Genomic DNA, 72,089 nt, shown 5'->3' with positions numbered 1-72,089 from the left:
TTGATTGGGTTCCAGTAGACGGTGCTTCAATCGTTACTTAGGGTTATTGGTTTTGTTAAAAAAAAAATAAGTAGAAATCTTACTTCAAATCGGGATGGGTTATACCGGGAGTTCATTCTAAATTATATTAATTTTAATTTAGATAATAATAAAATAAGTGTATCCTAAGTGTTTAATTTGTGTTTATAATTCATATCATGCTCGGTGGTGAAGGAAAACATCGTGAGGAAACCTGCATGTGTCACATTCTGCCTCATGTGTATTCCACCAGTCCAAACCTTCTCCTCAAAGGGAGAGGAGAGGATATTTAAGCAAAGGTATTAAACAGTATTACATAGGTACTAAATGCTGGCATAATTTTACAGCTGATCTGCCACTTTGTACAGTAATTCTGATGCACGACAACTTTTAGGTAATCAATCGAATTGTTTCGATGTCTGATATAACAAGGTCCCGTTATACATATATATATTATAAAAAATAAAAATATATATTCACGCTTGTCACGTAAACAGTCATACATAATTATTATTATTTTATATTTCATTGATCATTTTGTTTTACATTAAGTAAGGTCTTCTATTAGGTATGTATATACAATATTTTGATAGTAAACTATTCGAATCCCAAACAAATCTAAATAATCTATATCCATTTACATAAACCATTGCGTGTTATGGTATAAGTTTTATGTCATAATAATTGTGAATATATTTCATGTAGGCATTACAAAATCTCGTTTCTTTGTACAGATAAATATATTTAAACAACGATCGCTACGTTCTTATGCTTTGAAAACAACATTTCGAGAATATCTCCATCGAAGTTTTTACCCACGACTCTAGGATTCAAAGTTTTAAATGAGTGTAATTTAAAACTTGGCTAAAAGCTGTCGACTTAATTTACGATCGGTCATTTTGTTTCATTGTACACACTGATATCCAAGAGCGTAATGGACTTAAGGGTAAAACACGATGATTCAACAAAGTTCGATACGAAATGTATGAAAGGCAGATATCGTAATTCATGTGCTTTATTTATTTTTGTAATTCATATATTATAAGATCCTGCTGTGTTACCACCACGCAAACTATCATCGACAAGGAATAAATTATATAACTACTTGGTTGTAGGACGAGATGGCCCAATGGTTAAAACACGTGCATCTTAACCGATGATTTCGGGTTCAAGCCCAGGCAGGCACCACTGAATTTTCATGTGTTTAATTTGTGTTTATAATTCATCTCGTGCTCGACGGTATAGGAAAACATCGTGAGGAAACCTACATGTGTCTAATTTTAACGAAATGCCACATGTGTAGTCCACCAACCCGCAATGGAGAAGCGTGGTGGAATATGCTCCAAACTTTCTCCTCAAAGGGAGAGGAGGCCTTAGCCCGGCAGTGGGAAATTTACAGGCTGCTAGTGTGGTGTATAAGGAATGATAAATATTTCTTAAAGTAGCCAGTATCCATAAAAAGGCTACAAATCTTCTTTAGAGAATAGTCCTTTGCTCAACAATTGCACATCTACAGGTTTTATTACTTCATTGGTTTCAAAAAAATATATATAGAGAGTATTGCATTAATTACGTTAAGTAACCCTCAGTCGAGAGTATAAATTTAGTGTTTTTCATTAATTATAAAATCGTTGCGGCAAATAAAGTGACGATCTCATGTTTGATGTTGATCATCAGTCATGACGTTTTCACGGGTACGCCACTCCGAGGTCTCTGGTTAGATTCCCGGCCGAGTCGATGTAGAAAAAGTTCATTAGTTTTCTATGTTGTTTTGGGTCTGGGAGTTTGAGGTATCGTCGTTACTTCTGATTTTCCATAACACTAGTGCTATGCTTATATAGCTTTTATAGCTTCTTACATTGGGATCAGAGTAATGTATGTGATGTTGTCCAATATTAAATAAATTTTTACTAACCAGTATGTTACCATATTTTTTTATGTAATTTATGAAAACGTTTTACGTTGTTTGCGTTATTCAATGCGTAGAGTAGAGGGCAATGAACTCGTTTATACTATATGACTGTCTCACAGCTTAAACGCGTCGGCTTACATGCAAGTAGGATTCGTTCTTTGTGGCCTGTGCCTCAGATTGTTAAACAAAAGACAGATGAAGCGTACGGAACGTTGAAGTAAAGCAACAAAAGCCAACAAGTTCCCAGTACTGCGAAACGCATCTTTACAAAACAAGTCGAAAGTGTTGTCATTATTAGCTGTTTTTAAAGTCACTCTATATAACTTATCAGCTGAATCAGCGGCTTTACCCTCGCGAAATATGTAAAACACAAACTTTCAACCGTTTTAATCCCTTATGAACGGATTTTCGTAAACTCCGTTCTTAGCCGATGTCTACAACCTATAACCTGTCAAATTTCAAGTTTGTAGGTCTTATAGTCCCTGAGATTTCATGTTTAATCAGTGAGTGGTATTTCGCTTATATATGTATATATATAGATTATTTGTTAAAGGGATGTCACATTTAATACTTACAATTATATTAACTGTGACAAAACAAAAAGAATTAAAAAAAAATATCTGCACACATTAACCGGAGTTTGAATTTGTTTATAGATTCGTATTCGCTTATGTTACTTCACTTTAACGATCCGTGCGCCTTTTGTTTAATCTAAGGCTTCCGAAAACAACATTTTAGTATACTATACTATACATATATATTATATATTTTATATTAATTCACTGTGATAATATTATTAATTTATATAGTACTAGCTGTGCCCGCGACTTCGTGCGCGTTGTTTGAATTTAAGTTATTTGGATATTGTAGCGTGATTTTATTTTTATTCTATAAATAATTCTAAAATAAAATTAGCCTAAGTTACTCCTTATTACATCCGCTATCTGCCAGTGAAAGTCCCGTTGAAATCGGTTCAACCGTTCCAGAGATTAGTCGGAACAAACAGACAGACATACAGACGGACAAAAATTGTAAAAAATGGTATTTTGGTTATTTTAATATTACAAACAGACATATTATTGTTAGATAGGTTATACATATGTATAGATTTGTTATTTAATCTCGTTTTGAATTTAGCATTTAGCCCTCGCGGTTATTACACTGGTGTACTCATCCTTCAAGCCGGACTACATTGTTGTAAACCGGTTAGAATTTATGTTTAACGGTTGAATAATTAACGAGATGACTTATCCAGACTGATTTGTACAAAAAAAAAAACAGTAAAATACATATTACAGTTTATTTGGTTTATAATAAGATATTAGAATGAACCCCTAGCTAAGCCAACGCCATCAGTTTTAACGACATAACATAGGCATAAGATGAGAGCCGAGATGGCCCAGTGGTTAGAATGCGTGCATCTTAACCGATGATTGCTGGTTCAAACCCAGCCAGGAACCACTAATTTTCATGTGTTTAATATGAGTGATGTTTTCCTTCACTCGGTGGTAAAGGAAAACATCGCGAGGTAACCTGCATGTGTCTGTGTCTTCATGTGAATCCAGCAACCCGCATTGGAGCAACCTGGTGGAATTTGCTCCAAACCTTCTCCTCCTTTATTCCCTGCACATTGTTGAATTCAACATATGCAACTTTATGAGGTTATTATTAACGAGAGGAATTTTAAACAGAGAAAATGTTGCTTGGATTTAAACTTGCGATGTTTAGTAAAAAAACATGCTATTTTATCCACTAAACTTTCTCGGCACAGTTGTTTAATTGCTCGATAACCAGTTGAGGCATACAAGCGTAGCATGTTGTTTTGTTTTAGAAGCAAAAATGTTTGTCTAGTAATATTTATAGCTGCACTTCTGATGTATTGTTTTTTTATGTGTAGAGTAAGCTCGGAACGGAAGAGCAAACGGAACAAGGTTAGCGTTTGTAAATATGTTTGAAACAAACGACAATTTATTTTTGTTGGTTTTAATTTATGAAACGAAATTGGGCTTCTTTGAATGTTTGAATTTTAATTTAAATTAATTTGAATTACGTATAAATATGTTACAGTAAGTTTGGTTGGGTTTCAGACGCGTACAAACATAAATATTTTTTTACGATATACAACGTGGGTGGACGGGCAACATACCTGATAGTGAGTGGTTATCACCGCAAAGACATTGTCCATGAAAGAAATATTGACTATACCTTACATCACCAATTCGCTGCCAATCTTGAGAACTAAATGTTACACTGGCTGGCTGGGCCTGTTGTTACACTGGCTCACTGACTCTTCAAACCGGAACACAACGATACTAAGTATTTCTGATTCGCGGTAAACTATCTCTACTAAGACCGACCACAAAGGAGTAAGGGGATTTTGAAAATAGTTTTATAAGTTATTTCAAATAGAAAATACATTATTGTTTCCTTATTGTTATCATTCACACAATTTACTATATTTTATTTAAGTCCGTAATTTTAGTACGTGCTGTTTGTGTATCTATATATATACACATATATTGTTAACGGTACTCTAGACGTTTTCGTATATTTTCAATATAAAATATTGTTTATAGTACGTACAACATTTATATGTTGTAGCTACTGTCGTGCAAAGGATATTAATTTAATTGTAAGTAAAATGTTTAAGTTGTTGGTTTCTTTGTCTTTATCGTCGATATAAAAATGTAAAGAGCTGATGAGTTTGTTTGTTTGTTTAATTTAAACTGAGCTCAGAAAGTGCTGGACCGATTCGAAAAATTCTTTTAGTTTTAGATAGCGATATATATCCTCGCCACGACCAATAGGAGCGGAGAATTTGCAAAAAGAGCGGGAAATTTTTGAAAGCTTCCGGTGCATGGGCTTTGTATACGGTTAAACGGTTTCGCAAAAATCTATTATAACAGAAATGTTACCCTTTAAAAATTAAAAAAAAAACCTCAACAACATATATCTAAAATCTTTTGAGGTTGGCTCACGATAATCTTTTTTATTGTAATCAACTTTGTTATAAAATAATATATTATTTGCGAAGATGTTTTATGAACATAATATAAATCCTTATCCAAATAAAAATAATATTCATAAAACTGCCCTTAAAATTATTTGATACCAATAAATATTTTATTAGATATGATAGTTGACCGAATCATAGTTTTCAGTTCACCCTCCTAATAAATAATGTTGAATCACTCCTAAGTTTTAGTTACCTACATAATAAGATAGTAGACTTAGACCTAGTAATTTTATTTAACGTTCTGAAGTTCCACTGTTACTGATAATAGCGTGATGCAGATAAAACTACATAGACTTTACAAATATTTTCAACTTCCACGCGAACGAAGGCGGGAAAAAGCTAGTTTTAAAATAAATCTGAAACATTTTATCCCCATATAAATTGCTCCATAGGAAATCGAATGGGTTGAATCTGTTTTTTTTTTGTCGAATTCAATCAAAACAAGATAGGTTGCGTTATTCGTTTGTTTTTCGTTCACTGTAAAAAAGTGCAAAATGACGAAATAATCGTCATCACCGAGCCGAGAGGGCGCTGAGAGCGCGAGGATGTTTCTGGTTAAAGGGGGCAAATGGGGCAAAAGGGGGCATTGGCATTTGCATTTATTTTCCCGCGTTTTGTGGTGACAAAAACGTCGTGAAGAAACATCCAGCGATTAAATATACGAGTGTTTTTACGAAAATGAAAATATATTTAAATATATGACTGACTGACTTAAATATATATAAACGCGTGCATCTCAACCGATGATTTCGGGTTCAAGCCCAGGCAAGCACCACTGAATTTTCATGTGCTTAATTTATCATCTCGTGTTCGGCGGTGAAGGAAAACATCGTGAGGAAACCTGCATGTGTCTAATTTCAACGAAATTCTGCCACATGTGTATTCCACCAACCCGCATTGGAGCAGCGTGGTGAAATATGCTCTAAGCCTTCTCCTCAAGGGAGAGGAGGCCTTAGCCCAGCAGTGGGAAATTTACAGGCTGTTTTTTATGTTATATGACTGACTTTATTTATTTTACATGGTGTGATTGTTTTTATAATACATAAATTAAAAAATAATACCAGATGAAATATGTCTTAAAGGCCTACATCTACAAAATGTAACAAGACTGGAGTTATCAATTTAACCAAACAAAATAAAATTCAAATTATTAATAAAAATATAATACAAAACATTCTATGTAATTGTTATCTAAATAATGTTGCTATATATTCCATCAGCAATACTTTAATTACCAGACTGGAGCAATTCATATGGATTCAAATTTAAGTTAAAAGTCAAGTTATAATCATCAGCCTCTTCCAATTGTTTTCACGTTAAGATTTCAGATAGATTAGAGATAACCTGTTATGTTTACTAGCAATACCTTACTGTGAAAAAATAAAAACTTGGTGGCAGGATTGAACCAATGTAACTACAGACACACAAAAAAATGAATACTCTCTTGTTTCACTTAGCTTCAGACGTGTTTTCTAGGCCATTTTATAATGGACTTGTATCAGTACATAACGTTGGACAAAACATTTAAAATTGTCTCCGTAATAAATTACAGCTGATTTGTTGCCACAATTCCGAATTTCGAATTTGAATTTTGACCCAAATCCGTTACTAAAGTTTCAATGAAATTCTGCGATTCGAAATCAAATTGAAATTGTCCTATTTCTGTTTAAAATGGAACGTCGATGTTTGCCTACGTCACGTGTTCATATAATTGTTCCAATTTTAGTTCACAATAATATGTTGAACTTTATTTAGGAACAATGGCGTTCTTATGAAACAAATATTGGGATGAAGTGGGCCATTGAAGAGAATACTTGGGTTTTAATGAAAATGGACAATTGAATTCGTATCAGAGGATTTCTTTTGCTATTCTAGATATATAGTCGAACCTACTCATATATTGGAAGCAGTATAAAATACCCTTTGTGCTGTCAATACGCAGCCAATAATGAAATCTGATATTATTTATTATCTACCTGTAATCGGCCTAATTCTAGTAAAGCTGTCCACAGCAGTATCGATGTCTCACCAAGGTTGTATCGTCTAACCAAACATTTTACGGTTCTCTCATATTGATCAGACCAATATGACCAGACGCGAAATAGAGTGGCGTTAAGGCTTCGTTCCGGAAATATTTCATTGAATATTTTTGCATTTTAAAGGTAAAATTGAGTAACCTAACTTTGCCTTCAAGCCTTCATGCAACTTTTGAAGATGTACATCATATTCTAATGGATTGGGTCCGGAAAGGATTTGAACGTTGGCAAATATAATATGCGTTCTCGTATTTCCAGAATCAAGGAAAGTGAAAGTATTATTGATGTAAACTATATTTTACGACGAGGATGATATGTTTAATGCGTGATATGGCACTATGTAAAAAAGAAAAAGAGAGATGTCGAGAGATAAAGAGCCAAGATGACCCAGTGGTTAGAACGCATGCATCTTAACCGATGATTGCGGGTTCAATCCAGCCAAGCACCACTGAATTTTCATGTGCTTAATTTGTGTTTATATATCATCTCGTGCTCGGAAGGAAGACATCGTAAGGTAACCTGCATGTGTCTAATTTCAACGAAATTCTGCCACATGTGTATCCACCAACCCGCATTTGAGCAGCGTGGTGGAATATGATCCAAACCTTCTCCTCAAAAGGCGAGGAGGCCTTAGCCCAGCAGTGGGAAATTTACAGGCTGTTAATGTGTTAACATATAAATCGAAAACGAAATTGAATTTAAAATATGAAAATGTTGTTAGAAAAACACTAACAAAAAAAAAGGTTTAAATATTATATAAAACCACAGATAATAGATAGAGTTCGAGGGAAAGAGAGGGAAACGGCAACGGAATAACGCGTTTTTCTTAACGTGATGATTTTTGCCAATTCGTGAAAGAACTTCGTTCCAAAAAAATATCTAATGATATATTGATGTGACCGTACTGATGGTTGATGTTATCTTGTATGTGGTAACAAGATCTACATACTTGCCATTATAACTATCAAACCAAATAATCTGAATTATCAAGTATTAAATTCTCTTTATAGATTTCCTGCTGCTTCGGTAAACATTATGAGGAAATCTGCGCGCGTCAGGGAGAATACTGAGAACAGTATGTCAAACAATTAGCAGTGATAGATTTAGTTCCGTATTTCTCCTAGAGCCCTTTGGCTCCATTGTGGTAGATTGACAAACTGTTGCGTTAGTTACGATAATTTGATAGTCAAGTTCGGCAAGTTTCAATTGATAAAATATATACTAACATCTCTAAGCATAAAAACATAATTTAATAATGAAAATGTGTTTATTATTATTATTGTAAATGAACTAGACTATATTTGTGAAAATGAAATTAAAAAAAAAATCTACATTGAATAAATATTTTTGACTTTGACTTAATATTTTAACTCCGTCTTTATTAACATGCTGTCTTTGTTCGTCTTGAAACTAAAGGCCAAGATATGAAAAGGTTAATCGCGATCAGCCATGCTTTTTTTTAAAAACGTATTCTTATGTCACTTGACACGTTGCCTTGGCAACAGACTTACGGTGAATCCTTTAAATGGTATAATTATTATATTCAATGTCATTACCACTTTCTGACCGTATATGATTGTTGATTTTATTGTAAGATGATTTTCAAGTTTGTCCTGAACAATGTCCTTCTGAGCATTGTAATACAACAAAGAAATTTCTTTCAAATATTATTATGAAAAATCACAGCAACGATTTCTTTTCCATAAAAAGTTCTGTTAAGCTATGTATATATATATATATTGATCTCAGAGAGATGGTATTTTAGGTAAGTGTATAAATCATGGGGCTCCAGACGATCTTGTTGGGGCAAGAAACCTGCTTGTTTAAGTGAATTGCAGACCTTTTGGGAATAATTGAGGCAGATATGCTCCCGTTGGAAATCGGATTTATTGCTAGCCAATTCTTTACTTTTAATTGTCTATCTTTTAGTGAATTCGCAAAATTGGCATTTGGAAACATTTTTCTTTTTTTAAATTTTATTTCTTATAAATGTTCTGGAACTGGATTCTTAATTTTTTTAGTACTTCTATGTACATGTGAGTTTTTTTATTTATGGAATAATATTATGTGAGTCAGATTAAGGACATTTGTCCGCTATTTTACATTCAAAACGTTATAAGCACCTAAATATAATAAAATAAAAAAGCAATGCAATAAGCTTCATTATTATTAATTTAATTCAGGAAGGCTGACTAGCCAATAGCGTGGCAGTGTTATGTCGTCATCGTTGCCCATAGTCTCTACACTGTTAATATAATAAACTACTCACTGTGGTTCCCTTATCTGCCGCTAAAATACTGAGATTTTATTCCTGCTACTCTGACTGACTGTAAAGAGTCAGTAACTCTTTTGGGGGTAGTATAGTTTTGCATAGGATCCCATAAAACTTCCAAACTACTCAAATAATTGTAACCTTTATGGGCATATTTATGCAATTAGTAAGTTCGTCGATGTTTACATTGGGATATATACATATATGTATAAAATTACAAAAAAACAAGCTTTATTTGGTAGGTCGGAAACGGTCGTAGTTTTACTTTGATGATTATTTACAGATAAATAAAAAATTTGAATTTGTCGATCAGTTTGCCGCCCGCGTACCTATACTAAAACCTAACGATGGGTTTAGGTATCTAAGTATTTATTACCTCATTTTATTATATGAAATAAAATAGAATTCTCAGAGGATATCTGAATAATATATTTATTACTTTACCGCACGTATCAAGAACGAATCATATGAAAGTACCGTCAATAAAATTATACGCGAAGGTAGTACAAAAATATATAAATTAAAAAATAATTTTTTGTCCATAAGAATTATTAACATTAACCGTTAAAAATAGTTACTGTATTAACCATGACCGCGTGGAATGTTGGCATGAATGCTAGCAGCATTTCCCCGTTGAATCGCAATTCCGATCCTCTGGGCAAAAAATTTTCCAACCCTCCTGTCAGAAGTGATGGCACTGAGGTGAGGTTATACTTTTAACGAATAAAATATTATTAGTAATTAACGAATCTAATTAAATGATATCTTAAATAATTTGTAAGAGAAAACTTATAGAAGCAAAATTTGTACGTTGAAAACGTAATTAAATCTTTCACATTTTACAGCTATCTCCTGACGTGTAGGATCTTGTGAAAAACCCACAGAACATCGCTACAAAGGTCTTACTGATTTCTTCGAGCATGAAAAAGTCGCTTCGGCTTTTAAAGCGAAGAGTAATGTGAACGGGAAAATTGCATTGCGGCTGACGTTTCAAAACTGTAATGGGTTTAAAACTAGCTTCACTATGAGGTATTTTTCTTCAAAACTACGACTGCAAACCAATCGGAGACGTCAGCACTTGAACCTTCTGTGCAAATCGACGCTGTGATCCTATGACTGAATTTGAAGTTAGCAATAACATACATTATATGTATATAAATAAAGTAAAAAGTTAATTCTCAAGGTTAGATACTTTATTACGTTCAGTTGATTAATATTTTAGGGATAGTACGCGAGACACAATTATTTAGTAATTTTATTGACGTCTATAGACGTGTACCGTTGCAGACAGTGTTAACATTATTTTGTTTTGGGGGTTAAGCACCAAGAGTGCCAAGTAACACTGGTTTTCACCTTGTACAACATTGAACAATTTTGTTAAATTATAAAATTCCGTTTTAATTGTAACTTAATAGTGTTAGTTAGTTTAAGTTTTAGAGAATTTTATTAACAAGTCAATTTATATTTGACTCGAGTAAAGGTCATTCACTCTATTTAAATCCCCTGGAACATGAAATTCAGTAGGAACTGAATTATTTCATCATTGATAATTAATATATAGACATATTTGAATACACGTCATTGTGAGCTGGTAAAATCTTTATATATATAATATATGTATATATGTGTATGGTAAGATAGTAAGAAATATTAAACATATGCCATATCACCAATGCGCCACCAACCCTGGGAACTAAGATGTAAAGCAAAACTATAGTTACACTGTCTCACCCTCCTAACCAAAGTATAACAATACTAAGTATATCTGCTTGGCGGTATAATATATGATGAGTGGGTGGTACCTACCCAATCAATCCCGTGGCGCACGCCGTTGAGACGGAGAGAGTACCGCTGGTTTTTAGTGGATATTTTAAGCAACTTGGACACCGGCGAGTCTCACATAACACCGCTCCCATCCACGTGGGGAAACGCGTAACGCGTTTTTTTCAGAGAAAAAAAAAGGTTGGTTCCTACCCAGGCTGGCTTGCACAAATGCCCCATCAAGTAGAAAATAAAACAAAAAAGGTAATAATCATCACAATATAATTATTTAATCTATATTCGAAACCAATTATTATAAAGTGCTTATAAATTCCTGGTATAAGGAATTATTTTGTTTATATTTATACACTATAAAGATATTTGTTATCGTTTCTTATATATTTCCAATACAAGTTGTACCTTTCAAATCAGCCTATTATAGTGCGAAATTGCTACCCTCTGGGCCTTTCTTGAAATGCGAGAAAAATTACAATCCACGGACTCGGGAATAGATTTATCGAGGCCCGAAAAGCTTGTTATAAAAGACGTATTTTCCACATTCGGTTTGGCGGAATAAAAATTTTTTATACGTTCTCTTTGATATTAATAAATTGAATGTAGTTGATTTTTGGGTGAATGGATCCAAAAGAACTAAATCATACATTACCTTTAATATATATTAATAGATTTGTGGTTCATATTTTATAAGTAAAATTTTATAAATGAGAAGGTTCTTATACGCGTAAGATTTTCTCCTTGAATAGTTGTTTATTATTGCTTTTACTGGTAGGCGTATAAAAGCCTTGAAATTATTATTACCGGTCGCTGGATATAAATTAAACTCTTTTTTTTTTATTTAACATTGGACAACATCACATACATTACTCTGATCCCAATGTAAGTAGCTAAAGCACTTGTGTTATGGAAAATCAGAAGTAACGACGGTACCAAAAACCCAAGACAACATAGAAAACTAATGAGTTTTTTCTACATCGACTCGGCCGGGAATCGAACTCGGAGTGGCGTACCCATGAAAACCGGTGTACACACTACTCGACCACGGAGGTCGTCAATATGAATTTTACCATATATGTACCTATTTGTTAGTACACTAACAAATTAAACATGTGCATATTAAACGGTCTGAACCTTTAAAATCGGCTTACGTTATACTTACGTCTGCTGGATTAGCCGAAATTTGAAGTCGCAGATTGTAGAGAAGAGGCCCAGTGAACGTAACACTAACTTTATGTATTTTTTTGTATCTATAATAGTTTTAGCAGCGTTCGCTTCGTAAGCACCTGAACGGACATTTTTTTAGAACGTTAGATTATACTGCATAACAAAAAATATGCCACATATTGATATATTATATATATAGCCCATCAACATCATCATCATCAGCCTGTAAATTTCCTACTGCTCGGCTAAGGCCTCCTCTCCCTTTAAGGAGAAGGTTTGGAGCATATTCCACCACGCTGCTCCAATGCGGGTTGGTGGAATACACACAAGGCAGAATTTCATTGAAATTACACACATGCAGGTTTCCTCACGATGTTTTCCTTCACCGCCGAGCACGAGATGAATTATAAACACAAATTAAGCACATGAAATTCAGTGGTGCTTGTCTGGGTTAGAACTCGAAATCATCCGTTAAGATGCAAGCGTTCTAACCACTGGGCCATCTCGCCTCTTTTATATAAAGCCCATGTGTTTATAATAATTTGTAAGTTTCATTTCAATCTGATTAGTAGTTAATACGTGTTTTAAAACATACATACAAAACTTACTCTTAATAATATTCATTAATAAATTTATGATATAAACAAAAAATGGTACTGAAATTAGTGTGTACTAACATATCTATTAGAAGTGGTGATCACTTACCAACAGATCGCCATATTAGAAATAATGAAAACTCTCCTCAAATTAATTTAAATGTTAAAATGTAACAAATGTGATGTATGAATAGCATTTTAGTGGCCACAAAAGAAATATTTCCTTACATTACCGTCTCCTACTTACCGGCGCCATAGAAAAATGTCCCTTAATGGTGCTATATATGGGAGAACGTCGTCAAACCGGACATGGGACATTATATATTAAGGGGGAACCCTTCGTGACCCTTACGACGTTAACGATGGAGAAAATAACATTAAAACGTCGACGAAGTTGTAATGTATATTGTGGGTTAGTACATAAACCGTAACAATTTATTAGGTTAAAGCAAATCTGCCTTTATTTTGTCTGGATTGGCTGAATTCAATGAGAGAAATAGCTTAAGCATGTATTAACTCTTACGTTTTACTTGGTGGTAGGGCTTTTTCTATACAAATAATTTGTTACAAAAGATATATAATCACAGTATACTTTGAAATGCTAGTATTAGTTGCGAGTTAACTAAATATTTTTAAAACACCACTTCGAATCCGCTGTCCTCCTGGTACTTATTAAAGTCGTAACACAGTTTGTTGGTGGTAGGGCTTTAGGTAAACCTATCTGAATGGGTACCACCTACTAAATATTCTTCCGCCAAATAACAATAATAAGAACGAGTGAGCCAGTGTAACAACAGACACAAAGAACATAATAATCTCTTAGTTCACATGATTGGTGACGCATTGGCGATGTAATTAATGGTTATTATTTCTTACAGCGCAAATGTCTATGGGCGGTCTGTGTAATAAGGTCCCCTTGCCCGTATATTACATATATAACAGATTTAAAAAAAGCATGGGTATATATATGTCCTATATTATGTTGGTAGGTTTATGGTTAAGTATTGGTCTTAATCGAAAATTGAGCCGAGATGGCCCAGTGGCTAGAACGCGTGCATCTTAACCGATGATTTCGGGTTCAAGCCCAGGCAGGCACCACTGAAATTTCATGTGCTTAATTTGTGTTTATAATTCATCTCGTGCTCGGCGGTGAAGGAAAACATCGTGAGGAAACCTGCATGTGTCTAATTTCAACGAAATTCTGCCACATGTGTATTCCGCCAACCCGCATTGGAGCAGCGTGGTGGAATATGCTCCAAAACCTTCTCCTCAAAGGGAGAGGAGGCCTTTATCCCAGCAGTGGGACATTTACGGGCTGCTAATGCTAATGCTAATTTCTTACAGCGCCAATGTCTATGGGCGGTCTGTGTAATAAGGTCCCCTTGCCCGTATAATATATAACAGATTTTAAAAAAGCATGGGTATATATATGTCCTATATTATGTTGTTAGGTTTATGGTTATGTATTGGTCTTAATCTATACTAACCTACAAAGAGGGACTCTGGGACAAACGATTCGCTCTTATTCTCTATTCATAGCTCTAATTTAAAATCAAAATAAAATATTCTTTATCGAGGAGGCTCTTACAAGCACTTTTGAATCGTCATATTATAAAGTTAATTTAAATATAATGATAAGGCCGCCAAAATTGTATGCATCTTTTATTATGGCTGGATCTTTGTTGTATTTATTTCTTTTCTTGGTAAGGAATGTTGATTTTACCGAGCAGAACTGGCAAGAGACAAAGTAGTTTTATATAAAAAAAAAAAACTTAACATGGAGTAATGATAAAGGAATCCTGTACTACCTTCAACTAATATGTAAACTCTTCTATCATGTATATAATCCTGTATATTGTAATGTAAACTATTTGTTTTTTTTTTTAAGGAGTGTTAAATTTATACATTTTTTATTTTTATTTAAAGAGTTTTTATATGCAAATGTAAAATATTCTGTTTTGTTTTTTTTTTCTTATTTCACTCATCGGCCGTTAGAAAGGACCGAGTCTCTTCGATGAAGTGTCTCGAAGATACGCTTCCTCCATCATCATCATCCATCCACATCTATGCTCACGACCTTCCTCACAACATGGTCCTCATTCCTCCGCATAAATGATAGACATCTATAAACATAATAATATTGGAGTGTCTGTTTATAATATTAAAATAACCCATTTTTACTAAATGCATATGTATGTATGCACGGTACATATACCAAAATAACATTTTTTACAATTTTTGTCTGTCTGTTTTATCCGGCTAATCTCTGGAACGGCTGAACCGATTTCGACGGGACTTTCACTGGCAGATAGCGGACGTAATAAGGAGTAACTACTTAAAGAGGGGAAGGTCTCCCAGAGACTTAACGTTTTTTCCTTACGTGACGATTTCCGTCAGTTCACTCTACTGTAAGCTGCGTAAAAGAACTTCGTTCCAATAAATTGTATTTGAGTAGCAGATATCAAGATTCTATTCGGTTCTTCTCTGTAGAATCTTAAGTCCTAACCGGTGGTAGCTTTATATTTAATATTATCATGTAGGAAAAGCCTGATTTAATAATGTTCAAAGTTATTAAATTCTACATTAGATATTATTGTATTGACCCGTCTTATTGGATGTACAAATATGGATTAAATATCCATTTCTGTACATCCACTGTCCACAGGTCATGAATACCGAGGTTCTGGTTTCTAAACCGAAGTCGGACTGATAAAAAGTTCGTGGGTTTTTATGAAGAAAAATTCTCCGTAACAGTCCAGAGTCTGGATGTTGGAAGTCCCTTGCCTTGTAAAGCAAGTAAAGCCGTTGGTTTAACACATTCTACTCGTGGCGAATTTGCCGTCTCATTGTATTATGAGAGAAAGAGGATCAGGACTGTGGTCGTGTTTGCACACATACTTGTGCACTTTAATAGTTCCTGCGTATTTAGCTACTCTCGCTTGAGAATGAGCCGAGATGGCCCAGTGGTTAGAACGCGTGCATTTTAACCTATGATTTCGAGTTCAAGCCCAAGCAGGCACCACTGAATTTTCATGTGCTTAATTTGTGTTTATAATTCATCTCGTGCTCGGCGTTGAAGAAAAACATCGCGAGGAAGCCTGTATGTGTGTAATTTCAATAAATTCTGCCACATGTGTATTCCACCAACCCGCATTGGAGCAGCGTGGTGGAATATGCTCCAAACCTTCTCCTCAAAGGGAGAGGAGGCCTTAGCACAGCAGTGGGAAATTTACAGGCTGTTAATGAAATGTGTGTTTGAGAACGGCCGTTGTGAGCGTAATCGGGTAATAGTTATATTAATATATACATACAAATATATGTGTATGTGTACTGAGAATAAAGATATGTTAGACTACAAAGTTTGACGGTGATATTTTTAAATTGCGTTGATTTCCTTTGAAAAGTTCGTGAGATATCAAAGTAAAGTTCGGCGTAGGTAAGAAGCATTTGTTTCTGACGTTCGCTCTAGATTCACCGTTATGAAACTTTTATAAGTTTAAATTTGAAATCGACAGCTCTGTGATATACGGAACGTTCGGTTAACAAGTCGACTTTGGTTTTGTTTTGAAAATATTGCGAATAAAATAAATACAAACTTTAAAATGAGTACTAGAATACAAATCGACATTTCTGTTATCACTAATTTGATAGGATTAATTTAATTCATAGTGAGGGCTATAAGTTTTTTTGCGATGATTTATATAACAGCAGACAAATCTATATTAATGTGGAATGAATAGCACGTATCTATCCAACCAATGACTTTATTTAACATAGTTTTCTCAGCCTTCAAACTGGAACACAATAATTCTGGTTTGCTGTAATATATGCCGAGTGTCAGCCGGAAGCCACTTTTCTGAATAAAGTTTTTATTTATTTTTTATAAAAGAATATAATTACTCTATGTACAATGCGATGTTTTCCTACTAATTTCGGCTACTCAGGAAATATTCTAGTGCACGAGTCGAAAGTTGAATTTGTCATCCGATTGAATGACAAATACAACACCGGAAAGACCTTTTCGACATACGGGAGTGTACACACTTTCAATTTTCAAACTGCGACTGTTACTGAGAATTTTTCGAAAAACTCAAACTTTTTATCGGCCCGACATGGGGTTTAAATCCAGAACCTCGAAATAAGTATCTAGAAACTAAAACAACTAGACTGTCAGTAAAACACTAATATAACCCAAACAAATATAGTTAATCATTATTATTTGGTGTCGAATATAAATTTTCACTTTCCTCGTCTTGCTTACGCAGAAAAACATGATATTTTATTAATAAAAACCATAATATACGAGTAATGGTTCAAGTCGGAGATACAATATCAAATTTGTCTCGTGCCCTACGCCATTTATCACCAGCCCACATTGCGGGTTACCAAAACAAGATACGATTATAATCTTTATCGTATTACGATAAGACCTTTTTTTGTGTGACGGTATAAAGCACAAAAATATCAACGAGTTTAATAAGGTGTAGCATATCAAAGGAAGTCACGTGCGATTGCCAATAATGTGAGAAAATAATACACTAATAGATCAAATACAGCAATGGATATATTGATATGAGATAGGATACGTGGGCTTAAAAATATTGGTATATTAGGCATTACTTGGTGGTAGGGGTTTGTGCAAGCCCGCCTGGGTAGGTACCACCCACTCATCAGGTATTCTACCGCCAAACAGCAGTATTCAGTATTGTTGTGTTCCGGTTTGAAGGGTGAGTGAGCCAGTGTAACTACAGGCACAAGGGACGTAACATTTTAATTCCTAAGGTTGGTGGTCAATGGTGATCTAAGGAATGGTTAATATTTCTTACAAAGCCATTGTCTATGGGCGGTGACGACCACTTACCATCAGTTGGCCCATTTGCTCGTCCGCCTACCGATATCATAAAAAAAACTTAAAATACAAAATTATATTAAAGATAAAAAAGAGTAGATTTCACATTTATTGATTTCTAGGCAGGATATGTACAAATTTAATTCTACTTTACTGACAATCTGTAATTAAAATGGTGGAAAAAAGGAAACACTGAGTTTCCGGTTTGCCGGTTCTCGATACAATTTACTTTCTGACCCGGTGGTAGCTTAAACGTTTACTCAACTAAAGCTTGGTATATTCAGCAAGGCAAGACGTTACTTAACGTCGGCCCATCCGCTAGAACTGTACAAGACGCAAATTCGGCCTTACATGGAATACTTCTTTCAACTCTGGACCAGCTTCAACGCAGAGTGGGTCGAATTAGTGACGATCAAGCCCTTTCCGATCTGCTTGATCCTTTGGGTTGACGTTGAGATGTTGGATTAATCTGCATCTTCTACAGCATTTTTCGGGGCAAATGATCTGGGAAATTATTTGAATTAAGTCCGGCTGCTGAATTTCACTGAAATCGCGCCAAATTCCACCCGAATCTTTTAGAATTCTATGGCACATTAATTTTTGCCTTGCACAACCACTCTGTGGAACCAGCTTTTAATATATTTTGTAGATTTATTTACTTGGTGGTAGGGCTTTGTGCAATTTATAGGTAACATCCACTCATTAAATATTCTATCACCAAGCAACAATACTAAGTATATTAGTATTGTGTGAGTTTCAGTTTGTAGGGGAGTTTGAGTGAGGAAATTTCCTCAGGCACAAGGACATAACATCTTTGCATCCAAGTTGGTGGAACATTGGTGTAATTTAAGGAATGGTAAATTTTTCTTGCAACGCCAATGTTTATGGGCGGTGGTGATCACTTATAGCCTTTTTGTCAACTCGCCTTCCAATTCTTAAAACAAATGTATATTATATTATGTGGATATTGGATCCTACTATTATTATAAACCCGAAATTTTGTAAGCAATTATGGATGAATATTTGTGAATAAAAAACACAAAACAACTGAAGGTATTTTGATGAAAAAAGAGATAGCTTATAACTTGAATTACATGTAGGTTGTCAAAGGCTTGCTCTCTCTTTCTAAAACGTTTTTGTAGCGTAGCGTTATATTAATATCTAAGATATTTACCATCTCAATTGAATACACGATAATAAAATAAATAACAGCGACAAGTATAAATGTCCTCGTTTCATGTCAGAAACCCATCACCCCTTTTTCGCTGATACTAAACGTACGCTCGGAGAGGGAAAAAAAACAGTTCTTGGCCATTATCCGACGAATGTATTGAGAGATAACATCCTTCAGGTTCAGGCAATAAGGCGGTGTCGACTTCCGTTTCCGGTGCTTTGTAAAGGTCGGGGAGTTATTGGCCGACGCTTAACTGACGAGCGATTTTTGTCATTTCCTCTTTGCGACGAATCGGATTAAGCGTGGATTTTTTAGTGCTATGAATCAGAAATAATATAGTTACAAAGTGTATTTGTTTTAATTCATGAATTCATTATTTGTTTACAAATCATATTAAAATGTTTATATAAAATATTTTGTATTTAATAAAATTATTGATATTTTTGTATTTAAGTTTTCGAGATAGATTTATAATAAACGATGTTAAAAAAAAAGAGCCGAGATGGCCCAGTGGTTAGAACGCGTGCATCTTAACCGATGATTTCGGGTTCAAACCCAGGCAGGCACCACTGAAATTTCATGTGCTTAATTTGTGTTTATAATTCATCTCGTGCTCGGCGGTGAAGGAAAACATCGTGAGGAAACCTGCATGTGTCTAATTTCAAAGAAATTCTGCCACATGTGTATTCCGCCAACCCGCATTGGAGCAGCGTGGTGGAATATGCTCCAAACCTTCTCCTCAAAGGGAGAGGAGGCCTTTATCCCAGCAGTGGGACATTTACGGGCTGCTAATGTAACGTAATGTAAAGTAAAAATTGTAACAAAGATCCGAAAAAACTGTTTCCGCCTGCGGCTTCCCACACGTGTGAGGTGGGTGTTAGTTATGGATCCCTACAATGATGATCAATTTAATAGATAAGACGGTAAAATGAACTCATGAACTCTCTTTCGCATTAAGTTGGGATTTGTGACGTTTTACATTTGAAAGATATGTAGAGAAACGTTTTATGCTCAAGGCCGCTGTGTAAGCAGCTAGTTTACAGGTGAGCATACTTTAGGAATGAAGCGATCGCCTCCAGGTTATTACATGTATTAAAAAATGTATGCGGTCTTGAACTTTGAACAAAAACACATTCTGTAACTTTGACATCAGCTCTTCTCAGCTCTATGTGTTTTATATTCTGATATAATAGTAGTTTTCATCTAAAACAATAATATGTAACTTTAGCGTTATTTCGTTTGCTTACATTGAAAAAAAAAATCTTGGGTTTATTCTAAAATGCGTTTAAACTTGAATAGAATAATCAAAATGATTCATTCTTTTTCTAAATATAAAAATCAATTTATTCAAGTTGACTTGAGGAAGTTTAGAGGAAATTGCACCACGCTGCTCCAACGAGGATTGTTTTGTAACAAGTGTGACAGAATATCATTGATAATGCTCTACAGATGTAGAGCAGGAGATAAATTATAAACTAAGTGGATCATATGAATAGAATTAATAAATTGTAAAAGATAATGTTTAAGAACCTTAAAATTTATTTGTATATCGTTCGAGTCTCCTTTCGTTGGATTTATTTTGAAGATTTATAAAATTGCCATTCAATAGAATGGGTACTGGTAAAATTGAAAAGTCGTTATCAAAGCGCCCTGTCTATACATTGTCGCGGAGACTTAATCTTAGTGACAATACCAATTTCGTGGCGTCGACGAGAACCGTGAGCTCGTGACGTATAGATTAATGTAAATCCAGGTAATTCATGTTCGAAGTTACAAATGAATATAAATTATATTATATATAAAAATGTATGCTATTATGCATCAGTGTTGTTACTTTCGTACAGTATGCTAGCGTTGTATTTGTTATGGTGGTCGTATTATAGATGGCTCGGTTTGTGTTTTGGATTATGACATAGTATATTGTATTATATGCATATAGTACAATTCTTTATTTCGTGAAACAATTCGTTTACCTTACGGATAGAATGTTAATCTACAAACATTAATTCAAAGCATCCTTATAAATGAAATTTTAAGTCTCATTCATGCAACTCTATACAAAATGACGTAAAAAATTATAGGAGCAACTTAGCAAATCAAAACCATTGATTCTAATTTACAATAGTGATTCGTTAAATAAAGAAATATATAAGAACTTCACATTAATCGACAAGCAAGGCAAAATAAAAATCAAGTATCAAATAAAAATGCTTGATTACGAAACTTATAATTCATAGACTTCCTAGAACGATAAAGTAAAGTCCCTTAAAAAATGTCTCAATTAATTATTTTAAAAACAAAGTTTTCTTTCGATATTAAAAATCCACAACACTGAACAAAATACACATATGACTCAATTGGACGTTAACTGTATATAATTTTTCCTTATAAATTGCCGAACACAGGCCAAATTGCGTTGATAATCTAATGTTTGAATGATTGCTCTGGAAATAAACATTTTGATTATAAAATAAAATTAGCATCATTAACTATTCATCTCTGTTCACACATTAATCTGTATCTAAAATGAGGAGCTATTCGTAAACGGAATTGAGCGAGGGAATGCCTGCTTGACGATTCAATCCGCTAAAAGCCCTTCCCTCTGGAGGCCCTTGAAAAACTTGTAAAGAATATACGTGCCGAAGTTCCCTCCAATTCAATAAAATTTCAAGTCAATGTACCCTTTATTAAAATTTTCTCGTCTTATGGTTTTAAGGGCATTTTGAATTAAATTAATTGGTCTTTAAACTTTTGGGATGCTCATAAATTACCATCATTATTCAGCCAATCAGAAGTAGCTGTTTGTTAATTAATTTAATAATTTTGTAATTTCAACCAATGGCTTTATTTCATATACGTAATAAAAGCAAAGCTATAAAAATATGAAAACTGTAATCTTATAGATTTTTACTAATAAAACGTATCGCATATGCAAATAAATTGCATAAATATTTGTCAAAGTGGAATAAATAAATCAAATATATCTTTGTCGAAAGAATTCTCTTTGTGTTTAATGCGTATAAAGAAGATCCAATTCTCGGTTTATTAAAAAAATCGAGTTTGTTTACGAACGTAGATCATCCATCAAGGGTAAGATGATTAATTATTAATATACATTATCGACAGACGCCATCGAAGCTGCTATTAAGGAGGCTACGTAAAAATATTGCCTCTCAGATAATGTTTTTTTTAAGCTGATGAAATGGCTAATATTTAGTCTCTGTATTCGTTTGATGTTTTAGTAATTCCATGAGACCTATTATTGAATTAAGCCTTTTTATAAAAAAAGGTCAAATAAACCACTTGGTATTCAGTAATCTGAAGGTTACTAGCAGTTTGAGAAATTTAATTCATTCTTTAAAACCTCGAATTCTAAGATAGTCATATTAATTATATGTTACCTTGGTGGCTGGTCTGGATAAGTGTGCTTAAACTCTACCAGTTGGAACTTGCTATAGATGATTGCTGTTTTGAATAAAGCTTAAAGGTAAACATGCTACCACTCACACCAAAGAAAATACCACGTTAGTTTTTTGTATTACATAGACAGTTGGTCGGGCAAATGGGCTACGTGATGGTAAGTGGTCACCATCGTCCACAGATATTGGGAATTAGAAATAATAACCAACAGAAACATGTTATATCCTTAATTCCTGCAGTTATACTGGCTCACTCACCCTTCATATCGGAACACAACAATACTGTTGCTGTTTCTTGGTAAAACATTCGATGAGTGGTGAACGAGCTTGTTGGTAAACCAAGAAACTGTGTCACGACTTTGATAAGTACCAGGAAAACAGAGGATTCGAAGTGGTGTTTTAAAAATATTTTGTCAACTCGAAACTAATAATAGCATTTCAAAGTATATTTTGTTTATTTTTCTTTTATAAGAACATATTCGTGTGGAGCAAGGGTTTAGTTCAGTCGTTTGTTATTATTTGGATGTTAAGTTATATAACAAATACTCTTAAATTTTCTTGTAGTACGCTAAGTGTAAAAAAAAAAGTTATGCCTTTGTTATATTTCGGTACAGTATCAGTTTAAGTATAAAATCAAATTGAAATAAAAGCGATGGGATATCCCCATGTAAATCGATATCTTTCAAAAAATGCTCCGAAAAGTTTTTATTGGTTAAATCCGAGAAAGGAATCTATCCTCCGACCTGGGTATCTGTAGTCCTTTGTATTAACCACCAAACCAACGAGGCAGTAATTACAACAATACGTTTACAATTCTTATAATATTCAACGCTTTTAACCTAACACAAAAAAAATGTTTAATTAATAAGCTATTCTTAACTTTTAAGTTACTAATTTAGATTTGTTTTTTACTGCTACGTATATTTTTTTCACTTTTTATCCTAATTGTATTTAAATTATTATTTAGTGCATGCTGTGGTCTCCTATAATTGAAGGAGCACACGACTTGTAACCCTTGTATTATTTAATATTAAGAACATGTATTTAGTGTGTATCTTTTGTTGGAGGCTCGTGAATTAAATAAATAAAATACGCTCAGAGTAGTGTAATTGTGTTGTATCAAAATTTCATAGACCTAATATAAAATTCGAGTTGGCTATGTTCTTTAAACGAGAAAATTAATCCCATTATTCTGTAAATGAGTGTCGTTAGTTCCTGGAATGGGTTTTTAGCCGCAAAGAAATATAAACACGAAGCGAAGCTGAGAATGACCGCAAATTACATGCAATTTCATATAAAAATTATGAATAGTCTGTCGTTGTTGGTTTGTTTTACGTTTCTATTTGTGGATTTATGAAAATAAAAAATGTATTCAAATAAAAATCTTTATTCATGATCTGAGATGACTCAATGGTTAGAAAACGTGCTTCTGAAACGAATATTACGAGTTCAAACCCGGGCGAGCATAAAATTTTAAGGTTTTTATTTTGTATTTAAAAATCATTTCTCACTGGATGGTGAAGGTAAACATTATAAGAAAATTCCACTAAACATTAGAACAGTGTAGAGAAAGAGGCTGAATGAGCTGTAAAACGTTTACAGGTTGCTACAAATGTCATGACAATTCTACGCTGAGACGACTGGCGAAAATTTATTAAGTTCAAAGAACTCATTAATTTTGAATAGACTGCCTTCAACTGATAGAATAAGGATATATAAAACGTTTTTAAGCCAACATATATGAAAGTTATATAACAATTCTCAGCAGTTTCAACATCGAAACAGGATAAGTTTTTCTCGAATCGAGAATATCAACTGACAAAGTTCTCGACATTCGACGTTTCGTTTCGACGTAAAAATATTTCTACAAGAAGTTACAAATAGCTCGATGGCTATTAAAACTATGAAAAACTCATCGAGGAAAGAAATGAAACTGTTAGAGGTTCTTCAAAGACGGAAACAGTAATAAAAGGTTTTATTAAACGATAGTCTGCCGTCTCTGTTATTTCTTAAGTGCCTTTTATTAAATTATTACGAAAAAAATAAACGAAAATAAGCTTTACTTGAAAAATCGAAAGTATCTTTTTTTTTAATTAATATTAACTTCACATTCCTATAAATACATAATAACTTATTGATACTTAGACCACGATAAATCAAAATATATATTTATTTCAATAGGCTCTTTGGAATAAAAAGCTAATGTCGCTTCAACCGGAGATAGAACTTACACTGCCGAAAATATAAGTATAAGTAAGATGTAATAAGTCATTTATTAATTATTTTTAATTTTATTTTCATGTAGTAAAATTAGTTGATTAATTATTTACGGTGAAAATTATCTGCTGTATTTTATTATACAAGCAAATACCTTGCCTCGGGAAGGCTGTATGTCTTGAGATATATTATTTATAACTAATCAATTGAATTAAAATTTGGTCCAGTCTGATTGGACCCACTGATAATATTTTCTACCGCCACACAGCTGTTCCGGTTTTTAGGGTGAGTGAGACACTGGAACTACAAGCACAAAGGACATAACATTTTACCAAAGTTGATCGCCCATTCGTAATATTCGTAATATTCGAAAATAACGCAGCACGTTCGTTAATTAATCTTATTGGTGAATATCAACTTTTTATTTCAGATAAATAAATTGGGGAGGAAAACGACCGTAAACTGGATTGATAATAAACACTCGATTTCTTTTGAATGGGGTTTGTTGGTTGATTATTTGATTGAATATCTGTTCAGACGATTAAAAGGTCCTAATATCTTCGATATACCATTTGATCGAGATTTCAGAATCGACTAATCAATCACTAAGCGAACGTTGAAGTAAATATGCTTTCCCAATTCATCCTCCTGTCCTTATCCCAATTTTACTCGGAGTTGGCACAGCATATCTTCTTCTTCCATACTTCTCTGTGGGACGTCATCTCACAAGTAACATTCTTTCCAATCATTTTGTCTTTCCTACAATCCATCCATCGTTTCTTTGGTCGTCTCCTACCTCTATATTCATCCACATCCATGCTCAAGACTTTCCCCACAACATGGTCCTCATTTCTCCGCATAACGTGTCCGTACCATGACAGCCGGTTTCCACATAGCTTCTCGGTTACCGGTGTCACTTTCAAACTTCTTCCTATGTACTCATTCCTTACTCTATGCATTCGTGTAACAAATATTTTTACTCAATTAAACAAAAGTAAAGATAATTTCTCGGCGTATTACAATATTTATAACTAATCAAATATTATGGATAATTACGCATATATACACACGCAAATTCAACGTTTTAATAGTTAGGATTTAAACCGTAAAAAATTTTAAATTGTTTATACTGAAATCTAAATCACGCTAACGTTTGGTTCACTCCGGTATATATAGGATCTCCACTTTTTAAATAAAGTGTTAGCATTTTTGGAACGTTGTGTTTTATTGGAATTACCGCGTAGTTACAAGTGTCAACCGGAACTACGGGTGTGGTTTTTTTATAGTGAATGTACAGTAGGAAATAAATTTATAGGTATAAATATAAATTATACGAAAAATATTTTTAGTAATTGTATGTTTTTCTTCATTGATTTATAATAAAGATACCCTGGGCGATTTTCCCGTACCAACGCAATTGCCTAGTCCTTGCTGATGATAGGAATCAATACTGAAAGCAAAACGACGGGATTAATATATTGTATCTAAAAGTGGGACGTCGAAGGAAGTATTTTTATGACGTATAATTAATATCAATTATCGAAAGGAGTTAAGACGCTGACAACATTTAATGACTTTCGGTATTGGCATGTTTTTGTCACGTTTAATATTCTAAAGATATTTCGTCCTTCGCCTGTTACACTGGCCCACTAACCCTACCTTAAAGTATACAAAGTATTATTGTTTGACGATAAAATATGTAATGGGTATGTTGTATCTTAACAAACAAGGTCGCAGAAAGCCAGTTTTAAGTAGATGATGCTATCGCGGATATATACCATAAGCAAGAAGTCGGTGGTTAACGTAAGATTGTTTTTGTGGCTTTAATGAAGAAACGAAAAATATATTTTTAGTAAGGTACATATCAAATAAAAGAGGGTTTTTATGAGAACTTTATTTATATATATTCAATTTTAAATTCTATAAATAAATTATATAGTCTGAAAGATATAAAAGATGTTAACACTCCCTTTATTTTTTTAAATGACTTATGCAAAATATATCTTAAAATTTCTAGCGAAAACTTTAATATTCGCAAAGCGAAAACTCGGTTCTGTTATATTTATAATACTTAATTTTCTAAACTCATGTTCGCTTACAATCTTGTAGTAAGAATATATTTTGACTAAAAAGAGAAAAAGACAAAAGGATAAACAAAATAATTCTTGGTTGAGTTATTAACTAATAAGACAGTGGGTATTTCACATTAATAATTTATTCTACTCATAATCATCATTTGCATTATGATGTTCTAGTTCAAATATTAAGTAAGCCAGTATAATTAGGGAATAAATTATAAGTTTTTCAAGGTAAAGTCGAAAATCTTCTATTAATAGTGTCAAATTAACTGAGTTTCGGACTTCGAACTGCTCCAGTTCGTTATATAAAAAATATTCATTTTTGCTAAAGCACTACGTGCGAATAATGTACAGTTACAGCTACCAATAGAGCATCTTTAAGCGAGCATCCCCTATTTATATGTTTTCTAATATTATTTTGCTAGAAGATACTACGGAACGTCAAAATTGATCATTAAATACCAAAAAAGCCCTGGTAACATGAATGTCTCATCTGGCCAAAAACCCTCTTTCTTGTCAGATATAAGTATTTTGAGATTATTCCACTTCATCGAATCCTGTTTTTTTTATAAATAAAAGTATATAGAGATATTTAGTAATGTTTGACTGGATTAAAAACCTTTTATCTTAGCTTTTATCAGTCGATAAGATATCTTAGCATTCATAAGTCCCACGCTGGGCGCCAATGTAAAGTTCAGTAGTTTTATATTATGGTAACAAAGCGTTTGTCATAAATAAGCTGTACTGCAAATTGTATTGACGAAATATTACACTGCGTGGGTGTGTGAGTGCCGCGTGGGATACTAGCCTAATTCCGTCTCTAATATATATCATCCGTACGCCATGACACAGCTGCATGTATATACTAAAGAGAGCTATCACCTTCACAATATATCATTGTGAGCACAAACAATAGACCTGCGACATTTGAAGACTATAGGATGTGCTTAAATGTTTTGTTTACTGTTGAAGGTCAATGTCAATTTTTTTTTTATATTCTCATAGTAAACAGACATCACAAAGAACGACGTAATTTTTTCTGTCTTTCCAAATATTAATGTTTCGAAATCCATTCCTTGACGATTAGCTCACATAGTCCTTTGTTACCGTTGAATAATCCCTTATCGAAATTGAATAATGCAAATAATTAAAATCAATTAACACATGCAATTCATGTAGCCGCAGAGATTTATCACGCTAATAAATACGTAATAAGTTTGCATTTAGACCCTCAATATAGAACAACAATACGGCCCAACGCGCCTCATTTTTTCACTTTTTCCTTGCTCCGATGTTTCCACCATCAATCAACCTAAGCTGTACATTGTTGTGGCATTACTAAGGAAACACTCATTACTAATATATTATTGTGTATATTTCGTTAACTTTGTTCGAACGTCTATCAAACGTCAGTAAGAGTAATGTTAGTTATGCTTGGTATTTAATTTTTTTAATTCTTAGCCAGTTCTTAATTCCAAAGAACATTTAAAATATCATTTTTGAATATGGAACATTATTAGTTTTGAAATTACGTAGAAGGTAATATAAGCCGTTTTTTTTTGCATACCGTAACAGTTTTGAGGGTGTGCACCACATTCGCAAGGTAGAATAAAAGCAACTAAACAACACACCTTTAACTTACCTAACGCGCCACAGAATCAGAGCAAGTCCAGCATCCGGAATGCATTGTTATACAAAACACGCAGGGCATCTTATTGCTTTTGCCCGTAATCGACCCCGAGCTGTTTTTGTAGAAGGCGATGCAGACTCCTATGAAAATAATAAGTACGGAGCAGTGTGGAAGTTTGCTGACTGTCATGTGTCAAAAAATCGGATAATCTTAAATCGAACGTAGTTTCGACCTTTCGCATTTATAATGCTACCGTTGTATTCATAAAACTTTGTCATTCAAGTCTCTATGGTTACACCGAGGGCCCTAATATATACCAGACAACACTTTTACCCTTTATAAATAGACGTGTTCCGTCCGATATAGCCCATAACGGTGTCCCCGTTATGCCCTGTTATTTTTTATGCCTTTCCTGTTCGATAAATACGTGTAACCTGTGTTATCGTAGGCTCTGACCGCGTGAAAAGGTTCTTTTTAATAGGATTTCGGTGGGACAGAGATTTGAAAGACGACCGAAAAAATGTGCATGTTAAAAGACCTTTTTTTAAGAAATTAAACGAGGTCATCTTTTTTGGAATCTAATATTTGTTTGGTCTTTCGTGAATTATTATAAAATTTTAAATAAAAAATTGTAACTTGTTGTATAGATGTTTTAGAATCTAAAAGTGTAATTTATACCTTGATACAACATGTTATCATAATGTATAAATTCTTCGTCGATAATAGCAGGACCCTGAAATAGGCTGACCCTGGGTACGAAGATTGGCCTTGCTATAGGATGTCACATGCGACATCCCGTCTGAAGCTGGGAAACATCGTTAGGGGTCGAAACAACGTCAGCATAATGCTAAAGAGGACGAGCGAGGCAAATATTCGTCTTTTGTTACATATTAAATTTTTGTGCCATTTATATTTGAAACGTTTGGATTTTGTAGGGAAAGTTTAAAATTAAATGTATAATAGAAAAATTCTGGTAGCGTTTTAGCCACTATTTCATGCAATTATGAATTGTAAACTTATTTTTAAGTCACTCGTACTTATTCATTTAAATATTACGTAAAACCGAAAACAACTACTTAATTTGGAAAAGCAAACTAAAAAACCCTTCGAAACATTAGTATCAATAGTAATTGGATGTGAAAATTTTAGGTTTACGTCGTTTGGAGTGAAAACACTTGGGCTCCGAGTGGGTAAGGGCTCTGTTTATCTAATATCAACTTGGACAAACAACGACTTAGCGTTGCCAGTATTTTGGGCATTAAACCACGCTGCAGTAATTTCGATAAAGCTTATTAAGTTTTTCCGTTGTTATATTTTTTCGTACTTTAAAATATGTATAACTTGATTTTAGACGCCATAGGCTACCGCGATACGATGAGTTAGTGGTAACCTCAGTTACAAAAATCGGTATTTTATACTATACATGCCTTTCCTTATATAACCAGTGCAGACATTGTATCCAAGATGTTATTAACATTATCGGTTTCAAGCCCAGGCAAGTATAACTGAATTTTCATGTGTTCTTTTTGTGTTTTTAATTCATCTTGTGAGAATAAGCAATTCGCAACGTTTATCCGATCCACATTGAAGCAGTACGGTGGAGTAAGTTCTAAATCTTCTCCTCAAAGGGAGAAGAAGCCTTAGCCCAGCAGTGGAACATTTACAGGCAATTTTACTTACTTTGGCTGTTTTTTATAACGATTTTTTGTATGATACGATACTAAAAGATAACTGTGGGTTAGTATATTCAATGAGCCTAGTGACCCGCGAAATTCGATTTGAAATTCGTTTATTTGCAAAGGAGTGGGTACATTTTGCAGTTTCAGCCAAATTCAGCCTTTGTGGGTCTGCAATACCTAGGATGGTATAAAGGGCACAGAAAACCTCCTAGCTCCAGCGACGCTTACGGCAGCACCACTCGGTACTGAGAATGGTGTATCATACTCGGCAATGAGAGGTCTCCGCTGAAAATTACAGCTGGAGTCTCCACACGTAAAGCTCCATCAAGGAGTGGCGCGCCGTGTCCTTACACTCATGACAGGAAGGAGACACCCTCGCCTGGAATTCATTCACAACTACCTTAATATGGTATGTAATAAAATAAATGATATTTATTATAAAATTACGTCATAACTAACTTATTATCATTCTAAAATTTCATTGTACCAATTATAAAATTTGAAAATCTAATCTAGTAACTAATTGACAAATCGTAAAAATAAAGTATATTTCGATTTCGATTTTTGATTTATAAAGCTTAGATTTAAAACAATATAAATCTGTTAATTAAATAAAAAAGTCGTAATTAAATAGATTCCAATACATTAAATGAAAACTAATTAAATCGCGCCCTCTCATGATTCACACGGACATCCAAAGGCGGATGATTGGTATGTGAAATTATAATGGGACGTTGGGCTAACCTAAGCGTTTGCGGCGTCATCAATACAATTCGATACGGATGGACGGTCATGAATTTAATATTAGTATTCACCTAGCTAGCATGCATTAAACATCATACATACATCTTTATCAATATAGTCTTAAAGATCTTCACTCACGAAGGTGCTCTCACAGGCTAAATTATATATCGGCGTGCATTAATATCAGTGGCTCTCTTATTTATAATATGTCGAAGTGTGCGTGAGATGATTAAACGTAAGGATAGAAAAAAAATAGTTTTTTTATGATATAGGTGGACAAGCAAATGGGCCATCTGATGGTGGTCACCATTGACCATAGACAATGGTGCTGTAAGACATATTAACCATTCTTACATCGCCAATGCGCAACCTTGGGAAACAAGATGTTGTGTCCCTTGTGTGTGTGACTTCGGGACAATCTCCATCGAAAATTTTATCAAATTAGTTCAGCGGTTTAAGCGTGATAAGGTAACAGACAAAGCTACATTTATGGTATTAGTATACTCGTACATATCTATATACTTAAGATTGCAAAAGGTTTCCAAATCCATTGTCTACGCGATCGTTGCGTAACGTTTAAGGAAAATTGGTATTATATAAAGGTAATAGGGATAGTTATAAGTGCTGTTCCGTTTAATGGGAAACGTTAGCCGATACTTGCTTATTTTGTTAATTAAATTAATGTGAACAGTTTCACGAGTACTGCTAATAAAAAATATATATTTTTATTTAAAAAGTATCAACTTTCTCTGTCTATTACTTGTTATTATTATAAATAAAACAATTTGAAAAACGATTTTCTTAAGTAGACATGAGTCAGTTTAATTAATTACTTTTTATTTGTTAGTTAATTATTATTTAAAGTAATATATGCTCCATAATAATGTCCAACTGCTGGGCTAATGCCTATTCTTATTTATGATGAGAAGTCGTGGAGCTTGTTCTACTACACTTGGTACATATGGCAGATTTTCATCCGCCAGATGCAGGTTTTCTAACAATGTTGTCCTTCACCACCGAGTACGAGATGAATAGTAAACACAAATTAAGAAGCGCTTGCCCGAGAATGAAAACGGAATCATTGATTTAGATTCAAGTCCTCTAACCACTGGACTAACATGACTCGTCAGTTATTATTTACTATGTTTAATTATGATAATAATGTAATAAATATGTCATTATCATTATTTTGATGACAAATGAACTCACACTATCCAGTCTCTGTCAGACAACTCGAAGTCTAGTGATGATAACATCCTGTATAATTTATACATGGGCTTCGTTTTTTCACCGCCATTGTTCATTTCGGCCAGCGGGCGCAGTATCGCGCAATCGCGGACAAATAGCGCAATTTGTCTTGTTTTTTTGTGGACCATGTTACATACTACACACTGTTTTCGTTACGAATGAACTTTTAAAACGATATTGGACAAACTTGTTTTGGGTAATAAAAGTATTTGCATTTTTTTTATACATACAAGAATTATTAATAAGGATCAAAATTCTATAATATTTTAAAACAGCTATTCAAGTTTAGTCAAGCATAGTATGAATGAACTCGGTTTCATCATTAAAAAGGTCGATCAAATTATCGGATGTCTACCCACTAAGAACCAGAGTTCATTCACATCTTGGGATGATTTCCGGATCCTTCGCTCGTATCCGGAGAAGGCACGACCGCATTTTAGCTGAAATTTCCGTTGTCTTTTCCATGCCTTGTTCCGTTTATCGATCGGCATTTTGCATTTTGAGAAAAGAGAAACTAAAAACTCTCACACTTAATTGTTAGAGACCAAACTATACATTAATAAATTGGGTCTTGAAATCATTACGCTTAAACTTAAGTTACCGATATTTTTTATTGAGTTGAGGTGACTTCCTTGAAGCGGTATTATTTTATTTAATCAGCTCTCTTAAATTTTGTTATAAGTACATACTACTATTGAAATTAAGACCTTTGTACACTAGCATCAAAAGTCTTATTAGGAGAACTCTAATATGGGATCCCAGGAAGTCCCATCCACTCATCAGGTATTCCGCCAAATAGCAGAACTCAGTATTGTTGTGTTCCGGTTTGTAGGTGAATGAGCCAGTGTAACTACATGCACAAGGGGCAAAATATTTTTGTTCCCAAGGTTGGTGGCACATTAGCAATGTGAGGAATAGTTAATATTTCTCACAGCACCATTGTCTATGGGCGGTGGTGCCACTCATATCATAAAAATAGTAATGTATAAATTAATGATTGATTACGTTTAGAACTGGTTAACATTTTTGGTGTCCGTGTGTATCCCGTGTTATGGATGCGTAGGAAACAATGGAAAAGGCTTTTGATTGTCGCAGAGCCATGAATATGCATTGATATGTATCGAGGTTGTCTCCATACGTTTTGGAGTTTAGCGCGATAACAATGCATGCCGCTTGATTCCCTTTTTGTAAGAATGATAAAGGATTTGTTTTCATCGTGTTAAAGGAATTAAAGCTCATGGAGTTTTGTGAACTTAATCGTGCTTGTTGATTAGACGGTTGTTGTGACCTTTTGAGACAGCTACCTATTCCAACATCACATGATATGAGATATTTAAATATAGTGACTTATCATCCATGTCTGAGCGTTTTCTTTTTTTATGTTATAGGGGGCAAACGAGCAGTAGGCTCTCCTGATAGAAAGTGATTACCACCGCCCATGGATATCTGCAACACCAGGTAGGTTGCTGGTTCGTTGCCGGCCTTTAAGGAATAAGTACGCTCTTTTCTTGAATATTATCCAAATCGTATCGGTTCGGAAAAACCGCCGGCGAAAGCTGATTCCACAGAGTGGTTGTGCGAGGCAGAAAATGCCTTAAAAATCGCGCTACTGTGGATTTTCGGACATCTAGGTGGTGCGGGTGAAATTTAGAATTTTGACGAGCGTAAAACTGACAATTTAAGATCTTACTACAATCTACTGATTACATAAATAAGTCCTCGTACTTAATATTGTGTATACGATTAGTTATTTTTACCACAAATATTTCATCTAATCAACAAGAACGGAATTGGAAAACTTTATCAAAGAGGTAAAAATCTTGGTTCTTCACCAACTGTTAAATTGTTCAAAGTTAAATTTTGCTGTTCAAGGACTAGATTCTAGAACATTCTGCGCTTGAGATTATCTGAATTCTTTGAATGAGACCATACCAAATATTTTTTGAAGGATCTGGGTTCATATGGATTATTATACAACAGTCGATGATTAAACAAATTACTTTCCTGTTACATCTAGGTTTAACAATGCTTTTTAAGCGTTCGTTACTTTTGTGTGAACAGTTCACTTGTAAAGGGTTTTTTAATGATCTTTTTTTTACTTTCCAAATATTTACTTTTGGTAAATATGCACACAATAAATTTTACAATTAAATAGATGTAATTTAAATGTTCTGATACAAAATTTTTAACGCTATAAAAATTAAATATACGCTCAAATAGCGTGACAAAAATTTGAAAACTAGCTGCTAGCTTTTAATTAAGCTAGCAGTGTGGTTAAGAAAACTATGACATTTAATTTATCGAAAAGAATATTAGAGTTAATTGGCGGTTCTTTTTGGTGGAACCTACATTTCAAACTGATTCTAATTTTAAATTTATGTTTGTAAATTGACAATGTGAATGTATTTATAAGAGGCTACTTGTATAAAGTATATCTGTGTATTGATTTTGAGCACAATCAAAACACTACATCATGCTTTGGAAATACAAGTTCCTTTCAAATAATTTCCGCTAGTTTCATTTCACGTCTAATGTAAAGGTTAAACCGGCTTTTAAAACTTCATATCTCGTATTGAATTACATAGCGCGGTGGATCCATTCATCATTTCCAACATCCGGAACTATCTATATTGAGTTCGTGGATGTAAGTGAAAAATTTAAGTTCTTAAATGAATTTTATGTTTAACTGTACACTAAGTTCTTCGTATTTGTTTTGTGACCACTTTAAAATATATTTGTTGATTTTGTCTATTGTCTAATATTTTGTTTTATTATCCACTGGGTGTGTTATCGTTTCTTATGTCAATTTTTATAAAAATACATTAGTTTTGGCCCTTTTTCGTATAAGTTCCTAAAATACTTATGTTTGACAAAAATTTATAGCAGCCCTTGTAGATTAATGTGTGCTCAGCTTGTATGTGTAGGTAGCACCCACCTATCAGATCTTATACCAACATACAGCACAATTTAGCATCGCTGTGTTTTGGTTTAAAGGATGTGTGTTCCAGTAACTAAAGTTCCGAAGGTTAGTGGCTCATTTTTGATATAAGGACCACTTAGCATAAGGCGGCCCATTTGCTAGCCCGCCAACGTGTATTGTACAAAAAGATTTCGTAAGAATGTAACTTTTTAATAAAGCAGGTAGTATCTCATTGTATTGATGAAAAGATCGAAAAGAGTGGTTCGTAAGCTGACCGACCTCCAAAATTATATTATGAATACAATCTATGAAGTCTTATATATTGTGACTACATCTACGATGTTTAATCATTAGCAGCCCATATACGTCCACTGCTGGACATAGGCCTCTCCAATTGCACGCCACTGTGATCTATATTCGGCAACTCGCATCCAGCTCCTGCCAGCCGTCTTGCGCAAATCGTCACTCCACCATGCCTGAGGACGTCCTATACTACGTTTGCCGAGACGCTGTCTCCTCTCTAGAACACGTTTTTCCCAACGGTTATGGGTTCTACGACAAATAGATAATACGTTTAAAGGCTAATTATTATTAGATCTTCGCAAAATTCAGTATCCGGGTAGTAAAATAAAAACAATTTATTAATTTTTTTACCAATAACTTTACAATCAAACATAACTAAAGAAACGGAAATATTAAAAAAAAGATTAACGTTTATTCTATTCAAATAAATACATCCAGCTCCACAACGATAACCAAAAACTACAGGCGATATGCACCAATGTTATACTTCATCATATTCTACCACGGCCTAAAATTGTTTTACACATTAAAAAAAGTCTCTGAAACGTCTTTGATCTAGCCCTAACATAACATGACAGCACGCCCATTGATGGGACGGCCCCCTGGATAGACAGTTACCTCTGCTTGATAGCGCTGTACGACTCAGGATATCTGATATCGGAAACGGTAAAGCGATTTAACATCGTCACTTTTCGACCAACAAGAGAAGTGAAATAGATACTTGTAGAGCAGGAAAATATTTTAGGAATGCAAAGATTTAAATAAAAATAAAGAAGAAATTAAAAAAAAAACGCGACGACTGATTGTTTGTTTTTTCTTTGTTGTTTATATCGTACTAGCTATTGCCCGCGGCTTCCCTTGCGTTTTATCGTATTGGGTTGGTTCTCAGACTTTGTTCCTTTTTGGAGTTCAAGCTTCATACATTATCATTATACATAAACACAAATTCGGTTCCGTGTTTTGTCCGTGAAAAGGCAACAGTTTATAGTATTAGAATAGATTATTACTTTTAAGTATTGGCATTGTACAAACGCAAATTTCACGGATAGCAAATGTCATAAATTTTGATTCATGCTAAAATCAAATGTATATACTATCATGGAAATCCGATTAACATAACGGAGATTAGTAATATTCTAGTTTTGATATTCAGGATATACTATGACATGACCTACTTACATATAAGTACACACAAATATATACTTATCCTTCCGAACGCAGAGTTTAATTGAAATTTCGGCTATATTTAAATGGCATTTTAACTATTAATTTCTATAAATTTTGACACAATCCGTTAAGTCGAATTAGTTTGAAGAGTGGATGATGGGATTGTGGATCACAACTATATCAAGGATACCCTGCATTTTATTGTATAATATTGCAAGATATAGAACCCTTTCATACCAAATATTACCACAATCCGTACAACCGACATGAAACGAAAAAGCTTTTTCACAAAACAGTTAATTCTTCTATAAAATTAATGGAATACTTCTAAGATTTTTATGAAGTATTCCAGGATTCTAAATTTCATAAAAAATGTTGTTAGTTGTCTTAGAAATTACTTCGATCCGTTGTTGAGTTGTAGCGCGAATTAAGGTCAAACCAACATATCTATTGAATTTATAGAATTACGAGTAGTAAGGATGAGTCTGGTTCAGATCGTCTTGTTTTAAGATTGTATTAATCGAAAGTGGTCCTTCGAGCCGGTATAATTAAACCCACTATAGTTCCTACAAAACATAAGTAGTTACATAATATCATAAGTAAAATTTTATCAAAGCCTTTTAACAAAAGGGAACCCCTTTTGTTCCTAGACATAATAAAGGCTTAATAGAGAACAGTTAAATAATGCAAAATAACTATGATTATGATGTCGTCCTGATCGACTTCAGTCAAGAAAGACCGGCTAACTCAAGACAATACAGACACTCTTAATTCCATCACTCATATAAGTCCATGGGACGGCAAATTCATCACGACTGAAAAAAGTTGTACTGAGGTGTACACACTCATATATACACCTTTCAAACTTAGGGCTGTTACTGACAATTTTTCGAAGCCTTTTTTTAACGAGGCGGTAAAAAATAACTCTAAACATATTATAATATGAATTACCATATTATGAAAAAAACGCAGGGAAAGCAGCTCGTAAAAAATTTAGTGAAACTGAGCACATTTTTATAAGTACACTTATGAAAGATAAAAAAAATTTTATAGGCATCCTAAACCAGAAATCTCTCAAACATATGTTAGCTGCAATAATAACCATACGGTCATATAAGATTTATTTTCTTATACAGCGCTTTACTGCCTCGATACTTTTAGTTGTATGTATGGGTTGTCAATTTTATTCACTTATCTCCAAGCACTCAGCAGCAAATTCACTAACCGTCAACTGTGTTAGTTTTCTTTTATAGTTTATATATTTAAGTCCTAAAATATGTGTAATATTTTGTATTTATTGTAAGCAAGTGTGTAAAGCATGATGGGACACTTCCAAAATTATCTTCCATGTTTTTGAAGTTATAAAAATGGTATAGCCTGTTGAAAATGACATACGATATGATGACTCTTGACTGAATTTTTGATGATGGTGGTAATTCTTAATGGAACCTTTTTTTACTTTGATCTTATAACCTCCACAGACGTATCAAGTTGGAACATCCAGTTACCAGTTTCAGTCAGGTAAGGTTAGTCCACCTTAAGTGGATTATTTAGTTGTTTGTGTAAATTTGATAGGTTGATGTGCGTGGTTTCTTTATTTCCTAGCGGTACAATCAAAACTTTTGGATTGGTGTTATCGTTTTTCATCCTCTTCTTATATTATTGCGTCATTTTTCTTTCAATGTTGTCGGTTGATCTTAGTGGAATTCTGGATTCCTAGGCTGGTGTGGATGGTAGTCAGCCAGTCTGTCTATGATCAGGTTATCTCTATTATAGATCGCCGTTGTTTGATTATAGTCCAATGAAGTCTAGAGTGAATTGGGGCTCATCGTTGAAAGGAAACTTCTGCATAAAACTCAGTGTCTGTGTGTTTTTTCAAAGTTGAGCAGCTTCATGAAATATATGTACAAGTGGGTCCGCAAATTTAGGTGCACTCTTTATTTCGTCACGATGAGACGAAAAATCAACACAACTGAGATCCTTTAACTTTATGCGTCTATATGTAATAAGTCAGTCCATAAGTAATTTTTGAACAGTTCCTTGTTGGTTCTTCATAGTTATCAATATTGTTAATTGTCTTGAAAAAGTAATCTTGATCTACGAATATATAGTCGTGAAATATTAAATATTTTTAGGTATATTATTGGAATAGTTTTAGGTATATTATTAAAAGTTTCAAGGTAACGATAGAATTTATAGGGTACGTAAAGTTTGTTCGTCCCTTTTTAAGAAATATGATTCAAAAGCCGAGGGTCTCCACTATCCTGGAGATGAATTCAAAGATATTTCAGCTACATAAATTTTACCTGTCTGCGCCTTTAGTGTTAGAACTCATGAGAAGAATTATTATAAATTATTATCGTTAAAAATAATGCTGTAAAGGACTATTTGTCAGAGTCATGTTTGTAATTCCTCCAAAGTAATCATTTATGGGTTCTTAAACCCAATCCCAAATTTATTTACAAAAGTTCACAATTGCGAGAGCAGTGAAGTAAGAAAGTCCAATTCTACTTTTTGACAACTGATTTTAGAAGAAAGAAAGAAAGAACACTTTTATTTGGGACAAAATGACAATTAGGTATAAAAAGTAAAAAATAATAATAATAATAAAAAAAATAACTTAAGTACTAATAACTTATCATTTACACAAAAAAAAAGAAATAAAACGAACAATAAAAAAAAGTAACGATACAAAAAAAAATAATAAAGAAAAAGAACAAGTACATAGGTATATGACGATGATGAATATGTATTTTACTGGTTTTGTTATGTTTTATTTTAATGTGATATTTTCATATTGAATTTTACAAACATCTGAAGTTCATATTCGAAACTTTTTTTGCAATCGAAATTCAAACATACATATTTCGTTTACAAGATGACTTTCATTTAATGGTGTGGAATATAGATTTTACCAAAAAGGGTCGCCCAGTTTCTCAATAGTTGCTACATAAATCAGATAGGTAATTAAATCCAGTTGAATTAATATTTTCCAAGCATGGAAATCAATGAATTCTATCTGCCAGTTTTTTTATCCTGAAAACTTTATTTCGAATACAGAAAAATAATTTTCCAAACAAACTTACATCCCAACTTAACTCCCACTGCCCATCGCGGAGAGTTTAGAAAACCCTTCTCAATTCACTTGTTTTATATAAACGGTGTCTAAGTTTAATATTTATTTTTGGTCAATAGAGTATATTTACTTTTATAGTTTACCTATATACTCCAAGACTTACATTTGGTATTGTTTGCAGATGACATTTACCATTTCAGAAAATGTTCCTAAGTACTTCTTTGTGGATCTCTTTTGTCTCGTTTTAATTAAAATCATCTAAATTAGAGATTCCCAAGTTAAATGATCCAGACGTGACCTTATTTCGTAAAAATTAAGTGAAAAATTATTCCTAATTTTGTTTTAAATTAGACGTTCTTTGAAAGAGGAAATTGTTCTTTTTTTTTAAATGCAGAACGAGATGCTGCATAGAACAAGTGAATCGTAATTCGTAACCGACCGTGGGTTCAAATCTGGTTACGTACCACTAAGGGTTCATATTCACATAATATGACAATATATATTTATATTTTGAATTATTCGTGTGATTATAAATTTCATTTGTGTATTTGTTATTTAACGTAAATATACAAATCTTGGGATAAAATGTCCTCTCAGTTTTGAGGAGAAGATCCAAATAAATCATCTCAGATCTTACTCCCGTTTTCAATTCACACCGCTGCCGCAGGACTGTTTGCCGTTAATGTAATTACTTGTTGATAAAGCAACATTTTGTATGGTCTGCATTGTTTTTTTCTTTATAATAAGGCTCTTGTTTATTTATTTAATTATAATTTTGGAGTGTTGTAATAAAGTATGTTTAAGTGTTTGGGAGATTATTATTTTTGTTTTCTTATTTTAATTTTAATGTAATATGCTTGTATTCCATGTATGTATGTTTACAAATTAAACAATAGTCTATTCTAATTAATTCTAAAATTATAAAGATTGTTAAATAAAAATAAAATAGCCTTTATTTCTAATCCCAATTTGCAATTTGATATCGTTTTCGTCGAATTATATAATACTAATAAAGACAGTTTGTTAATAAATCGAATTCAGCCACATGTGTATTCCGCCAACCCGCATTGGAGCAGCGTGGTGGAATATGCTCCAAACCTTCTCCTCAAAGGGAGAGGAGGCCTTTATCCCAGCAGTGGGACATTTACGGGCTGCTTATGTTATGTTATGTTAATAAATCTAGACAGATTGCTAACTGTTCATAATTGCGAGAGCAATTCTGTAAGAAATTACAATTCGACTTTTTGACAACTGATTTTACCGGTTTTGTTACGTTTAATTTTACTGTGATATATTTTCATATTGAATTTTACAAATATCTGAAGTACATATGCGAAACTTTTTTTGAAATCGAAATTCAAATATACATATTTTGTGTAGAAGATGAATTTTATTTAATGGTGTGGAATATAGACTTTACCAAAAAGGACCGTCCAATTACTCAATAGTTGCTGATACTTAAATTAGATATGTTTTTCATTCCAGTTGAATTAATATTTTACAAGCATGGAAATCAATGAATTCTATTTGCTCGTTTTTTTTTTATGCTGAAAAGTTAATTTAGACTGAAGAAAAATATTTTTCCATACATACTTTTGGAAAAATTGCATTCAATTTGATATCAAATTGAATTCATAGATAGTTTATATTCTGTGGAATATTAAGTTAAAAATTTTAACGATTTCACAATATAAAGATCATTTAAAAAAAAATCCAATTCTGTTATTTTTTTTTATGGTTTTGGTTGGCGGACGAGCATATGAGCATATGGGTAAGTGGTCACCATCGCCCATAGACAAAGGCGCTGTAAGAAATATTAACCATTCCTTACATCACCTATGCGCCACCAACCTTGGGAACTAAGATGTTATGTCCCTTGTGCCTGTGATTACACTGGCTCACTCACCCTTCTAACCGGAACACAACAATACAGTGTACTGTTATTTGGCGGTAGAATATCTGATGAGTGGGTGGTACCTACCCAGACGGACTTGCACAAAGCCCTACCACCAAGTAAAATCTTGAAATCAATCTTGAAATGTTTGGTTAGTTGAGATTTAAAATATTTATTATTAAGTTGTATTTTACGCGCAGTTAAGTAAACTTAGTATTTAATTATCTCGACTTCTAAGAAATATAGTTTTTATTTTGTTTTTGAAGTCTTTTGAACATTTTTGCTAAAATGGTGCTGGATAATATTTTATTTTAACGCACCACCTCCAAAGGAAAAGCAGAAAGACTAGTACATAAGATAACAATGCAGAAAATTTTACCATCAATCAAAGCATTTTCTTATATAAATAAAAGGCCGCTTCAGGCACAAAGCAAATTGTGGGCCTTTTAACGCAAGCCTGGAGGGAGATCCTGTACAAATTACCGATCTTTTTCATATAAACGTCCATAAAATGTTCCTTCCTCAAAAACCGGTATTATTAGACGGTTTTAATTGTACAGGAATAAAAAGCTAATTTACAAAACTGCCTTTGACTTAAGAATGCCTTTTTCAGATAAAACGTCACTGGAAGTGTTAACAACACTTGCGATTCAAAGCGGAATGTAATTAGGATTTAATTTAATTTTCGCAAATATTACGCTTATAATATGATTAGAGTTTCTTAAAAGCGTGTTTAGCCTTGACTTGATTTAAAATTCAGATAATTTGACTTGAGGTAACAAACAATGATGTTGACATTTAAAAATATCATTTATTTTTCTATTTTAATTAATATATATCAATAAATCTTGGTCAACTTAAATCAATGTATGTGAACTGTTTTTTTTTTTATGTGATAGTTGGATAAACATCGCCCATGGAAATCTGAAACACCGGTGTGCTTGCATGTGCGATGCCGGCCTTATTTTTTACAAAGTCCTACCAATAAGTAATTCCAGGACACGTCAGTCATTATTATCTTTATAAACTCTTATACCTTCATTTTCACTTTATCGTTTTCAAAAACCTCAATTAATTTACTTGCTGCACACTAGGTGTTATTTGTTGACCACCTTTTCTATTCGATTATTTGAACTTTACAAAACGAATATTGTTACATTTAGTTTTTTATTATCTCTGTGTCTTAGATTCGCGGTTTCCTCGACTTCTAATTAAAAAGGCCGGCGTTAGGCAAATTACCGGCATTACGGTTTCATCAGACCATTATTACTCGTATAATAGCCACCATCTCGTGGCCAGTACAATCATATCTCACGTTGAACCTGCTGCGCCGTATAACATTTGTATTTTGTTTTTTATTTATAAAATTTTTGAACATTAAGTTCTTAAATGTATACGAATATGAATTAGGAATAGTTATTGTGTTAATCTTGATCGCGTGGAATGGTGGCAAGAATGCTAGCAGCATTTCCCCGTTGAATCGAAATTCCGATCCTCTGGGAAAAACGAATCAGCCCTCCTGTCACCAGTGTAGGCAATAAGGCGATGTTATACTTTTAATGAAGTTTTTGCACTACTACTTCAAACGCCAAGTGTTTCGACAACAAACGAGACAAAAAAATAATTTGACATAAGACACGAATATTTGGATCTTTTTCCCACTTCATGTAAATCATTATTATGTAATTAATTAAATAAATAATAAACAGTTGAGACTTTATTTATATAGGGCGTATGGGCTAATCAGGTGCCTCATTTACTCAAATATATTTAAAATAATATTTTGACTTTTTTTTTTAGCATTAGCAGCCCGTAAATGTCCCACTGCTAGGATAAAGGCCTCCTCTCCCTTTGAGGAGAAGGTTTGGAGCATATTCCACCACGCTGCTCCAATGCGGGTTGGCGGAATACACATGTGGCAGAATTTCGTTGAAATTAGACACATGCAGGTTTCCTCACGATGTTTTCCTTCACCACCGAGCACGAGATGAATTATAAACACAAATTAAGCACATGAAATTTCAGTGGTGCCTGCCTGGGTTTGAACCCGAAATCATCGGTTAAGATGCACGCGTTCTATTATCTAACCACTGGGCCATCTCGGCTCTTTTGACTTTAGGTATCCTTAAATGAATGCTTAACTTATTCAGATTGACAGTTGTATTAAAATCAATTTTGATCAACAAAAATATTATAAATTCAGAGACGATCCGTTTTTGTATTCGTTAAATGAAAAGAATCGTACAAAAACGAGGGAAGAAATATTTTTCGCGCCGGTTTATCAATCAAATGTCGTAACCAGGTAGCGTTTGTAAAGTTGTGGACCTATTAACTGTGTCCATTGTGTAAGATCCGTCATACAAATTCAAGATATTAAAAGAAAGCTTAGAATTTAATTTAGGTATAGATCTGTTCGTTTATGTAGGCACCCCCACCACCACTTTAAATTATACCTTTATTTATTCTGACAATAGTCATTTCACGCACCTAAGCGCACCTTCTCCCTCCGTCTCAATAGGCACCGCAGGGACTAGGGCGTTCTCAGTACCCCGGTAATCTCCCCTAGGAATTGGAGGCCTGCCATCAGGGCATCATACGAAAGCGATCCTGTGTCGCCCGACGAAGAGATAGAGAGGGTATCGCTGGGTTTGTTTTTAGTGGGTATTCCGACTATTCTACTGGGGTAATGCGTAATGCGTTTTTCTAGCGAGAAAAAGTCATCTCAGGCACACTAAGCCATCCTGTAAGTATGAGTGTCTCTCAACGAGAGTTTGCTGATAATTTAACGTATGCCTTTTTTTTGTATGGTTTTGGGGGAAACCTTCGTGAGTGAATATATCTGTATAATATGAATTTATTAATTATTCTTAGATAATTGACTTATTGTCCTTGTTATTAAAACAAAACTTTTTAATATGATGGTCTTTGTGGTAGAATCTGTCTCGAAAACTTTACATTCAATTTAATCCTATAAAATTATAATTTAAAAGGTCTCATTGTATCAACCGAATTGAAATTATTTATTCAATAAAGAAGTATTACACTTACTTATTGATGACCAAAATGTAAACTACCACAGGTTCGGAAAAGCAAAGCTAAGAACAAGAAAGACAGTATTTTTTGGCAATTTTTTTACTCGCTAACAATTTTCAATATAATAAAGAACTTGCTAAAAGGCTGTCATTTTATTCCTTAACCATCGAGTATAAACTAAAAAAAAAAAAATTTTTATCATTTTTTATAATTATCATTTTTTTTTTTAATTTTGCAAATGATAATTCATTTAATAACAATGAAAACAGTGCCCGCGAAGGCAGTCTTGCGTCATTTCTCAAAATCACGCCAAAAATATATACGCGTCACATGCATTTAGGTACTTAGAACGGTGATTTATTTTGGTTTGGTATTTTTTTACTGCAATGAATACTTTATTTATGTGAGGCTATTTGTAAAATGCCATACACACGCGAATGAGACGCGATAAGACTTTCTTTTAAAACTTTATTTTTGTATTTTGTACATCAATAGCAGACTGTCTGTGCAGGACTTTTTTGGAAACAGAAACCTGTTGGATGGCTCGTTGGTGTAATGGCTAGTGTATGAGATCTATGTGATTGCGAGGACTTGGTTTCAAATTCCATTACGAAGCTACTGTCAATAGTAGTTTGAAGTTTGGAAGTTTCCAATGTTAATACTGACATGTTTCGGAATTCTGTTAGTCCTTTGCTTGAATTCTTGTTTTGGATATTCGTCTCAGTGCAGAGTGACCTAAATTGGTTACAAAGCCATTATTTATATATAAACGATACTGGTTTTTATATAAATTGTTAATTGTAGAGTGACAAAGATTTTAAGAGACCTATCCACTCGTATCGAGCAAACCTATTGTTAATAAATTTTGTTAAAAGTCACCTTTCTTTCCAAAATCCAGTGTCCCAAGTTTTAGTGTATAAAACAAAGAAAAATAATAAAATTCATTTACGAATTTAATTATACTTCGTTACTGTCTAGATTAAAGTTACTCTAGCACTAGCACTTATGTTTATCTGTGAGGTTTAAGTAAAATGACATAAAAATACAGCCTAATTGACAATATCCTTATTTTTTGAAGTCGGTTAATAAGCGGTTAACATACGTATCATTATAATAAGACCAATGATGTTTGTAAGTAAATTAAAAGTAAACCAGTCGATAAATGTGGATTTCCAATTTGTTCAGATAGTAGCGATTTTTTTTCAACTTTCCTTGACTGAGGTCGACATTGGAATCTAATTTACGATACTGTAGCTGTCTTTACATCCTCCCTTTTCAGTAGTTTTCAATGCATACATGGTATAGACTTTTTTAAAGTGAAATTCCTTTTGGTTCGAAGAGTGTAATTTGAACGTACATATACGTTGCGTACGTACGTACGTTACGTTTGTGAGTTTAACTCCCTGACGACAATACGCTGTTCATCTAAGAGTCTACTTTCTACGTCGTAGTTTCCATAATCCGATCTCGATGGTAGTTAATTAATTAATGATCACATCATATTACATATTAACAGCCTGTAAATTTCCCACTGCTGGGCTAAGGCCTCTTCTCCCTTTGAGGAGAAGGTTTGGAACATATTCCACCACGCTGCTACACATCACGATGTTTTCCTTTACCGCCAAGCACGAGATAAATTATAAACACAAATTAAGCACATGAAAATTCAGTGGTGCTTGCCTGGGTTTGAAACCGCAATCATCGGTTATCGGTTAAGATGCACGGGTTCTAATCACTGGGCCATCTCGGCTCTGACTGTGAACATATATTTGCTAAGTCTCTATACGATAGTTATACTTTGAAGCCGACTTCCTATTGACATAGTAATTAACTGTAGGAAAATAGTAACAACTGAGATTCTATCTGGGTTTGCTCGGTTCTCTTAACTTTTAAATTACAATTCAAAAGTATGCATTGAATTATTTTTTTGTTTGTTAAGCGGACTGGTGAATAGGCTATCTGTTGGTAAGTGGCGGATATACTCATAGATATTGATGCTGGAATAAATATTTATCAGTTTTTAGAATATTGGTATTCTAAACTCTAAGCTCTACCAAACTTGGCAACTAATGTGTCCCTTGTTGCTGTAAGATTGGCTCGCTTACTCTTCAAACTTGGACACAAAAATTCTAAGTATTGCTGTTTGGTGGTAGAACATACGAGGATTGTGTGCTTTCCATACGGGTTGGCACATACCAAGTAAAATTTGGTTACTGACATTAATTGAATATAAGTGAAATTCTTGGTGGTAGGGCTTTGTGCAAGCCCGTCTACCACCCCGTAGGTACCAACCAATCATCAGATATTCTACCGCCAAATAACAACAGTACTCTGTATTGTTGTGTTCCGGCTAGGAGGTTGAGTGAGCCAGTGTAATCACAGGCACAAGAGACATAACATCTTAGTTCCCAAGGTTGGCGCATAGGTGATGTAAGGAATGGTTAATATTTCTTACAGCGCCTTTGTCTATTGGGGTTGGTGACCACTTACCATCAGATAGCCCATATGCTCGTCCGTCAAACAATGCTATAAAAAAAACACAACATAGCGTGGTAAAATCATTATTTGGTCGGGTCTCGAAAGCTCAATCTTTACTTCAGTCCATGTTATCCACAGTTATAGTACTTAAGCAAAATTGAAGCCCCACTATAAATAGTAAAAGGAAATCAACGTCAACAGGTTGGAAGCAAACCAAATTTTTATTGAAAAGCGTAAATCCCACAACGTTCCCATTCATCCCATATTTTACCCTTTTATTACGGACTCGTAACATAAAATTGGAAATATATGTTCCTATAAAGTATGTCGTAAACTTGAAATTTAATAAAACAATACAGTTTCACTTCTGGACTTGTGCATGTTTATAGAACAATACTAGCGAACCACGTGAAAATATAATTATATATAGGAAGATATATAAAGACAATTCTTTATGTACAAATTTCGTATCTTTAGTTTTGAACATCAAGGAATGCCTTCGGAGCCAGGTTAGTAGCCAAGGGCCAAGAAGTCAAGCTTACTAGAAAAATAGATTGTCAGTGTAGGTTAAGAGGAATTCGTTCTAATTCGACTTGCAACGACCTAAACATATAGCCTATTCCAATGGAAGTGGGAAAAAAGATAAACAAAGCATAGATTTAAGAATTTCATGCTTTTTGCGAAGGGTTTATGATTGATATATCTTTATTTATAATATAACATTGCACTTAACTACTTATTTCCACTTGAATTCCAAACTTACTTCCAAAATTCCGTTAACTGTTTCGTCGACGTTCAAAACGTCATTTTTTCGCAAGCCTATGAGAGCTTAAAATAAGAGCTTGATTAACCATAGATTAATCAAGCTCTCGACCAATGATATCGCGTCAATTTGCTGTCAAATGTTGTTTATTTGGCATTTTTCCTGTTATGATTGGAATAGAGTATATGTACAAACATTGCAAGTTAAATGAAAACTTGTAATCATTTATTAATATCTCGACCAACAGATCGGGTCAAGAGTTAGTGAACATTACGAATATAAGCATCATATCATTCTCCTGCCCTTATCCCAATTTTACTTGGGGTCGGCGCAGCATGTCTTCTTCTTCCATACTTCTCTGTCGGACGTCATCTCACAAGTAACAAGTAACCTTAAGTATATTTCCATGAATATATAACATGTTTCGGCGTGGTCGTAGCTCCACCTATCGTATCCTGCTATACCTATGACCCATTGTTTTGATATATTAATAGAATCTTGATGCCTGAAGATACAAGAAATAGTAAAATATCAAATTTACTAAGACTACAGATATTATATATCAAATAGGCCTGGAGGCGATCACGTCATTTTCAAGGTAACCTTATATATATTTAGTTAATATTCATATATATAAGAAAAAATATTTTAATATAATAAACGAGGTTGGTTCAATATTCGATAATATTTAGCTAAAAGTCACCCCTTTAACACTGAAATAAAGTTGGCTGAAGTGAATCAATACGGAAAGTCAAAGTTTAGTTAGAATAAGTGAGTTTTAAGTTACTGGCGGCTGGCTCTGTCTTTGTTATGAGCTATAAGCGGTACATGACCTTCAGAACTTTATCAGTTAAAGAGTAAGAATGTTTTTTACAAGTATGTGTCTGTTTCTGTAAGTATGTGTGTGTCTGTATGTTTGGCTGTGTGTGTGTTTTTACAAAATGTCTATTCGATCAATTTTCTGATAACTGTCTTAATATTACAGTATTTATTGTTTGTTACGACACAGAAATTATGTCAAAATTATTGTTCTTCAATGAACAAAAATCGTTAATAATAATCTTAGCTGTCAAAGTTTTTTTTTTTATATTTGCCTTTTTTTGCCCAAATATATTTTTATGCCAATGTCTACTATTGGTTCTAAATCTTTCAATTAACTTTTTTTTATTTCCAAACACACACACTAAGGAATTGAAAAAATAAAAAGGTGATGTGTGTGTGTGTGTGTGGACATTTACGGTTTGCGAGTTTTGATTCCTTTATTATTATTATTATTTTCATAAAAATCGCTCTCACGTACATTTTGTCACTTGGACGTTAACGGTTGGTCTGTTTTCGTTGGGCTAACTTAAATTAGTTTGAACCCATCTGTGATTCTACGATGAAACTATAATTGTGCCTCTACGTTTTATCAGAATTGTAATACTTTATTGTACATACAATATTGTATTGCGTTCCATAACAGTATTAATATGCTTTTGTGGTGTAATTTATTATTAGTGTGTGTAATTCTGTATATGAGTATATAAATAAGCTCTAGTTTTGAACTTCGTTCAACGTAAAAATTCGAACATGACAACAATTTAAATTTATAAGATTTTTAGTTTAAGATGGGAGTCTATTTTATTAGAGAACTTTTATTTGACTCTAATTTTTCTTTAATTTGATTTATGTTTATGAAATGTTTAAAAATAGAACAAAAAAATATCTTCTTCACTATACATGGAATTTCAAGCGCTGCTTCAACTGCTCTCTGCTCTGTTGTCTGTATTCTATGATCCAACAAATGAAAACTTCTGTATTTGTTGTTTGAAAGTCTTCGGTATAACTCCATTAGCCGAAACTAAAATTGGAACAATGATCGTTGCCAACATAACATAATTATTATTAATTTTATTCAAATGACATTGTAATGTAAACAGTGTTTTTTATTGGAGCGATCGAGCAACTGGATAAGTGACACATACCGGTATCAGATCATTCACAATAAAAAAAAAACATTGCGCCTGTTATTATTCGACACCTTATTTGATATTTAGAGTCATTCTTTAAACGTAAACTCGATACTCACCGCGTAACACGAAGCTTGAAATACCAGAAGGTGAATATACGCAAAATGGCGAATAATAGATTGCCAAAATTTCACGAGTGAGAAATGAAGTCTTACAGAAACGCATTGCTGTTTAACAGTGAAGTTAACGGTGACAGACGGATAGTTTTACGCAAATGACGGTGTTGGCAAAACCTTGTTATTAATACACGACACTAAACATAGTTATAAAAGTTGTCGCCAGCGGCTTCGATCGTGTTTTATCGGTCGGTCGTCAGGTGATGAGATTAAAAATAAACACGTGTTCATCTCGGGATGCTCGACAGAAGTAATAACTTAAAAAAAACGTCTGTACGAAATAACACTGTGGGTTAGAAAGAATGAGCAGGACCTACCGTTGCTGATGAAAGGAAAGCCAGATAGATTGGTGCCGTAACGCGTTACGTAACGAAGTGATTTATCCTCCTATAAGAAGTTCTCACTTCAACAAGCTTATGACTTTTCTTGAAGTTCAAGGTCATAACAGATTTCATCAGGTTCAGTGGTTTGACCGTGAAACAGTATAGTCAGACAGAGAGACAGAGTTACCTTCATTTTTATTATATTAGTATAAAATAAATACATTAATAATACTTTTTATTAGCCGCCTATAAGCAATAAATATAGCCCTTATCTCTTACGCTGGTATATTAAATTTTATTTTCGTACACAATCAAATATTAATTTACGGCATGTGCAATAAATACCGCGTCATTGTCAAATAGCCAATCAGCGAACAGAACCGAGCAACGGCGGATTTGAATTCTAAATTCAAATTGAACGTTGAGCTGCTCGTAAAATTGATACACTGAGCCATAAGGCTGGATTTACACGTAGTGGTCTAGCGAATACAATCAACACATGTGTCAACGTATTTTCATTGGTGATGCAATACGAACGGATATATATATATATTTTTTAATATTCATCGACTTGTTTTAGACAAAACAATTCTTTATTTAATGTTTTAACATTAATACATCACATTAACAGCCTGTAAATATTTCACTCCTGGGCTAAGGCCTCCTCTCCCTTGACGAGAAGGTTTGGAGCCTATTCCACCACACTGCTCCAATGCGGGTTGGTGGATTCACATTTGGCAGGATTTCGTTTAAATTAGACACATGCAGGTTTCCTCACGTTTTCCTTCACCGCCTAGCACGAGATGAATTATAAACACAAATTAAGCACATGAAAATTCAGTGGTGCCTGCCTGGGTTTGAACCCGAAATCATCTCCCGAAGCCATCTCGGCTTACTTATTGATTTTAAATTAAAGTACTTCTCCTGATTGAATGCTGTCATAATTATATGAAATGTGGTCAAGGATCATTCTTCGATTCCAACTTTATTGATGACCTTTGGTATTGGGAAGGACATTAATGTGAAGGAAAACGTGAGGAAACCTGCATGTGTCTAATTTCAACGAAATTCTGCCACATGTGTATTCCGACAACCCGCATTGAAGCAGCGTGGTGGAATATGCTCCAAACCTTCTCCTCAAAGGAGAGGAGGCTGCTAATGCTAATGCTCTACAATAATATGCATGTATTATACATATTTTATTGATGAAAACCGCATTAAAATCCGATGTGTAATTTAAAAGATATATACTATTTAGATAAGAAGACAAGAACTTAAAACAGAGCAATATATTAAATTTTATTCTAAATCAAAATACCTAATGTACGCATTATTGCCGCCATCTTAAGTTTAATCCGAGCAACGCCTTCGAGATCACGTAGACCGGAACCATTGTTTAATAACCGGCAATATGTTTGTGGTCTATCTACAATAGTTTGTTTACACGCAAACATTGGACGTTTAATTCGATTCGAAATTGAAAATATTTCAGCATATCCGTTCTGGCCGGCGATACAAAAAATTATAGAATGTAAATAAATCGAAATTTGAAAATGGAATGTGTTTGTTAAAGTGTGTTGTTGTTGTTGAACTAGTTTATATGTTATGACCATTCATGGGCTGGTTAGGTTAATTACACTCTGCTTACAGGGGCACCTGTACTATGTACCGATAAAAGTAAAAAGTAAAGTAACATAACCTGACACCTGTAAATGTCCCCCTGCTGGGCTAAGGTCGTCTTTGCTTTTGAGGATAAGGTTTGGATCTTATTCCACCAGAATGCTCCAATGCGGGTTGATGGATGAACTTTTCATAGAAATTAGACACATGCAGGTTTCCTCATGATGTTTTCCTTGACTGCCGAGCACGAGATGAATTAGAAACACAAATTAAGTACTTGGAAATTCAGTGGTGCTGTTGTGGATTTGAACCGGCCATCATCGGTTAAGATGCACGACCATTGAGCCATTTCAGCTCGACCTGAGAATATGTGCAATTTATTTATAGACAATTATTAATAATTTACTGGACCAACACCGACTTTGTACTTTGTCGTAGACCCTAAAAATAGTTCAGTGGTTAGAACAAGGAATTCTTAGCCGTGGGTTTGTCTCTAGAACAATTAAATTTTAATGTGAATAATCTCAACGTCATGAGGAAACTGTAGTTTCTATAGGCGCAGTCATTTACATCTAATTAAATATTGTAACATGACATGATTCTAAAATGTTTACTTATATTCATTTACTTGGCGCTAGGGACTTCGTGTAACTCCACGTTGGTTAAATTTAGATACCATCCCGGTCATAAGATATTCTACCGACAAACAGTAATGCTTATTATTGTTGTATTCCTGTTTGAAGTATCAGCCAGTGCAACTACAGGAACAAGGGACATAATATCTTAATTTCCATGGTCAGTGGGGCATTGTAGATGTAGAGAATTGTAAACATTTCTTAAAAGGCCAATGTCTTTGAGTGGCGGTAATCACTGACCACCTGAAAGCTGCTTTATAAAAAAAAAAAGACTTCTTAAAATACTACTTTAGTGAAGAGTATTTCGTTTCTTAATTCTGATCTCCAGTTTAAAAATAATAAATTTCCTGTTGAAGAACTCTTAAATAGAAATCCGAAATGTCCACTATATAAAGCGGAATAAATACAGATCACAGTTCTTAAATCAATTGATTTTAAAAAGCATTTAAGGAAATAGTACCTGGGAATTGTAAAAACATTATTCTTCGTTACTTTTAAGAGTACCCTTTCAACTGGCATCAATCACACCGTTGAAGGAACAATTCCATTAATAGATTAAACTCTTTGAAATAAAATTTGATCCGAGTTTTATGTTTCTGGATCTTTAGGCTTGGAAGTAAACTAATTTAGATTGTAGGGTCTATGTGTTTGAGTATTGAGAGGTGAGCGATTTACCGTCTAACAGAGGAAGTAGAAGGAATGAGAAGTAAAGTCACTCTAGCTTGTTGGGCCGAATAACCAGAAGAAGCTAGGTCCCGACTAGAGGGGATATTTTTGGCAGAACTATATGTATGTCCAGAACTGGATTGCGAATGAGTGATGGTGATGTTGATATGCTATGATGATGACGATGATTGGTGGGCCAGATGCAGATTTATATGAGTGGTGTTAACCAATTTCCATCAGATGAGCCAATGATATAATATTCCACCATTAGATCAGACTTTAAACCAATTTTTCATCAATTTATCTAAAACTAATTCACTAAGAGAGTATACAACTCAATCCGATTTACCTAAAATTACTTTAAAGTGACGAATTTCTAAAGTGAATCGTCACCTATTCGCCTGAATTCTATAACTTAATAAACTTAACGCTCCGCTGAAGTTTACAAGTTTTACGCGTCATTAAGTAGAGCTATCTGGGAAAATATTCAAACTCCCGAGATTCGGTGACAATAAATTAGCTAAAATTTACCCCTTTCAAACCCACCCTTAGATAAACATACGGGGCTTAAAGCGATGCTTAATTCTGGAATATTTCAGTATGAATGGTTAAAACTTTTCAAGATGTTGTTATGTAAGATAATACAGGCGATAAAAAGCGAGAAACAGGATATTAATCAAAATACACTTTATTCAAGTCGACTCTTATGGTAAGCACATTACTCACACACATACAGTCATACATACATATTCTAATTTGTTTATGCTATAAACTTACTACTTAGTAGAATTTGTTGATTTTCCTAAGCTGTTATAGATTAAGTTCTTTGTATATAACATGATAAATATTTTTACCGAGAAGAACAAGTAATTCTCAGTAGTTAATTCCATACTTAAATAATTTATATTAGCATTAGCATTATTAGCATTAGCAGCCTGTAAACTACGCACTGCTGAGCTAAAGGCCTCCTCTCCCTTGAGGAGAAGGTTTGGAGCATATTCCACCAAGCTGCTCCAATGCGGGTTGCTGGAATACACATGTGGCAGAATTTCATTGAAATTAGACACATGCAGGTTTCCTCACGATGTTTTCCTTCACCGCCGAGCACGAGATGAATTATAAACACAAACTTAAAATTTATATGTTAGAAAATAATACGGCAAATATACTTGATATTAGTTAGTTAGTTAAGTTCAACTTTATTAGATGCTATATATTATATACCTGTCTGGGTAGGAGCCACACACTTATCATATATTCTACCGCTAAACAGCAATACTTGGTACTGATGAGTTGTGCTTAAAGGTTGAGTGAGCCAGAACAGGCACAAGGGACTTAACATGTTAGATCCCAGGTTTGGAGTACATTAGCGCTTTATTCATTCATTCATTCATTAGCTTTTCATTCCTTAGAGGCCGGCAACGCACCTGCAAGCCCCACGGTGTTGCAGATGTCCATGGGCGGTGGTAATCACTTTCCATCAGGTGAGCCTCCTGCTCGTTATCTGCTATAACATAAAAAATATAAGGAAATGGGATAATATCTGGTGACCACTTACCAACAATAACCTATGGTATACGAAAAAAATATTGCGATATGTTCTTGTATTCAAAATCTGATACACTACGACATATTTTGAATATATTTATTTGAATGTTTTTTCTCACAACTCAAGATCGTTCTGGAGCTTTGGGTGCTTACGGCTGATCTCTAGCGGTATTCCTGGCTAGGTTAATACTAGGACTTTGAGATGGATTCTGTGGGACGAATGATTGGCGAATTATTCCGTAGTGATCGTTTTTATTGGATCGTTTTCCATATAATATTATATAAGGATTTTCTATGTATTTTCAGATAAAAGGGTTTTTATTATCTCAGTCAATGTGTTTTATTTCTAAGTATGAAATTATTTGAGTCAAATAAAAGCACAAATAAATTAAACTTCTGTATAATTTATGGAACATTGCATTGCAGTATTAAGTTTCTTGTTGAGTCGTCTCGCATCGATTGTCATTCTGAACTGTTGGTAGCGAAATTTCGTATGTAAATCGCGGCTAAGTTGGTGTCTTTGAATGAGGTTTGGAATTTGAAGTTTTGGTACAACATTATTGAGAAGATCTTTGCTTTGACCTACAAGGTCAAAATAAAGAAGTTCTTGGGGTACGGCATTCGTTTCTAGAATAAGATTCCGCAGCTATTTTTTACTTGGACTTTTAAAAGATTTAAAGCTCATGTCAATAAAAAAACATTGATAAATAAGGTATATATATACTCAATACAAGATTATATTAAATTTAAAAAAGCTTGGACTTAGTATTTATTGATTACTAGACAGGATATATTAATATTTAATTGTAATTAACTGATATTCTATTGAATTAAAATGGTGGAAAATAGTAACTACTGAGTTTCTTGACGGTTCTTCTCGGTAGAATCTACTTTCTTTGAAAGATAGAAGTTTTACATTTAATTCAACACTGTAATGTGGTGATTTAAATGTCTGCTATGAGTGGTATGAATAAAGAATATTAAATTTTGATTTTGATTTTGATCCAAACTTTCCTCCCAATGTGAAAGTACACTTTTGTCCAACTAATATACAGAAATTGTAAGTCTGTTTGAATAAGAAGATTTATGTAAAAAAAAAAAACATTTATATTTTATTATAAATAGGTTACTTTCACTGCTTTAATTTTCACCGCTGAGAGTGGCGAATATAGGTTTTAGGTATAAAAAATTTAGCCTATTTTTTCGGTTATTTCATGGCAAATTTCATAAATTTTTTCAATGGTGAAAGCATAACAAACAGAGTTACGTACACATTTATAATATCAGTATAGATTAAATTTAGACTATGTGTTATAATAACAATTACTTTATAGTCGCTTGCCTTGAAACAATATCGACTTGACGCTGTGTCCATACGGCGTGTAGAAAGGGTTTGACTCCGAGTCTCCTCGGAAATTATTTTCTCGAAGAAGCGTTAGCGTCCCATGGGTTCAGATGGGGTTCTATTCTATGTTGCCGAAACCACACGGCAAATATTACTTGTAATTTCTGAAGCACTTAGTAAATATAGGAATGAGATTGTATTTCTTAAGCTACCGAAAAATTTAGATATTAAAATGATGTTAATTGAACAGATATGAAAATCCTGTTTAATATTTTGGTACAAACTATGTTATAAACCGAAATATGTAAATCGTAATCGAAGACTTCAGATTCACATCCAGTCAACACATTTAACATTTTATTTATTATTTCAAACCGATTAATTTTTGTTTCGTCTTAGTCAAGGCATAGAAAGAAGACGTGAGGAATCCTATATATAAACCAATCATTTGAATTAGAGTAGTGCTGTTTAAAGCCCCCCTACCAAAAATATACTATAGTCCAGCATTGGTACGTATAGTACCATGTGTAGGAACTAACTATAATCACTTCGCTTGCTATTCAGATTTCAGTTGATATAACTAATTTCGCCGGCGGTTTTTCCTAACCGATACGACTTGGGAACCTTCAATAAAAGAGCGTACTCCTTCCTTAAAGGCCGGCAACGCATCTGCAAGCACCCCGGTGTTGCAAATCTCCATGGGTGGTGGTAGTCACTTTCCATCAGATGAGCCTCCTGCTCGTTCGCAAAATATCACAAAGAAAGTCGTGTAGAACACATTGATCGTTTACGAAATTTAAAATCGTCGCTGAAGACATTTTTTTGAATTAAAAACATGTAAAAAAATTCTAGATAATTTTGTTCCAACTATAGACGGATTGATTACAATTCACACATCATTAAACTTCCATCTGTTCAATACATTAACACTATCAGCAAGGACCGAAAGGAGGACAAAGACCCTTCCTCTCCAATTTAAGTGTAGCAACCGACCATAAAAGTACAATGAAGGAAAAAACGGATAAAAAAGGAAAAAGGTTTAGATGGCTATTTTACGGTAAAGGAATATGTTGCTTTAGGAACAGTCCTGCTGTTATTAGTCTTAATACGAGAGTTTTGAATACGAACGTATTGAGAAATTACAGTAGACATTTGAGAAGAGTTTGAAAAGTGTTTCTATGGGTGTTGTTTAGATCACATATAGTTTTAAGTGTATGGCTGAAGCAATTTTATTGTTTTTATTTTAAAGGAATATTTTTTATAGCAAGCCTTGTTAGTCTAATGGTAAGCATAAATATGTTTGTAGATTCCAAGTAAGCGTTAAACCTCGGGTCGAGAGAATGAAAGTTATTAGATTGTTTTGTTGATAAATTCTCAGTTGTAGTCCGGATTCTGGAAGTAGGCAATGTACTAGTTACTATTTTGTGTGTTTAATAATTTGTAATATTATTTTACTAGTATTTTAATGAAATTTTGTACTGAAATTTATGATAAATTACATATTTTGATTAAAATAATAAATTCTCAGTCGCAGTTCAGATTCTGGAAGTAAGCAATAAATTCCTTATGTTAGACAACTCTTAAAGCTATCTAAGATTGTCGCTGTCTTGCGCCTATGTTTTTTCTTGTCTCGTCGAATTTGTCGTTACAGTCGTTTACTTGTCGAATAGACCTCACAAATGCATTTTTTATGTCATGCGCAGGCGACTGTACTCCCTTGAAAACAAGGACGAAATCAAATCAAAATAAACTTTATTCAAGCACTTTTGAATCGTCATTTAACAAACTATTATTTAAAATAAAGCTACAACCGGTTCGGAATGTAGATTCTACTAAGAAGAACCGGCAAGAAACTCAGTAGTTACTCTTTTTCAATATCTAAAAATACAGTCATGTTAGTTAAATACAATTATATATGTATGTTATGTCTCCTGCCTGGAAGTCAACGAGCATTAACTCCACGCTCGCAATCAAAGAGGAGTACAATTATACACAGTATAAAATTAACGAATGTGCCGCTTTTTGTGATCTCATTTTATGTTTAACAGTAACATAAGGTTCTTTAACGTCCAAACAATCTGTCGTAGAGTCTAAGCGTTTAAGCGTTCAGGTGAATGTTACATCGGATTTTATTACATAATCGGTAATATAAGTAACCCATTCACCGTTTCCCATCGCATTTGTGCGATGCGATGCGATACGAATGCATGCGAATGGCCTTATTATGTTTGTTAAATCCATAAAAACAATACGTTGAGACATTATGCGTTGAATTTTTGCGTGGATAGTTCGATTTTTTGGAGGAAATATATACGAGTAAATGTTTCTACAAAAAAATTGTAATCAGTGATATTTAATTTAAAATAATTGTTTGATACATGTGATTTGTTAAATTAAGAAAAAATATTTGGAAATTTTCGGCCGTTCTCGTCAAATTCTCCATTCCAAATCGAATGTTTAACTGCCTACATTATCGTGTAGAATTCTTATTTTAGACACGTAAGACCTTTTAAATCGCTATTCAAAAGTGTAAGAGCCATTTCTTTTGAGTTCATGATCATAAAATAGATTTAAATAAAATTGTACTTAATTTACAACGTTTAAAATTAATGTATGTACAAAAAGCGGTCTTATAAGCGCCTTTAAGAGCGATTTAATCCAGACAATGTTTGGATAAAGGACAGAGATAAGATTTATAGAGAGCGCGGTGTACACGCGCTAAACGAATAAAGCATTTTAATAAATATACACACGTAAATATATAAACGACATAACATAACAATAACAAAATGTCATAAGTATAAGAGATATTCATATTCCTTACTTCCTTGATTCGATTAGGAACTCTGCAGCGACAACAGTCATCTCGATATTAAACTGTTAGTATATGTATGTGTCATATACACACACATGTTTTACATGTTTATTGTCGTTTAATTTAACCGTTTATATAAAATATCTTTAAACTAAGTTTATTGATATGAGTATTATCTTTATATTTCCCTATATTATAAAAATATAAAATATTTCAAAATTAGTTCATATGTTAGAAATTCGTGAATTTCACGTGCATTATTTTTATGATTTAGACGGTGAACATCCAAAAGGGCAACTGATGGTAAGTGGTCACCATTGACCATAGACAATTGCACCAGTAAACCGAAAGACAGCAAAACTGAGTACCTACTGCTGTTTTCCTAATTGATTGAATTGCTATCAGTGAATGTTATGAAGTCTAAACCCTTTTTATATATTATCGATACATATATACTCGTATATAGCGTCTGAGTATGTTAATATTTTTAGAATTATTTATTCAATGTTAATATTTTTGTGAAAATTAATAAAGAAAAAGATGTTAGTTTTGTGACATAAAATTATATATTTAAACATTTTTAAATTTGACAGAAGAAGAATATTTTTTAAAATATAAATTCTAAAATAAAAATAAATCAATGCAATGAACCTCCTTTTAAAATTTGACAAGTTAATAGCAATAAAAATAGTTTTAACTAAACATCTATAATATTTTATTTATGTCAAAAAATAATAATCGCTGAATTCATTTCCGATCCAGTGGTTTGTTTTAAATTTAAAGTTTTGCTACCGACCAAACGTTAGCGCGATTCAGAAAAATTTAATCGTATACTACTTTATAAGAAAAATGATATCATTTTTACAGCTAAACAATATTACTATAGATAATGATTTATCACAGTAATATCCAGTCTAAATGCAACAATAGTTTCGTGAATAAGACGTTATAATAGCTAACTGTAACAAATGACGCCCACGAGATGGTCACGACATAACGAGGGAAGTTTGGATAAATGGTCAAACTTATACCTGGATTAGAATTGTTTCGTGTTTTATATTACTTTGATGAACAAATATAACTCTAGAGCACGTTATAATCACACGTTATATTTATAATACTTACATTAACAGCCTGTAAATTTCCCACTGCTGGGCTAAGGCCTCCTCTCCCTTTGAGGAGAAGGTTTTTAAGCGTATTCTACCACGATGCTCCAATACGGGTTGGTGGAATACACATGTGGCAGAATTTCGTTGAAATTAGACAAATGTAGATTTCCTCACAATGTTTTCCTTCACCGCCGAGCACGAAATGAATTATAAAAAAAAATTTAACACATGAAAATTCAGTGTTGCTTGTCTGGATTTGAACCCGAAATCATCGATTAATATGCACGCGTTCAAACCAATGGGCCATCTCGGCTCTTTTAATACTTATAGGTTACAAATGGTAAACAAATATTCCGCTGAACGCACTAGGCGTTCTCATCACCAAAGTCACGTGGAAGAAACTCGTAAGAGGGTTTTTAAAGAGATAAAAAAAAATTATTGATGTACAACGTTAACTGGAAAGTCTTTAGATATATTAAAGACTGCGAGAGTTGATCAGTGCAAGAGCAAACATCGATTGAACTGAATCTCTTCGCTATTTGCTAATTGTGTTTTATCTGGACTTTACAACACTTGGATTAATTATTATACTGTTTTTATAATTAATTATATTTCGTTAAAGAAAACGATCTTACAAAAATAATTACATATTATAATCACATATATACTTATACTGCAATAAAAAAAATATGTTTCTAAGTGTTATGCAACTAAGTTTATTCAACGAAACCATGGATTAAATCTAGTTCAATGTTCGTTCATTCAAAGAAACTTTCATTAGTAAAACACAAAAGACTACGAAGTACCGTGGTTGTATTTCTTTCGCAAATTGGCAATAAATTTTTATTATGGCCACTCTTATTTGAGGTACCGAGGTTTTACAGATAAATAGGCTTGCTTTATTATGTATATAACGTATGTATGTGGTGGTGATTTGTTACGGCGTCTTTTTTATAAATGTTTGTTTTTTATTATTGTATTTTTAAGTAATTGGGAGTATTTTGAAGCTGAATTATTTTGTGCGTTGAACTTTTGAGTAAAACATTATCAGTTATGTATTTAAGATATATTCATTTACAAAGGCACGCCCTTCGACGTTAAATTAATATATTTTTTTAATAAAATAAATTTAACAATTATATTTATATATTTTGCTGACTTTACTTTTTGTCGCCTCACGCACACAAAGACATCTTGTCAGCATGTGCGTCACTCACACTAATACACGTCGCCAATCATTTAAGGTAGAGGGGCGCGTCTTCGTGAGTGAATGCTCAATTCAAAGCGTTTTTTATGGTCATTAATAATTTGTGAAAATAATTTCATAATACTTCTTTTTCAATTAATTTGATCGTATTTATTTCTTAAAAATAATATTATTTGTTGTATATATTTAATTACTATATGATATAATGTCCTTGAAATATATATATGTATATACATTTTCCGACTAGTACTCTGTTAATGTTTGTAGATCTTAATACAGGTTTTAGAATTAACAACAATATTGCTTGATAGACTGTTCTGGAATTATTGGCTTAATCAAGATTCTGAGCAATATAATATAGAACAGACATTGCTCAGTGGTTAGCACACATAATTTTACCTGATGATTGCTGGTTCACAGTGGCTTGATGAAGTTCGTTTGTGCTTGGCGCTGAGGAAAGCATCATGCCACATGCGTATCCATTGGAGCAGTCTTGTGGAATAAGCTCCAAGCCTTCTCTTCAAGATGATGAGGCCTCATCAAAAGGCTGTTACTTTACTTTTAAAAAATTAAATTTGAAGAAGTCACTGTTAAAATATTTGTAAAGTAGAGACAGATTACTATATAAGTAGAAAATCTTAGATAATATAATCGAATGACAGTCGCAAACAGCTTGTTGATTAAAAGTTTTAGAGTATTCTCCAAAATAATCAACACGTTATGGTTGAATTGTTATGGTAATATATCTTGATCAAAATCAATCAAACATAAATTGAGGGTTCAAGTTATCATGGTTAAATAACAAAAGTAATTTCTTATCTATTTATTGTCTATATTAACTCATCCCTGCTTAATATGTATAGAGTCAGTCTTTACTGTTGAAATTAATCAAATTTATTATTATTAAAATTTTCAAGACCACGAGTGGAACCTAGTTATTGATACGCGGGTTTTACTTAACCCAACAGAAAGACAAAGCTCTATATCTGGTTAGTAGGCTGACTATAAATATAAGCTAATACATTCTACCACCTTTCTGTAAAAGTTTCTCACCAAAAACATTTTAGTGTAAAATGTTGCCAAGACGTGACCATACGACTCGCACTGTCAAAAAGTTATAACATCTCATATAGAGCTAATCTTCTAACTCTACAAGGCCTAACTTCATAAACTTTATATCGTAGTCAAAAAATGTGGCTTAAAAATGTATCCACTGGTCATTACTTTGCTCATATACAATAGTTCTTGAAGTAACATATTCCGAGAATTTTGTTTATCTGAATTTTTGTAACTTGGGTTTGGATTAGAATCAAAACCCAAGATTCGAGAAAAGGTAAGTAGAGTCCTTGACCTTCACTTGGCTCGTCTTGACGGGGGCTCTACAGAGTCCCCAGATTAAAGCAAAGATAATCAAATTAAATACTTATGTTATCTTACAGTCTTGGTTAAACATTCGACACGCTATGTCGCTCTAGTTAACATAACTGGGGTAGTTATAACATTTATATACAATTCCATTTATGCTTGTAAGTCCCTTCGAATACTTAAGTCTACTTTGTCGTTGAATCCCCGGTTATACAAACAGTAAATAGCGCGTGGATGTGCTTGTGATGACGAACTAAACAACTCAGTACTGTTTATCTTTTGTATTGTTAAATCAGTACCGTTTATATTTATTTTTCGTTAATGCTGATTTATATTTGTATTACAAAAAGATTAAGTGATATTTTGATTTGAAATTACTTGGATTTGATCAATTCATTTCCAAGGAGTGTTTTTTTTTAATGTCAAAAGGTGGCAAACGAGCAGGAGGCTCACCTGATGGAAAGTGACTACCACCGCCCATGGACATCTGCAACACCGGGGGGCTTGCAGGTGCGTTGCCGGCCTTTCAGGAAAGAGTACGCTCTTTTCTTGAAGGTTCTCAAGTCGTATCGGTTCGGAAAAACCGCCGGCGAAAGCTGGAAAAGTGAAAAGTGAAAGTGTATGTAATTTGTAGGTCTTTTTATAGCATCGGTAGGCTAACGGACAAATGGACCATCTGATGGTAAGTCGTAAGTAGACATTGGCGCAGTAACATTTATTAACCATTCGTTACATGGTCAATGTCCCTTATGCCCGTAGTTACATTGGCTTTCTCAGACTTCAAACAGGAATACATCATACTTAGTATTGCTGCTTGGCGGTAGAATATTTGATCCCATCAAAAACATAAATGTAAAAATGAGAGCCAAGTTAAATATTATTATATATACCTTGGTTGTTGTCTTCAACGTCAAAAGAAGTGAGATCTAAATTTGTGCCAAGTTAAATAGTCCTTTCTGAAATTTATTTATAACTACATAAAATATCATTTCTTCTTATAACTTGGGGTAATATATTGTTGCCTAAGGTCTGACTTGGCTAGTTCTTATATGTTTATAAACACAACTTGTAGTTTGTGTTTAGAATAACAAATTATAACTTAGAACATCTAAGAAGAATGGAGGACAGCTCAGTATTGCTTAGTTAGTATTAACGTACATTAAGAACTGCGATGGTCCAGTCACTAGAAAACATGAATCTTAACCAGATATTGCGAGTTCATATCCAGACAAGTACCATTGAATAAAGGCTATAATATAATTCGTATGTGAGAACTAAAAGAGAAAAAAAAATAAAGGTGGTGAATCTTTATTTTTTTTTTGTACAAAAAAGTTCGGTATTTAAATTTTAAATTACAAACGTATAAAAAGATTTACTATTCATTGACCTATATTATAAGCAGTCACCATGTTAGGTTTCTTTAATCTATTCAGTGATTACAGAGTAATGAATAGTAGTGAACAGATAGTTGTAAAAAAATAAACTTGTATTTTTTAACGATAACATATCCTTCCAGATTATCCGTTTTCTTTTTTTTGTGTTTGGTTGAAAAACCTTTTTTAATGCTGTCAATTTTGTATAGCTAAGACATTGTTATAAAAAAAAAAATTTTCGCCACGCATATGCATGAGCAAATAGGCAATGAAAGTAAGGCAAAGTATGATTAATGAAAAGATTATGTTGGTCCAGTCCCGTACCTTAAAACAAGAACCCAACAATACAATACAAACTATTGATGTTGTCGGTTGGATTATTGATCAATTAAAAGCCTCCGTACACATGATACCGTGGCACCAGGTTACTGAAATTTGTACATTATTAGCGACTAAAACGTTTGGTTATACTAGAGTTAAATTAATATCACTAAAAGCGTAGTGTTTACGCAGTGTAATCCAATGTTTTAATGCGGTTAATATCCATCAGCTTATTAACAACATGAGGTAACAAGTGAAGATATATATTATTATTAGATATGAAATATTATAACATTTGTCTGCCTTTCTGTTTGTTGCTCACTTATTAATTGATCATTATAAAATGATTCTAATTATACGATCTTAATTAAAGATAAGAGCCGAGATGGCCAATTATCCAATGATAATTGCGGTTTCAAATCTACGCAAGCATCACTGAATTTTCATTGTATTTATAATAAATACATCTCGTGCTCGGCGGAGAAGGAAAACATCGTGAGTATACCTGCATGTGTCTAATTCAATTAAATTCTGCCAAAAGTGTATCGTACCTACCTGTGTACTGAATGTGAATAACTGAAATATTTGAGTTCAAATATCACTGAGTTTTTGTATAGTTAACTTCCTCTGTTCAGCGATGCGGGAAACTTTTGGAAAAACTTGCACGTGACGGATGCCATTGGAGCCAGATAAGAAGTAAGCTCCAAAACTTCTCCCTCAAAAAGCCTTTTTAGCCTTTAGCCTAACTGTTTTTCTGTTACTTAACTTACTTTAAATATAGAAAGTGCTTAAATATAAATGTAATTAGTTTTTATATTAATTAATTAAAATAATATTCCCTTTGAAGCTATTATAATTGCTCTAACTTTTGGCAATCTCAAACACAAAATCTTCACATCTTAAGATCCCAGTACAATTTAGAGTTTGTCGTTTTTTTTGTCTGTATACTTTTCTTGATTCAATCACCGCTTTTAGTTTTGTAATTCTCTTAAAATTCGTACTCCAAAATTTACATCACAAGTAATTTTACAAACAAGAAAGTGTACTCATTTTTTTGTTCAAAAACATGTAGAAGAGTTCACGACCAGCTCGTTAATATTCAACGAATTTGAGGCTTTGTAATCAAGTTGTTAATTTATATACAGTTTATTTTTAAAGACAAACTAACAGCTCATTACTGATAGTGGCGATGGTTACAAGGATAGTGGTGTTAAGGCACGCGACACTAAAATGGAAGGTATGAAATAGTCACGCTATGTTTGAAACAAAGAAATATAAAAGATATATTTTATCATTTTTATTGGACGTATATTTTATACTTTTACTAGATTCTAAGCGTGACTTCGTTTGTGATTATTGGAGTAATAAATGTCAGTTTTATTTTATGTTTTCTTTAAAGTTGTCATCACGAATACTGGTATAGACCAGTTTTTATAACTCATGAATGTTAACTATAAGTTGTGGGTGCATATCTGTGTTTTGATATGCTTAATGTGGTGTGACTTCATCTTATGTTTTTAGGTAAAAATATCTTGCGAAAATGGTGACCTATGGAATCGAATCACGAGATAAAATGTATTCATTCGATGTAAATATATGTATATGGTTAGGTGGACTGATAACTACGAGCACGAGGGAGATAAAACCTTCCCAAGGTGACGCATATTGAAGATGTGAGGAATGGCTAACATTTCTTGCGCGTCTATGTTTATGAGCAGCGGTGACCATCAACAGGTGGCCCTTTACTTATTATATATTTAATTGCTTTATTAAGAAAAACAATGCTTTAAGTTAAATACGATTAAAACATTTTATCGAATCGAATTTTACAAAATATATAATAATATATTGGCTTAATTGCAACACTATAAATAAACCACCTGTTAACGCTAACACATACAACATATATATTAATTAAAACTGTCACAACGAAACAAATGAATCCCTGAGAAAAAGCTTAACAAAGACGGATTCGTAGATGTTGATATAAAGGTTCGTGCATTGTACGAAAAACTAGGACAATGATAAATCGTGCAAGTCCAACTGAGATTGTAAAGGTTGAGACACACTTGGGAAGGGTGTGCGTATGTGCTTGAGATTGTGGCGCACTTTTATCATTTTCTTATTCATATGATTTTCTAGTGAAATTTAAGTCGAATTGTAATTTCACAAGATAGTTTTAGTGAGTTTCAGTGATCGAGTATTTAGTAGTTTAAAATAATTATAGAATTGGGCTGTTTATTATTTTTGTACCACTATTTATTATGTTTCATGATAGGGTGTTGTGCAAGCCCACTCCCAGAGGATAAAAAATATCACCAAAAAGCAATTCTGAGTGTTGTTGTGTTTTAGTTAGATGGAATACAGACACAATGGATTGCATAGTAAAGGCGGATTAATAGTGGTGACCACATACGGTCAGCTGACCCATGTACCATTCCCCATCTTAAAATTAAACAATAAAAAAGAATGCCATTATTAAATACCAGTAAAATAACAATGTCATTTAAATAACTCCGTGATCACATCAAATTTAGACTGCGAAACTCCCTTGCAACTATATTGTCCCTTAAATTTTTAATACTAAGCTTTGACACTCAGGCACATACAAAGTATGATATAACTCTTACGTTGTTTCATTTCAAAAACTTACTGATTCATTTTTATCAGTAGTGTAACTCTTAAGCTGGTGCCAAGTCTTAAGTCGATGGAGTGGCTTTAAGTTACTTGGCGCAGTTCACGGATTTGCATTGCTTTTCACTTCAGCCCAAGTCCTTTTATATTTCTTTATATTATTATCTTAGCTAACCTGACGGCTTCCCTGAGCATAAAAAATATTTATTTATTACTTGCCGTTTTATGGAATATACCATCAGAAACATTATACAAACAGAAACGATTAGAGGATTTTGGTAAACAATTGAAGGTATTTGGTAAATATTTATTTCATACAAATATTTATCATCTTCGATAATAAATTTATGAAAAATACTTTAGCAACTGTCTTTTCAATACTGATGATTATATTTTAACATTAACAACAACGAATCACCATACATACTTTCATTTTCCATTTAACAAGTTACATTAAAAAAAATCTCTTCCTTAGTGCTTAGGAGACGTTCCATAATGAAGGCCCAGGATTATTTTTAAAGTTATTCATTAGCTTCTAAATGGACTTACTTGGTTTTCAACCAAAAAGCAATACTTACACTATGTTCCTTGTATTGCATGGCGATAACAATGTTAATATGCCGTTTCTTCTCGCTGGAGGCTGCTTTCCGAAATAGTGGTAGTATTTTAATATCGACGATTCAAAAACGTTACATTGTGAAGTTTACTTGAATAAAATTGATTTGATTTGATTTGAATAATATTGTTGTGGTGTGCCATTGTGCCATACATATGGGATATAAAGTGGCCCAAATTTTTTGGCCCGTTGATAATATGTACAGTGCTTATGTCTTATGATCACCACTAACCATTGAAGTAAATACGTGCTAAGCATCAGAATTTAATATTCTCTACACAATAACCCATTGACATCGGAAGTCTGTTGTATAATACGTAAAACATCCTGCCAAGTTAAAAGCGGAAGTGTTTTTTATATTAACACCTTCGTTCCTTTTTTATCCTCTTAGCAGCCGTAACTCAAAGGCACTTTTTTGAAGATAATATTCGCTCATATCTGTAGATAAGCATTATTTTAGTCAAAGTCAAAAATCTTTATTCATATAGAAGTGTTTACACTTGCTTATTGATAGTCAAAAATCTACCACCGGTTCGGAATTTAGCACCTCAGACCTAAGAAGAACCGGCGAAAGAAACTCAGCGGGATATATATATTTTTTTAAATGTATACTTTCGATATTTTATATTCGATATGTATACTTTTTGGGCATTTACAACTACAAAATTAGAAAAAATAAAATTCGACGAGTTTCTTTCGAAGTTCTTTTCAGTTAAGATGGAAGACATGATGTTCTTTTTCCGAACCGGTGTTAGTTTTTACGATCACGACCAATATATATAGCAACTATATCATGTAGATTTCAAGTCATCCTGTGTGCGCGTATCATTAAAATTCACTCTCGTATTTTTTTCGTAACGCGCGAAAAAGAATATAACGTCAAAATCAAGCTCCCAGGTATAAATCGTACAAAATTGAAACTCGCAATGGACGATCTGCCGAACTATCTCCGACAGGACAAAAGAGAGGAAGCTCTACAGCTCATATTCAAAACACACCTGTTATTTACTACGTATCGCAGAGGCTTAAAATTTGACGGGAATGTTCTGGATTTAGGTATTTGCATATTTTTGCGTAAAATCTTCATGCAGTTTTAGTGCTTAGCATATTTTTATTGCAGATCGACAGACGTTTTTATAAAAAAAGTAAACAGTGTGGTTGAATTTAAACGGGGTGTAGTGTTCTTATAAAATCATCCTAAAATCTGTTTAGCGTTTGCAAAATGTAAAGGCTAATAAAAAATATGAAGGCAAAACAATTACATCGAGTGAATATAATAGATGGAATGAAAAATCTTGCAAGCTTCGAATAAGAATTTAAAGCTATTAATTTACTTTCTCAGTAAAGAGGTTCCGAAGAGGAAATAAAGATTTTCTCTTCGCTCCTTTCGAGTGAGATATAATAATACTGTTAACATAATCGATTGCTTCGAGATCAGAATTAAATAACGTTCTCCACCGAGCTTTATCGTGGTCACAGCATTAAGGCTGCATTACTATAAATATTTTATTAACCATTTATCAGATCATTCACTTGGTTGTAGGGCTTTGTGCAAGCCCGTCTGGGTAGGTATCACCCACTCATCAGATATTCTACCGCTAAACAGCAGTACTCAGTTTTGTTGTGTTCCGGTTTGAAGGGCGAGTGAGCCATTGTAACTATAGGCACAGGGGAAATAACATCTTAGTTCCCGAGGTTGGTAGCGCATTGGTGATGTTAGGAATGGTTAATATTTATTACAGCGCCATTGTCTATGGCCGGTAGTGATCACTTACCATCAGGTGAACTATTTGTTCGTCCGCCTATCGATATAATAAAAAAATAAATAAAAATCAAATGGTAAACTTTGAATCAGATAATACTTTACGTGGTAAAGCTTATACAGACATTTTAGAAGATTGTGATTTTTTTGGAATATCTAAGGATACTACTATGGAATGACGTAGAATTGAAAAAAGTTGTGGCAGATAAAGCAAATAAAGATTATTGCCATCTCGTGACATCTCCCAAGTGTCAGTGCAATTTAAGTAAGTGGGAAAAAAGCATAATAATCAAACGACCCATCTAGGTTTGATGACGTCATTATTACTTTCTCTCTTCTATGCATTTTTGGTGGTATTATTAAAATCAGAACAAAATGACTTTAACCATTAAATTTTAGTTTACATCCCAGTAAAAAGTAGAGGACATTAAATAATATCTCTTCCTTAAATTTAATTGAAATATGATCACAAGCAGATTTTAAGGATTTGAAGGTTACCACCTACATTTATAGAGGACGTCGTTCTTTTCGGCCCGATTTGTTTAAAAATTAAGATTTCTTTAATGTTAAATGGTTCTTCTGTCCAAAATATATTGCATAATGAACCTATGGCGTTAAGATCGATTCTCAATGATGATATAATATATAAATGTATAAATATTGGACAACATCACATACAATACTCTGATCCCAATGTAAGTAGCTAAAGCACTTGTGTTATGGAAATTAGAAGTAACGACGTTACCACAAACACCCAGACCCAAGACAACATAGAAAACTAATGAACTTTTTCTACATCGACTCGGCCGGGAATCGAACCCGGGACCTCGGAGTGGCGTACCCATGAAAACCGGTGTACACTACTCGACCACGGAGGTCGTCATCAGATATAAACTAAGGCCAACTTAAAATTCAATATACTTTATAGTATAACGAAAACATTTAGTGGAATGCCATGATAGGTTTTGTATGAATAATTTTCAATCATCATCAATCACAATCCACTCCTAGATAAGGCACATCCAGTCGGGTTAAACCACCTTCTTCAGGTCATCGATCTTCCTAGTTTGGCGTATTTGCTGGTTCGTGGTTCCATTCTTGGACTCGTCTGCTTCAACGGCTATCGGTTCTTCGACATATGTAAGTGACCAACGTGACGTGACGTGACGTGCCGTGACGTGACGTGATGTGACGTGACGTGACTTGTATTTTAATTAACTCTACCACTTTTTCACTCTAATACTTGTAAATAGAAATAAATGCTTAGATATCTGAATTAATATATCTTTCTATATTTGTGGCATAATTCACAACCACAGCGTGGTTGTGAATTAACCAAACGAAGTATTTGTCGATTTGAAAATACTGGTTTCATTTTCAGCACCATTTCTAAAATAGAGTGTTAGAACGTATGCGGGGTTTCGAATCACACAACGGGATAAAATAAATATAAAATTATCCGCGCGCACTTCGCACAACGTCGCGTCATCACCAGCAGTAATGAACCGTTACAGTGATATCTCTGTCGGCACAAAATTATACAGGAGCTTACATTACACAATCAGTTGTTTTCGTAGATTTAATTATATTCACTAAAATTTTTTCACCATTGTTGTAGGAATTTCTCTAAAATGTTGTCATCATTATTTAGGTGAAGCGACGAGGTGTACAACACAAAAATGTATGTATATATGATAACAAAGCGTGATGCGAGATGATGTGAGAAAAAACAAAATAAGAACTATTATTTTCTGCCAGTTCTCGGTATAATATACGTTCTGAACCGTTTGTAAATTTTATATGATGTATTGATAACACTACTAGTATACGTGTAGCAAATGCCGTGTTGGTCTTGGCGCTGAGCTCCAAATTACAATGTCCTTAGATCATACCCCAGGTCGGGCCGATAAAATTTACTGGGTTTTTCCATCGAAAGTATCTCAGTAACGCTCGGACTCTGTTGGTCCTGCGCCTAAACACTTTACAATCGTGTCTGATTTGTCCAGTCATTTTGCCATGCCACGCCATCAGTGAGGGAATAGATAGTGCATCTGTGTTTGTGCACACATTTGTACACTGTAATATATCCTGCATACTTGGTTGGTCTGTCTTTAACGACTGGTTCACTGAAACTAGTTGTTACGTTTAAAATCAAAATATTATAATATTTAAATAATATTATTATAATAGTCTGCTATTAATTTGTTTATGTATTTTGTTTTAATTTAAATTTTGTTTCTTTTATAAATTTATTTCATTTTATAAATGTATCAGATTTCTTAGTAAAAGATTTCTTAGAATACGTTTATTTATGTCATTTGATAGTATAATTTCACCTATTTGGTTTTATGTATATTTAGTCTTGGATAAACTTTAATGATTGTGTAATTATTATCAGTGGAAACTTAGCTTTTTTGTTTATTATTGTATATTATTATGACATAAGTATCATGAGATGATACTTATGTCATAATAATATACAATGATTTCCTAAACTAAAAAAAAGTTAAAATGGTTTGGGTTCGCGTACGTGTTTGGATACGTTTCAAACGGTCGACAACACAACACTTTTCTCAAGGCGCATTTGAATCGCCTTTTACTAGATTATATTTAAAGTAAAACTACCGCGGGTTGAAATTTATATTGTACCGAAAAAAAAACTCATATTATTTTCCATATCTATATAATTTCTTGTTCCATCAAATAAAGTGTTCAGCCTCAGTCTGAAAATTGTAAGTTATCATGCTACGATAGTTTTAGTTTGAATACCTTGTTGTCTAGCAGGGCTCATTGCTTAAAATCACATGTCGTACCAATAAATGCTATTGAGTTTTTATTGTCAATTTTCCTTTAAGAAGTTTGCAGCATTACATTGTACCCAAAATAGATCGAACATCGTTTTAGTATAAAAAAACCATTCTAGATTCGGATTCAATTTTTAAATATTCCAGTTTCAATCAACAAACACAATCACATATGACGCCAAATAAAGTTCACTAAGCGAACGGAAGATCTAGATTTAAGTCTGGAATTCTAATTTATGTCTTTTCCTTTGAACAAAGTAACGTCAGTTCAAGTAAGCTTCTCTATGCATATTGGCATTCAGAGGTATTAGTCTTGTGAACGACAGAATCTAAAGTAGCAACTTCAGGAACAG

Source organism: Vanessa atalanta, chromosome 21 (genome assembly GCF_905147765.1).
Source record: "Vanessa atalanta chromosome 21, ilVanAtal1.2, whole genome shotgun sequence".
In the NCBI taxonomy this organism is placed as follows: Eukaryota; Metazoa; Arthropoda; class Insecta; order Lepidoptera; family Nymphalidae; genus Vanessa; species Vanessa atalanta.
Note: the sequence above shows the minus strand (reverse complement) of the source record.